The sequence below is a fragment of the Oxyura jamaicensis genome, chromosome 18 (genome assembly GCF_011077185.1).
Source record: "Oxyura jamaicensis isolate SHBP4307 breed ruddy duck chromosome 18, BPBGC_Ojam_1.0, whole genome shotgun sequence".
Lineage (NCBI taxonomy): Eukaryota > Metazoa > Chordata > Aves > Anseriformes > Anatidae > Oxyura > Oxyura jamaicensis.
The window spans coordinates 10239109-10307221 of record NC_048910.1 but is presented as its reverse complement, the minus strand read 5'-3'; the positions used below and the strand labels follow the sequence as shown (position 1 = coordinate 10307221).

Here is a 68113-nt window from a genome sequence, read left to right as displayed (position 1 = left end):
GACTACGTTTCAGCTGCACCTCACAGTGCAGGTTTAAATGTGTTCGACCTTGAATCCAGACAGGTGAGACGGACAGACAGACAGACCCACTTGGTTGTATCCCAGAGCAGCTGGCCAGGGGCTGGTTTTGTTGCTCTGTCCTGAAAGGCACGCTCAGGGTGAGCCTGATGAAGGTTGATGCTAATAGGGTTGAAATTTCATCTCTGCTGTTTGTGTGAACATTTGGGGACCACTCTGTGTATTAAGGCTCTGGGTTGTTTTCAATAAGGAGATCAAATTTTTAAATGTCTGAAGTATTGAATTATATAATCAAATAATGTCATATAATATTGCTTATGCAAGACGCCTGCGAAGAGGACTTGTATTAACAGAATGGAAATATTCTCAAAATAAATTCATTCTTTCATAATGATAATTATGGTAGGTTAATAAAACTTCCATTCCTCTTCTTTCCTCACAAACACACAAAAGGCCAAGAGAAATATTTTACTTCACAAGAGACCTGGCATATGAACTTATTTCTTACTTGCACTGGCTGAATTACACAATTTGACAGAAGTATAATTCCGTGGTGCTCTCATGTGTAAAGAAAAATGAGTATCTTGGACTGGAAATACTCATTTCACAATGGTCACTGAAGGAGTGTCAGGATGATTTGAATATCGGGGTTGTATTTAATTTCCAACAAAGGAAATGCTTTGCAGTATGCCAGCCCTGTCTCTTGTTCCCTTTTTTATTTGTTGCAACTGTTAATAGCAGTGTGACAGTGCAGACCTTAGCTAACATAAATTTTAGTCTGTTTTTAAAATGCATTAGCAAGAACTTATGAGTGCAGATCCTTGTGTATTTTGTTTTTCAGGCTGTAATTGGCTGGAGCATCATTTGTCACAGTGTAGCAGTTGCATAAAACATTTTGAGGATTTATTCCAAAGCATTTGTTCTCCATGAGCATGACTATATTATTGAATTAGGTTTTGTGTTCTGACCACTCTGAGCAGTACAGAGCTTCCTGCAAAGCATCCTCTGTCGTGCAGAGATTTTTTACTATTGTTCAGGTTTAATTAAGCCCACAGGAGAGCCCTTTCAGGGCATTACCCTTCAGGGCAGACTAATTAATGTAACAAATACTTTTCTTTCCAGAACTATGTTTTCACAATCGTATTCAACAGTACCATGGTGCATTCCGTGCCAGTTTTGATGAATATTGTCAGCAACCTACTGCTGCGCACTCTAAACGTAAGCGAGAGCATTCAGATCTGGAGCAACCCCTTCATCCAGGTGAGCAGGGCTGGGGACTGCTCATAGCAGACAGCAGAGCTGGTGCTAGGGTGGCCTCAAGAACTCACGCTTTTTGCACTTGCACTCATGTTCGAATCATAAATGCATTTTTTTCCCACACATGTTCTGGTATTGAAGAAATCTGATGTGTATTTCAGGATCTTCCAGACACTGTTTTCAAACTGGAGATCTATTTCGAAGCTGTGCTACTGGGAATCATTGTCACGGGCATGCCACCCTATTTTGCCATGGAGAATGCAGAAAACCATAAGGTAAACTTCTGGGTGTGGATTTGTAGACACAGGAGATCTTGAAAGCCTTGGGATTTTTTTTGAAAGATCTTCATAGGTGTTTTAAGAAGTATCCTTTGCCTTGTGAGGCACAGAGCAGCCAGAGCAGAGCAGGCGTGACTCCAGTGTTGGTGGCATCGGGTAGAGCAGATTTCAGAAAAGCCCTTTTGCTTTCCATGGACATGTTACATGCTTTGGCAGCTAGGATCAGCAACAAGTGGGCGACGTGCTCCGAAACTATGTCTGTATAAAAGTGATGAGTTGTAACAAGAAATGGGAGCCAACATGTGTACCACTGCAGATGACCATCGTGGGTGTTTTCTTTTCCTGTTGCAGATCAAAGCGTACACGCAGCTCAAGATAGCGGGGCTTTATCCGTCCGCTTACTGGGTGGGCCAAGCTGTCGTTGACCTCCCTCTGTTCTTCTCAATCCTCGTCCTGATGATAGGCAGCCTCTTCGCCTTCCACTACGGCATCTATTTCTACGTCGGCAAGTTCATGGCTGTGGTGAGTGTGGTGGGGACCTGAAGGCACACATGGGTGCAGGGGCTTGGCTCTGTTATTTTCCACAAGTGTTTATTTTTATTAAATGGTCCAGCAGAGTTTTCCAAACCAATATACACGGAAAATGCCTGACCAGGGTTCCTGGTGCAGTCACCAGCCTGAATGCACCAAAGGCAAAACTGCTTCTTCCCCTGGAAAAAAAAGAAAAAAAGAAAAAAAAGAGTATTTAGGGTTTAACTGAGAACCAGAATAAAATAGAGCTTTAAATTACCAGAACCTTCCAAGGAAATGCACTGTCATTCTTTGCTCAATTTGCTCTGCGCTGTTGCTGCCATTTGATAATTGCGCCGCTTGCATCGGCACTCTGCTAATGACAAGGTTGCGGTGACTTTGAACACAGACCAGCTCCGCAATGAATTGCAGCATATGAATAAATTGAGGAGGCTACAAGTTGTCATATCTTTTATAGTCGGAGCTGGCTTTTCTGAGATCTCGGCTGTAATTGAAAAGAATCGGATTTTCCCAGTTTCTTTCCCAGAATTGGTAGCTCTGCACTAATCAGGTTTGGGGTGTGACCATTGTGCTGCAGGGCTAATCTGTTACTGGTGCATCTATCCCTAGTTCTAATAGTTGCAAAAATGCTAAAGTTGATGGAAGACTTCCTAATATTTCCTAAAATCATCAGTTTGATATCTATGGGAGCCTGTGTTTTTTTTTTTTTCTTTTTTTTTTTCTTTTAAATAAAAGCAAGAGGAAACATAGTAAACATGGAGCTTCATTCAAGGGCGTTCCTACCTATGCATCTATTTCTGTATTTAATGACATATGCTGTATCCAGAATCGTGTACCACCCTAGAATAATCTCAGATGATAAACATACAAAAAAAAAATTTAAGCCTGGGTTCATGCTGTGTGCTTCCTGAGAAACCTTTCTTGTCTTTGCAGCTTTTCTGCCTGATTGGCTATGTCCCGTCAGTCGTGCTGTTCACTTACGTGGTCTCCTTCACATTTAAAAAAGTCCAAAATACAAAAGAATTTTGGTCATTTATATTCTCAGTGGTGAGTAACTTTACCTCAGCTTTGGTTAACTGGGAGGCCTGGTTCTCTCCAAAGCCACACCGGCCTTTCCAGCCTGATCATTTAACCGTGTCCTTAATGCACAATAAATCTAAGCATTTACCAATGTTTCTTTATTACTGCCATATACTAAATGACAAAAGCTTTAGAAATGTGCCTCAAAATAGGTAATTTATGCTTTTAGAGTCAGAACTGAATGAAAATGTTGTTTTTTTCTCTTTCTTTTGTATAGGCAGCTTTGCTGTGTACGGTTGTCACCGAAGTGGCCTTTTTTCTGGATTTTTACACAGTGACCACCACCCTGCATTATGTCTTCTCCATCTTCATTCCCATCTATTCCCTTATTGGCTGTCTGATCTGTTTCATAAAGGTAAGGGCACAAAGGAGATGCTCTCCAGAGCGCTTACAAATGGCTGGAGTCGGGTGGGCACCGTTAAAGACATGACTGGGACCTGCATAGTGCCATCAGTAGCCAGTTAATGCATGAAGAAGGGCAGCTGCTGGCAAAAAGTCACCTTTTTCCTGCAAGTAGAGTGTCTCAGGTTTAACATGAGGAAAGAAACAAGTCTGTCATTAAACATCGAAAGGAAAACCATGTGCTGCTCGGCCTGTGGGCCTGGGCTAGTTTGGCACACTGATCAGGATCTGCACAGAGTTCACAGGGTAAAGTGCAACGCAGAATATGCGGTCTCTGGTGGGTCATTATTTACTTAAACAGTTTTATTTTTGCATTGTTAGGTCTCATGGACAGACAAACAGAAGAATGGAGAATACCACGACCCATGGGACAGGCTCTTGGTGGCAGTTATAGCTGTAAGCATCATTATTTGCTAACTCCTGCTGGGAGACCCCTTCTTCTGGGGCATCTGCATTAGTAAAAAATTGATCTAATGCTCAGCATCCATGGGGTCTGCTGCTTTTCATGCTATTGCAGCAGAACAGTATCAGTAGAACTTGTGCCTACCAACTCAGTATCTCCTGCTTCAGTAGTGTTATTAACAGTGCTGGTATTAATCCTGATTATTTTGGGAGTCCATGCCGATGGAGGATGAACTCCAGAGCAGAGGACAGTTTGTTTCTCTCCTAGAAGCCAAGCAATTGCCATTAAATCAACACAGACTTTCTCTTCACTGCCAGCACTTTGTGGCTAAAGCAGGGACTTAAGGATATATTTCATCTTCTCAGAGCCATCAGCATTTCTGTGGTGGTGAAGAGCTGGTGCTTCTTGCCATTTGTCGCACCGGTGGGGCTGCCAGTAGGGTCACCTGTAGGATCCCCATCCCTGGAGGGCTAGCAGCGCTCTGACAAACAACTTCTGTTTGTTTTAGCCCTATTTGCAGTGTGTCGTGTGGCTCTTCCTGCTGCGATGTTTTGAGGTGAAGAACGGAGGGAGAACAATTCGAGAGGATCCATTTTTCAGGTGTGTTTCTCTGCCGAGTAGACTTTTTAAAAGGAGTAAGTCCAAGGAGGCAGTTCTTAAAAGTCACACTGCTGGTTGAACTGGAATATGTAGCATACAGCTATGGGGGATACGGCAGAAAATAAAATAGCTGTGTTATATCCCCTCCCAAATGTCTGAAGAACTTGTTCTCTTAACTTCAGTTACCTGAAATTCAATAAAGTGCAGAAATACAGCTTTAGCTTACTTTTAATTTATTTTTGTTCAGAATAAAAAAAAAAAAATTGAGGACAATCTGTATAAAAGTAAGGTTTATATGGGGATTTCAATGCCTCTTCTGATAATGCATAACCAGGGTCACAGCTGTGAGTGCCCACCATTGGGAGGGTGAGCAGCACCGCAGGGGCAGCAGTGGCTTGCCCCCAGCGAAGCAGAGCTGCTGCTTGCTTTGCAGCCGTGAACTTCCCTTCCCACCGCATGATCAGAGGTGGATGCTCTAACAAAGAGCTCAGCATTAAAATGGCTTAAGTGCAAGCATTGACAGCTCCTTCAACTCTTCTGGGGCTTCTCAGATGCGCAGCATAAAGACATTACTCCGAGGTTTGGCAAGCACAAAAGCTTTCTGTATCAACTCGGAGAGCAAATCTGGATTGATTTCTCAGGAAGCTTTGCTCCCCCGGAATGCTGAGCGCAGGCCTCGTGCTGTTTTCTTTCCCTTAGAAAATGCTTCACAAAAGTCAAAACCTGGAAGCTGCCAGATGCCCCGCGGGATGAGAACGAAGATGAAGATGTGAAGGCGGAGAGGCTGCGGGTGAAGGAAGCACTGAGCAACCCCAATAGTGAGGAGGTAACGCTGCGGCCCCAAACCCCAAATTCCGTGGCTGCTGGGGGCTGCAGCCACCATGGGTCCCGGGGACATGGTTCCCGTGCAGCGTGCCAGAGCATCGCTGCTCCTTTCTCTCTCCTTTCTTAGATGCCAGCGATCGTGGTCAGCAGCCTGCACAAGGAGTATGACGAGAGGAAGGAGTTCCGTCTGGGGAGGAGAATAAAGAAAGTGGCAACGAAACACGTCTCTCTCTGTGTGAGGAAAGGTTCGAGTTGGATCGTTTGCTGTTGAGCTGCTTCGGTTACAAAAACGACTCTTGGTTTTGTGAATTAATTTGTCTGACCTCACAGGCAGTGTTTTGTGTGTTGTCCTGCCCTTAGGAGAAATACTGGGATTATTAGGACCCAACGGAGCTGGGAAGAGCACGTTAATTAACATGCTTGTTGGAGAGGTTGAGCCGACCAGCGGGCAGGTATATCCTTCCTACAAACCAAATAGAAAGTGAATCCATGTTTAGTATTTTGTCATTACTGCTGCCCTTCCTGAGTGTCTTTTGCTACCTCTTCAACAAAACCAGCTCTAAAACTGACAATATTATCGACTGAAGCTGTTACACTTCTGCAGGTTCTGATGGGAGATTATTCTTCCGGAGCGAACAGCGACGATGACTCGGTTAAATTCGTGGGGTACTGTCCTCAAACTAATCCACTGTGGCCAGATATTACACTGCAGGAACATTTTGAAATTTATGGTGCTATCAAAGGCATGAGTCAGACTGATGTTAAGGAAGTTGTAAAACGGTAAGTAGTTTATTATAGAAACATTTGAGGTTTTAACTGCTTTTTTTTTTTTTTTTTTCGTTTTTCCTAACACGGTATTTTTTTTATTTGAGTTTATGGTAAGATCATTTCAGCAAATTCATCAAGTTTTAGTTTGTAGCATAGGAGATAAAGATTTAACCACACAAAATTCAATTAGTATTTTTAATTATTGCTTTTTTAATTATTTCTAAAAATCTCTGAAATGCCAGTGACTGCCCTTTGGCAGGGGCTGTGAGGACAGGGAGCCCAGGGCTTGGAGCTATGTCTGGGTTGTCATTGCAGGCTCCACTGGGACACGGGGCCTGTGACGGACAGAAGCGCCCAGCTCTGATGCTGCTAATTGCTTTGCTTTTTCAGTACAAATATTTGTAATTGAGTTCTTAAATGGGACTGGTTGCTTCCAGTGTGATGAGAGGAAAGCTGAACCATCTCACCCTGTGTTACCTGGGCTTTTCATGTCTGCTTCTCCTTCCACAGCATCTCAAGTGCCCTGGATTTAAAAGATCACCTGCAGAAGACAACAAAGAAGCTGGGAGTCGGGCTGAAACGCAAGGTATGGAATTGCTCCCAAAGCTGCCGTGGTGCCTGCTCGCAGGAGGCATCGTGTCGTTACCCTGCTCCTTTGCCCTCCTTTCAGCTCTGCTTCGCCCTGAGCATGCTGGGCAGCCCGCGGGTGACTCTGCTGGACGAGCCTTCCACCGGCATGGACCCCAAAGCCAAGCAGCACATGTGGTGAGTGCCGTGCTGGCAGCAGGCTCCTCTCCGCTCGGGAATTGGTCTCGTCTGGGGAGCAGCCTCATTGCTGCTGGTGCTACCAGCTGGGGGCAGGATGCGCACCCACTGCGTCCTCTCCTGGCCGGGGTGAAGGACGTGGAAGTTGGGAGACAGAAATCTTCAAAGTAAAGGAGTACAAGGGAGTATGAGATTTGAGTCATCTTTCTAAAATAAAACAGGTGTTCAATTGTTGCTGTGGGGAGAGTATTTATCCATAAAATAAAAGGGGTTTGAGCATCGCAGTGCTCTTTTCCCACTAACCCAAGGTTACTGTTCCATGCCAAACCTGAGGGAGCTCAGTGGGACACCTTGCTCTGCTGTTGATCTACAAACCCGACAGCCCCAGGGTTGGAGTCACTACACACCTAACGGGAGAGAAGAAATGTAACATGCAATGCATGGGCACTTGGTGTCGGGACAGTCTGTGCAGCTCTCCACAAAATACTGACATTCAGCTGTCTTTGACCAGAACAGTTGAAAAACCTCAGTAACCAGAAGGAAACAAAGACTGAATTTGGTTTTCTTTTAGAGCAGCGTTATTTGATGATTCCCCTCCCAGTATCTTCCTAACATTTTATGCCCAGCGTCAAAGATGTTTGGCTGTTGCTTCAGTTGTGTTCTGGCTGGGAATTCATATTTTCCTGTTTTGTAGGCGGGCAATTCGAGCAGCCTTTAAAAACAAGGAGCGAGCGGCTATTCTGACCACGCACTACATGGAGGAGGCGGATGCTGTGTGCGACCGCGTGGCCATCCTGGTGGCCGGGCAGCTCAGGTACTGCTGGTGGGGGGCGATGGGGCAGCTGCTGGCCATGGAGCATTGCTTTAAAAATGTAGGCAACTGCCATCTTCCATCCCAACCTGGAACAAAATTAAGTGTGTGGAAAGGGGCCGTTAGTCATTAGTCCGCTTTTTGAGTGTAGTGTAAAGCATGCACCAGCACCACCTTTTCTCTCTCTGCAATTGGCAGGTGTATAGGCACTGTTCAACACCTGAAGAGTAAATTTGGCAGAGGATACTTCTTGGAAATGAAATTAAAGGAAACACCTGATGTACAGCAGCTGGAGTATCTGCAAAGGCAGATTCTGCACATCTTCCCCAATGCAAATCGTCAGGAAAGGTAAATGTTTAACAAATAAACAGAAAACAAAATACAAGTCTCTGATTTCTCAGCAGCTCGTCTGTAATGAGTAAGGAATGCCATAATGCTAACATTGACAAAAAAAAAAAAATCCCATACAGCTTAAAAAAAAGTTTTGCAAGTCAGCAAACCCGAAGTGCTCGTGCCACCGACCGGGGCCGAACATCTGAATCATGTGTGCAAAAGTGGCACAGCAGAAGCAAAAACAGGTTTCTGCATAACTGTTGCCTGATGGCTTCCTTCTCTGTCATCCTGGAAATGGGGTAAATTCCAAGGCACTGAATCCCTGCCCTTAGCTGGAGACACTTGGTTTGAACTGTGGGGTCCTTGGGTTTGAGGGTGGGTTGGTTGGCTTTCCCCCAGCAGCTTTGAATTCCTGGTGACTGCTGGTGAGGATACTGGAAAGAGCATTGCAGGCATTGCATAAGGCACATCCCTCCCATGGGGGAGAGATTTGGAGGAGAGTTTGGTTTTCACAAGCCCTTGTGCAGGATAAAGCAGGTCCCTGTCCTGGAGTGCTGGGTGCAGTAAGACCTCTGTCTGAGCTGGCACAAAAGGCAAAACTTCATCGTTTAAGCCCTTGCAGGAGTTTTTGTTTGTCACTTTATAGGTAGAATATAAATGGTTGACTCTCAGCTAAAGGGCAGACCCAGGTGAGTTTCAGCTGAAGCATCCCCACCAGGGTTCTCTCACACTGGTTATAACCCTGCTGCTCTCCTGGAGCTCGGTCATCCCTCTTTTCTTGTGTGTGGACAACTCGTCAAAATGCCTGGAGTAGACTTTAGTAAATGATTTAATTTTGTTCACTTGGATATTTGTATTTTCGCTTTTTAACTTAAGCTATTTTTTTGGTTTGATTGTTTCAGTTTTGCTTCTATTTTGGCATATAAAATCCCTAGAGAAGATGTGCAGTCGCTTTCACATTGTTTTTCCAAGCTGGAAGAAGGTAACTAAGCACTTGCCACCCGTCATGTTCGGAAATCTTTGTCTCCCATAGCCATTGCATTTCCCTTCATTCCACGTGCAGAGGCACGTTTGCATTTCTGTTCAAAATCCATTTAATTTCCTTTTTTTATTGCTGTTGCCAACCCTGTTTCTTGTGAAGTCAACAGCAAGCACACGTACCAGCTTAAATGCTTTAGATCCAGTTGTCTCTGATAGTGAAATATTCTTACAGATGCTTTCTCTTGAATTCCTTTAACAGTAAAACACACCTTTAACATCGAGGAGTACAGCTTTTCTCAGGCAACACTGGAACAGGTATGTTGAAGCAAGTGACATTCTGTGGAAGTAAACCATGCTAGGTTAAGGCATTGAAGTTTTCAGGATGGGGTTTCTACAGCGGTCTGGGGCTGATTGGCTTTGTGTCTGCTGCCCCTGAGCCGTGCATCCCTGTGGGCATCCCTGTGCCCACAGCTGGAGCTCAGTGCCCAGCTCTGAGGGGCCGAGGCCAATCCTCTGGTGACTTCTGTGGTATTGGGAAGGTGGGGCTGCACTTCCCCGGAACATGAATTGGGACTTTCAGTTCCTCTTATTACTGCTTTCCCCTTACATTTTAAAATAAGTCAGGCCAGCTGTGCTGGCTAGAACAAAAATAATTGTGGCATTAGTGGAACTATCACTGTGATTTCTTAGAAAGATAGGCATTGCTATTTTTTTATGAAAAGGGGATAAAACTGAAGGTTATTATTGCTTAATCTGGATTAGTTACTGCTGATGACAAATGCTTTCAACTCGTATTTGGTTCAGCTTCCTTCCCATTGTTTTGAGGTGGGAGGGTAGGAGCAAAGAGGAAAAAATCCAAAACACCAAAAACTTCCGACTCAGATCTGCAGCAATATGTTCTGTATTTGTAAGGCTTTTACCGTAAATTGTCTTGTGACTGAGCGAGTTCCTCCAGGGAACGTGGCACATTCATCTCCTTTATGTCCCTTCAAGGTCTTTGTGGAGCTTGCTAGGGAGCAGGAGGAGGAGGACAGCAGCTTCGGCACCCTGAACAGCACACTGTGGTGGGAGAGGACGCAGGAGGACAGGGTCGTTTTCTGAGCCCCTCGCTATCCTGACGGCTCACCGGGCTGCTGGTGCCTTGTGCAAGCAATGACCCCTGCACCATGTCGTGCTGGGGGAGCCGAGCTGCCAGGGGTGCACATGGAAAGCATCAGCACTGGGGCAGGGAAGGAGAACAGCATTTGGGAACGCTGAGCATCCCGGCCTGAGTGATGCCACCACAGCAGTGGTGGAAGCAGTGAGGATCCCCACCGTTACTCTGCCTGTTGTGAAATTCCTCCTCTGCTGCTTGGTTCACGGTTCGCACGGAGTGAGCAGACGCTGCCTGGACAGTCGGGCATCTCCTGGAGTTGGTGCCTGCCCCAGCTGTACCGCTGCTCGCCGTGCTCTGCTGGTGCTGAGGTTGGGCTGCCCTTGCTGCAAGCTGGGCATTTGGGCAACGCCAGCTCCCCTGGAGCATCCTTCCCCCACGGGCATCGCTGTCTGCCCAGTGAGGCTCTGTGTGTGTCCCCACGAGGTCCTTTCCCCGTGGCTAATCCGTCCCTGCTCACACTTAGAAGATGCACCTGCTTCAGCGAGGGGGAAAAATCGCTCCGGTGTAACCGTATTCACTGCTGGCAGGGTCCTGAAGTACCCCGCAGGCTTAGCTTGGTGTCCAGCCAGCCTGGAACTGCTCACTTACAGCTACGACCCAGCACTTGTCAGCACTCGTGGTCCTTTCTGCTGCAGACTGGCAGGTGTGGCTAGCTCGTGCTGCCAGGCGTGGTGGCACTGTGTGTAATGCATGCACTGTAGGGTTTAACAAGGTACACAGAACTGGATCCTCCTCCCCCCCCCCAGCCTGGTGAAAGTACAAAGACGTAGCTGTGTAGTTACGGGATTCGCAGAAATGTGTTTCCAGTCTGTGTCAGAAGCAGTCCAATTCCGTCGTGGGGTGCGGCGGCACGTATCCTGCCGGCTGGGCTGGAGACGGTCCCTTTAGCTGTTCCCATTCTTGGCGGTGAATCTGCAAGCACATGCAACACGATTTCCTAATCCTTCCTTGTAGTGATCGCAGTAAGTAATGCCGTAGTGTGCTCAGCATAGCGTGCTTCGTCCCAGCGTGGCAGTTTTTCATTTGCCTTCATAAACCCAAAAGAATACGATCCCAGTTCACAACCTCACACGTAGGAATAGTGCCTTTACTTTGCATAGAAGCACTACAAAGAGAAGAATACATAGTTCTTTATCCTAAGATCCAACAGATGTATGTTTAAAATATATTATTTTCTACACAAAGCTATCATCACTTTTTTTAGTTTTATATGTGAAATGAAAGATTGTTAACAGTTCATTGTGTTCTGCAATGAACAAATTTAGTGATGCATTTATATCAAAACATTGGCTTCATAAGTCATATCAATTGTGCATCTTCACGTTAAAGTTAGAGCATACCTTTGCTTTTCTTGAGAAAATTCAGAAACCAAGGGTTAATGAGGACTTCTGTGGCCCAACTCTTTGTACATAGTCTGTGTAATACTGGTTTTTCATCACATTGAGAGCCCAAACCTGTTTTCCTTTGTCATCATGGAAATGTTTGTCACCCCAGCACAGGGAGATGTACAACTCTCGCTTCCTCCTCCGTACCCTCAGGCTGCAGCTGAGGGTACAGATTTTGTTTTGCAGTGAAGCTTTGAGCCCAAGAGCTGTGGTAGCACCAGGACCATGACCTGAATTCATCCCCTCTGCACATGCAGCCCCACTGCTGCCTTTTTGTAATTTTAGTCCCTTTCACTTAATAGGTAATTCTGTACAGCGATATTTCTCTCTGGGTAACATCATCCTATTTCACGTAGCTTATTGTCTAACATTTCAGACAGACCCTACAAAAACTTTGTTAGCACCTGGAGTTCCTCAGCTTGGTTCTCCTGTTCCTCACCCCGGTGTAACGCAGGTGATGTGGCGCTGTAGTCGTGCAGCCGCCCCTGCAGAGGATCTGGCACGTTGTTACCTGTGTACGTGGGTGGGATCTTTCTGGTGTTGGGGCTTTGGGTTTCAGTGTGGCATAAGATGCCACCCCAAAACATCTCCGGAGTTGTATACTGTAGAAAAACTCTTCCAAAGTGACGGATGATGTCTGTAATTGCCAGAAGAGGGAAAAAATATGCAAAATTGAACTCTAGAATACCCCGAGAAGTCTAAGATTTAATCCTGTAGATTAAGTCCCTTTGTTCAGTTGTTGTCAGTGACGTACCAAGCCCTGGCCGTACTACCTGAGCCCTGCTCTGTGCTGTAGGTTGTACAACGCCTGGAGCAGGATGTGGCGGGGGGTTTGGGCTTGCTGTGGGTCTTGGGGCATACCAGTTTTCTTCGTGCTGCCTTTCCCAGGCATAATGATCCTTAGCTGCTTTGCAGGGATGCTGTGATGAGTAATTAGCCGGTGTATCCAGAACTTTGAAGATGCCTTTACTCTGTGGTCTTATTATAAGGATGTATTTTTATGCAGAGAAATTTAATATGTCTGATTTTGTTCACGCTACCAAGAAAACTCGTATTCAAAAACATCTGTGCAGTGAGTGAACCCTAATGTAGCAGACATCCAGTGTTCTGGTAGCAGGAAACAGCAGGTTGTGGGTCTAAACATGTTTGTAACACTCCTGATGTCACAGTCAGGCACTTTGAATCATTTGCAGTTTATTTAATACTTCTTTTTTTTTTTTTTTTCCCCTATTTTACCATCCTGCTGTATTTGTAAAGTTGAGGTTTTCCATTTTCCAGCAGAAAGTACTAGCAAAATAAAGATGGATTGGATTGTTAAATGCTCGTGTTTCTATTATGCGTGCCTTTTGCTGCCCTAGAAGTAGGGGCAGTGGCTCAAAAAGCCTGGCCCTTTCCCGGAGCGCAGCGTGCCGTGCAGGTGAGTGCGCAGCATTCAGCACGGCTGGAGCCTTCGGGGTTATTTTAATGCAGGGACTAAGATCATATTTTTAATTGAATTCAGGGAATTGTGGTGTTGCAACACTTGGGATTCAACAGCGTGAAGTTGTCGTGTTTCACAGCCAGATTGATTCAGCCCCGATCCAGGCTGTTGCTAAAAGTGACCCCGCAGCAGCTGCACGCTGCTGGCGCGTGGAGCTGTGCATCTGCGGCAATGAATCATCTTCATCCACTTGAAAATTCACCCCACCAAGAAAAGTAATTCATTTTTCCGGCTGGATCCGTGCCCAAGACAGGCTCACTGGGTGGCTGGATGGGTGCTCGCCGCAGGCGAGGAGCAGCAAAAGGCTGAGGGTGATGGGTTGGGGGGAGGAGGAGGAGGAGGATGAAGAGGAGGGGAAGGTCATCCACCTCCATCCCTGCAGGTCGATTAAGGACATGGTGAAATGAAAGGGGGCTGTGGCAGGGAGGAAAGCCCCGAAGTTTAATCTCAATTTAGTCCAAGTTCCCAGGTTTTCATACTAGTTTGTATTTAATGATGTCCTAAGGGCAACATGCAGCATGCCTTTTTTCTTTTTCTTTTTTTTTTTTTTTAAAGATTCTTCTTTTTAAAGCTGAAAAAATGAATTAATTTCCCTGAAATGCTTCCTTAAAAGATCTTCAGAAAGTCCCTAATTCAGTAAGTTGATTTTTCTCCTTGGTGAGTTTCTTGGAGCTTTCAGTTCTCTTTTTTTCCCTAAAAACAAGTTGCTTCAAGCATCCTCTTCTCAGTGCCCATCCCCAGCATCTCTTCTTCCCTGGTGGACACGGGTGGGCTGATGCCAGCCTGGCCCTGAGCCCCCCCCCCCCCCCCCCCCCCCCCCGGGAATCCTGTGCAGCAAGTGCTTGGAGACCTCGTGAGCAGCAATTTGAGGTGCTTTGGGCTCTCTTGCTTCTCTCCAGTGGCACCCCAAAGGGATGCCTTGAGTTGGAGGCCAGCAGCAGCACCCATGTGGGATGGGAAACCCAAAGGCATGCTGACAGCAGGTGTCCTCTCTATTAAAATGCATTTTCTGTAAGCATGCTAGGGGTCTGCTTTGTGCTGGCTACAAGTGCACTATAGCACAGTGGATGTACTTACAATCTTTTTTCTTTCTTTCTTTCCCTTTTTTTTTTTTTTTTGGTGAATTTACTAAAAATGAGCTGTGCATCTCTGCTGTGCCTTCCCCAGCTCCAGCTTGCAGATGCAGTCTCCTCGAGCTGCTGAAGTTCTAGGATATTCACATTACTTTCTCTTAACTACTGGAGTGGTCGCATGGCTATACTTATCTGGCTTCCTCACCTCCCTGTTTGGAATGCAAACCCATTGGAAATCTATTTTTAAAAATAGAAATAAAGAGAAATCCCCATCTTGGTTCCAGCTGTGTGGCAGCTGCTGGGAAAGCAATTAAAAGGAGTGGAAACAAACAAAAAAAAAAAAAAAAAAGGAAAAAAAAATAAAAACAAAAGGGAGATTGAAAACATGAAATAAAAGTCCCTTTGGTGCTAGGACAGAAGATTTGCCCTGGCAGAGGAAGGAGTTCTTGCTGACTCAGGCTCTGGGCGCGATGGGGAGCAGGCAGCGAAGCTTTCCCTGCAGAGGAGCTCGGCAGGGACGAGGTTTCTTTGCCACATGTCCGGGATCTTGAGCTCACCCATCCCGGTCCCCACTGCTCTGCATCTCTCCCCAGCACCTGCAGCAGCACGCGGGAAAGGTGAGTGAGCAGATGCTGAGCCGGTCAGGAGTCTTCCCTCAGAGCTGCTTGGGTGGAAAGTGTCATTTTGTTGTTAATGTGGCGAAATAAGTGAACTTTTAAAAAAATCAAGTAACTTCCTTAAACCTTAAAAATGTTGTTAAGCCAGCTGGTATTTAGTTTATGTTCTGTTTTTGGTTTTGCTCGCCCCAATATTGCCCGATGAGTGCACGTGTGGAAAGCCTGGTGGAAACATGCTATTATATCTTACACGCTATGCATGCGTCCTGTTAATGCAACGCAGTGCAAAATGCAAGGTTCACAGCTCCGAGCCCAGGCCAGCTGCCTGCAAGCATCGCTCACCGGGGTCGTCACCTCCTCCCCGCAGCTCTGGGAGCTCCAACACCGCCGGGACCGGACTCTGACGTCAGGCTGGAGAGGGGCATGGCCACCGGCTGCCTCTCAGCATTGAACCCTCTCCAGGACCGCAAAGAGACGACGAGCCCAGACATCTCTGAGCTGCTGGAGACACGCTTCTGATGGAAAACACATTGCCAGGTAAGGGGGGGGGTTCTGTTCTGTAAGGGAAAAACTATACCTAGGGTGTTCTCATGGAGGGGTTCTTTTTTCCTGGTTATTTTAATAGTGTTATGCTAAAAGCATAAAGCTCTACTTTCCAGCTCTGTTCTCTGACAAACACTGAGTTTTACATCAAAAAAGTTTAAGATGCTTTTCTGAGTGCTCATGGATTTCAATTCTTGCCACGGACGCCCTGAGCACCGCAGGTTGGGCACCCACTGGGTGCTCCCGGTCACCCTAACTCCCTTCCCTCCCCTCCTGCAGCCCTGCATTGGCACCGAAGGCTTTGAAAGATGGGAACCCTCAAAGTTCACTTTTCTGGGGAAATTAAAGAGTTGAACTTTGATATGGGATGGGCTTAGCACTGTTTTTCTAGAGTTCAAAGTTGGGGAAAAAACTTATTTAGAGTGGAACCCGTGCAAATTGCCCCGTATTTATCAGGTAGTAAATACAAGGCTGTGTAGGCGCCTTGTTTGCAGTCACTTGCAAACAGGAGGGCACCGAGGGAGCACGTTCCCCACGTGGGGATTCAGCTTTGGTGCAGAGAGTCGGCAGCTCCTCATGGAAGCAAGGGATGCAGCGCACAGTTATTCCTCCCCAGCCAGCATCAAGGGTTTCCTGCTGGTAATGCTGAGGAGCAGCTTGCTTTTAGGAGTCAGTTGCGATACGCTCTGTTCGTTTTATGTTAGAGGGGGAAAAAAAAAATCTGAGGAGGTGCTGAGTAGGAAATCCCTGAGATGGTAAGTGAAGGAATGAGGTGTTTGCAAGGGACGTGCCTTCCCGGGACTACCTCTAGTAGAGCAAGACACAACCACAGCAGAAGTTTTTGCCGTGCCTAGGAAGCGTGTTCCTGGAGAATAAGAAGTTTGGCTGCATTTACTGAGCCCTCAAAAGGCAAATGTTTCCAGAGACATCCAGTTTTACAAGTGGTGCTCTTAGTGGTTTAAGGCTTCTCGACATTGCTGTCTCTAAAACATTTCTGGTGGTTGGTTCCTGTTTTCTGAATCTGAAGCTTTGAGTCTCAGGTGCTTCAAAAACCTCCTGCCTAATGTTTTGTGTCTTTGGGTATCTGCTTTAAACTGAAGTTCTTCCTGATGAAGTTCATGCACCATTTGTAGACATCACCATTTGCGTGCCATTCTAGCTTCATGTTTCAGCTTCCAGGGGGAATTTGTTTCTTGTTCCAGAAGCAAAAATAAAATTAAAACCAGTAGAAATTTAATTGGATATTTATTTACTTTTTAGCTTCCCATTTGCTCCCTTTTTGTAACGGTTTGTTAACATCTGTAGAGATTCAGCGTAGTTTTTACCAGACCATTGTATTTTCCTTGTTACCCGAATGCCCCCACGTGGATCTCTGTTTACCATCCCAGCCTCGGCTGAGCTGCTGCTTTCGGTTCACAACGAGTGAAATCCGGGCTTGGCCAAAAGCAAGCAGCGCTTCCTCGGAATCGCCTCCCAGTTGCCGTTAGCCTGCGATGTGGAAGCACGGGAGAAAGCTTCGGGCAGGGCAAACAGCAGGGAAATATCTTTGTGCTAATAGTCAGAGGGTAAACAGGGATCCATCGCCCCTGGAGTACACAAATATTTAGTCCTTCCAAAAACAAACAATGAGGGGAACGGAGTAGTGGAATCATTTATTAACTCCAGCTGCCCGATCCATCAAATCAGGAAGCGATGTCCGAGGGGAACAGAGCACAATGCTTTTGAGGTTGCTTTGATTTTGGTTTCATCCCTTCTAAAGGGCTAAAATGCAAAAATGTGTTCTGAGGTTCCCTGCCCAGCTCTCGTTCTGGGAAGGTGTGCAGGCAGTCACCACAAAGCTGCCGCTGTTCCTGCACGGGACATTGGCTGCTGGGCTGTATCGTTGAAGCTAGAGCTGGGATAAATATTCCCCAGTTCCAGTACTTCCCTGCTCAGTATTTAGGAGGAGATGAAGAAACAGGCTAGTATTTTCTTAACGATGCCCTCCTCCAGCTATATTAGACTTATGATTTTATAACATAGCATTTGAGTAAAAATTAATTATTTTTGAGAGGGGAGAGGAGAGGTGGGGTAAAAAAATATCAGCCTCTTACACCAGCCCATTTAAAGAAGGTGCTGGCAGCCTCTTGGGCTATTTCTGGCATCTAAGCAGTTTTTCTGACTTGGCCTCCTGCATGCAGCGGGTGTTTCACATGTCTGGTTATGATATCTAGAGCAGATGAGCGGTGGCTCACCAAGGCATGGTTAAGGCATGGCACAAATTCCCTGCAAGAAATGCATGATCAGAGGCTCAGCTGCATGCACAGCATGTGCCAGAACTGCTGCACCTCAGCAGCTGGCCTTCGTGCTGTGGTGGCAGATCCAGAATGTTTTAAGAGTTTGGAAAAACTGCATTAAAAGCAAACAAATAGATATATATATCTTCCATTAACGGCTCAATCCTTTCACCTTAGCTTCTCTCTGTTAACTTCATGTAGATGGAGAATCAAACTAGCCAGTTAAAAGCCTCTTCCTACAAACCTCTCAAGGAAGGCACGGGCTGAATCTGGAAATGAGCACGAGGCAGCTGGGGCTGACCCAGCTCTGCGTTCACTTGTGTGATCCTGCACCATTTCCTTTGAATTTCTCCTTGGTGTCTGAACTGTAACATGTGGAAAAGCTCTGGACCTTTGACATGTTATTGGATTTCTCTAAAGAGGAATTTACCCAAGTAAATATATTAACTTTCAGTGACCTAAATGATATTTTTTTCTGTTTCATCCTAGCTGGGAAAATGCAGAGGATATTCAGGAGAGCCTCAAAAATAAACCAGCAAACCTGGGTTCTTTTATGGAAAAACATTCTGCTGGTGTGGAGGAAGAAAACAGAAAGTTTCCAGGCAAGTGTCTGTTCTTCCAAAGGGAAGTTAGGATTTCCACTACCAACTGTTTTTGCGCTGCATTGTTTTTATACTAGGTGATACATGAGAAGCCTCAGCTGGTAATGTGGCTCTCTGGAAAATGTCCACAGTTGCGGTTCTTCCCGTGACACTACAGTATTGTAGCATAATAAGGGCTGAGACAAAGCCAGCTTGTTGCTGTGTGTTGTTGATCCCATCTCTGCACTGACAGAAGAACACAATGTCCAACTCACGATGTCCACCTATTGGCTCCCATACTAAAAAAAAAAAAAAAAAAAAAAAAAAACATGGTTTTCACTTGGAGCAGTCCTCATATTTTAAAATTACTCCACCTGTGAAATAGCTCGTTTTCAGGAAGAAAACATTCGTGTCTGGATGAGCCGGACCATGCAGGCAGATCGGTCCTTGAAGCAGCTCCAACTTCTTCCCACAGCACCCAATTTCCAAACCACTGTGCTGCCACTCACCTTTATTTCCTTCCCATCTCCTAGGAATGGATTACATGTGCGGTTTTTCTCTTAATAATACAAGCATCATCAGTTACAATACGCCACTCCCCGCGGCAAGAAATCCCTTACCAATTCCTTGGGCGATTAGACGATCCTGCCTTTAACGCGACGGGAGTGACGCTGGCGTATACACCTGTAACGAACACCACCAGGCAGATAATGAGCAGAGTGGCTTCAGACTCTGTGATGACAGGTAAGCAGGCAAAATGGCTTGGATATGCCAAATCCCAATTCACAAGAGCACACGATGTGGCTGCCGCTTCGTGTTGGTGCTTTGCTAATCAGAGCTTCTGCTGTGGTGGTGTTTGTTCTCAGGTATATTAATAGAAGAGGTGGAAAACGAGAAAATCCTGGAAACAAGAGAGAATTTCAATTATGACTTTATTGGTGTTGTTTTTAAGGATGACTTCTCATACAATCTCAGATTTCAGAGTTACAGTGTGGTGTCTCCAAATGAAGCCTTTGAACACATCGGTAAGAAAAATAAATGAAACCAGAGAACTTGATTTTACACTAGAAAATGTATAGATGGATCTATGTGCTGCCATGCCACTCAGAAGGGATCAAGGCTGTATGTGCTTAATGCTTCTAGAAAGATTTTGATTAGACTTTGAGGTTTTGTTCACTTAGAAGGAAACCAGGGAGCCACAGCCTTCAACTCCCCATGTCACACTATTCTGGGAGAAAAAAAGGCTGTTCCAGGCTCAGTAGTACTAAATCTTGATTTCTTGACTCTTGGGTCAAATACATTTTCAACACACATATATACATATCCGTGTGTGTGTATATATATATGTGTATATATACATATATGTGTGTGTGTACCCATATATATGAAAAGATGTAGATAAAATGCTTCAATTTCTTTCTTTCCCACAGATACCTGCAGCAATTATTCATTAAGCTTCTGCAAGGTCCCTTCGTACTGGTATGTGGGCTTCCTATCAGTGCAGTCCAGCATTGATGCAGCAGTCATAGAAGTAAGCATGATCGTGATAGAAAATATTCTTTCTATTTAGAGCTATCCAGAAACTATTAAAAAAAAAAGAGAGAGAAAGAAAAAAAGAAAAAAAAGTCCCATGACTGTTAACTTCTTAAATACCTAGTATTATTCAGAAATGAAAAGAATTATGGATCATTGTGGCAAGTTGCATAATTCTTCTGGGTGCAAGAGATTTCCTGAGTGATGTTGAAAATTAACCCACCCATAGAATAACTGGGCTGATGCTGATTTAAAGGCTGAGAGTCCATTTGGGGAGTTAAAAAGCATGGAACTTATTTTGTTGCCAAGCCTCTCTTTTTTTCCTTTTTATTTTTTCCTTTTTTTTTCTTTTTTCTTTTCTTTTTTCTTTTCTTTGTTCTTTTTTTTTTCAGGTTTACAGGAGAATTCAAAGTAAAACGAATGGAAACAGTAGTGCTGGAATTTTTATCTTTGAGGTTTTATTTTTATCAGATTGACCCATTTCGAAAAAGAAACATGAAATGTTCAGTATGGACCAAACAGTATTTTTCAGTGATAAATTCTTCCATCATGAAAAATTAATCAACTCCAAATACAGTATTTACAGAGCAGTAAAGCTCCTGCCCTTTAGCTATACTATAATTGCTTCAGTACTTGTGTTATATTTCTGTTCCATCTGTTTGGTAGGCAATGCTTGCTCTTATAGCTCAAAGGCAACATTAGTGTTTATTACATGGCAGTACAAAAAGATATTAAATTTTGAGGCTAATTTGCCCCTATTAAACTTAACATTGCTCTTGAAAAACTGGTAACATTAAGGCCTATGGAAGGCTATTTTTCCCAAAGTTGGCTGTTTAGAAAATGAAGAAAATAAAATTAATGGCTCACATCTTTCCTTCAGATGAAAACCAACCGTTCTGTCTGGGAAGAGATGAAATCAATTAGCGGCGTGCGTCTGCGATCCCCCTCGATCAAGCCTGTCTACAAGTTGGATTATAGTTGGTTCATCATTTACACCGTGTTGTGTTTCTCCCCGTATATGTACTTTCTCTCAGTGAAAGTTATCAGGGAGAAAAAGAAGCTGAAGGTGTTGATGAAAGCCATGGGTTTACAAGACCTCGCCTTCTGGTAAGCCCGATGGGAGCAGGCGGGGGAACAGCCGAGGGGGCAGGGGGCTTCTGGATGTCATCAGAGCCAAACCTTTGCTGCTTCTATTGGAGGAGCTTGGTTTTCAAGCACGTTGCTCTGATGCAGGATTTGTTTTTTTGTTGTACTGAGCTCTCCAAAAGAGAAAAAAAAAAAAAAAAAAAAGTGAAAGAGCTTCGTGTAGCAAAGCTCTTGGTGTCCAGGTGTTGCACGCCTCCAGGAACAGGCTGATATACCACGCAGAGAGCAACAACAACAACAAAGGGAAATAAGCGAAGAAGTTATACATTTTGGAGAAAAACAATGAAGCTTGCGGGGGTGTAGGGTCTACCAAAAGAGGAAGGCTCTACTTCCGAAGCCTTCTGAGCATGGGTATTTCCAGTCACTAGGAAAGCACCGGGATGAGTAACGTTGTCTGCAGAGCTCAGCAGCAATTTGCTGGTGTCGCTGTATCGTGGCAGCTGCTGACACTTACAGAGGCAACAGTAGCTGTGCCTTCCTTTGCAGGTTGTCCTGGAGCCTCCTGTACACCATTTATGTTTCAATCATGGCCAGTGTGCTGACTGTGATCACGATTAAAGAAGTCACCCTCGATCGCAACTTTTTGGAAATGTATTTCTTTTATTTCTTTTATGGCATAGCATCTGTAAGTCTGCCTTTTTTATTTTTATTATTTTTAATGATGTATGAATTTTTCCATTTCCTAGTTTAAGCATCTAAAACAGAGTGCAGAGTACTCTCTGGCTGGGAGAAAGAAACAAAAACCTCTCAATTTCTGCATTTCTTGCTACAGTTTGTAGGCTAATATATCACTCCTATTCTTTGATTTGGGGAGATCTGGACTTAAAATCAGCGCAAGGAGTGGTGGTAACACGAGTGGGCATGGGAAGGCTGGTGCTGTGTGGGTCTGGGGCTGCCTCGTGGGGACGCAGATCTGGGTCTGGTCTGCCTGTCCCTGTAGACCTGCCCTGAATATCCGAGCTGGCTGCTAAATGAAATAAGCCTCGTGAGACGCTGTGTGCATCTCTAAGTGACAACTGGAACCCAGCTGGGTCTCTTAATGTTGCTTGTTGGATTTTTATGTTTTTTTTTTTTTTTTTTTTTTCCTTAATCACAAGCAGAAATGCATCCTGCTAACACCTGTTTTTCTCTGCTGCAGATTCACTTCTGTTTCATGCTCAGCTCCTTGCTAAAGCAGCCTAATATTGCCAGTTTTGTGGGATTTGTCCTTCACGTCATCTTTGGATTACTGGGCTTTATGACAATATTTGAAAAAGTGCCCCCATCCTTGGAGTGGATTTTTAACCTCTTCAGTCCTTTCACCTTTATAGCTGGCATCTCAAAGGTATGCTCGAAATAAAGCCAGCGCTTCAGGGGAGCTCAGCCCACAGCAAACTGCTGCAGGCTTCTGCCAGCTGGAGGAGTACCTGCCATCTGTAATTTGCATCGCCATAGAGACACGATTGCCCCTCCGCCCTAAATATTTAGTACAACCAAAATTTGTCTCTAAAAAGTGCATGCTAATTCCTAACAAATGTAGTTAAAACCTAAACAGCACAAGGAGCTTTGCCAGCTCTGTATATGTAGATATAAGTTTCCAGCTCTGGAAAACGATCGCAGCAGTGGGATGGGGCTGGTGGTAACTGCTTGCATGCAGTATCTCTGGCTAAAGAGTGTTTCATCTGATTTGTGCCTTTTTTTTTTTTTTTTTTTTTTTTTTTTTCCCTCTTAGGTTATAAAATTAGAAAAATATGAACCAGAATTTACACCAGACTTGTACCCTCTCCTTAACCCATGCATCGTACTGACCCTTGACAGTGTTTTGTATTTGCTGCTGGCCATCTATTTTGATAAGGTTTTGCCTGGTAAGTAGAAACGTAAGGAGAAAAAAAAAAAAAAAAATCCTTCTATTTTTCTCCTGTAACCCCCAGTACCCTCATGGGGAAGAGGTGCCAAAGGAGTGGTGGGATAGGGCAGAGCAAATTGTCACCTACGTGGAGCAGCCAAAAAGGCTCCGCATAGCGCGCTGCTCAGCTCGCACGATGGCATTGCAGCACCATGGCTGTTCTAATTTTCATACACATTTTGGGCCAAGGTGACCATTGAGGTCTTTGCTGTGACTGCTGCCTGCCTGAATTATAGACAGGGATGAGTGAGCAGAAACTGCAGAAATCACCCATCCCTCCGCACCACCCAAGGGCTCTGTTCTGCAGCTGTAAATGGACAAAGCTGAGATGCCACACAGCAGTTTGGGCCTTCTATTTCAGCTTGTTTCCTTCTGATTTAGGCAAGTACGGGGTGCCGTACCCTCCTGCCTTCTTCCTGAGGCCGTCGTACTGGCTGCAGCGCAGGAGCTGGGGCGCAGGGCCGCGAGCCAGCAGCGAGGGCGGCCACCAGCCTGTCCTCGGCTGTGACACCGAGCCGATGCCGCCAGGCTTCGAGGGGAAGGATGCCATCAGGTAACACTCTGCAGGCACAAAAAGCAGCTGCTACCTGCTATGTTTAGCTGGAGAGCACAGCGAGGTTCCCTGGTGAAGGCTGACTGAGCTGTCTGAGCAGGACAGATAAGGGGAATGGCTCGTAGCTTCCCGACTGAATTACAGCAAGTGATCCCTTCCGATGGATTTGCCCTACCCCCTGACAGGGATGAGAAGGACCAGCCTAGGGAGGAGGTTGGGAAATGTTTTTTTTCACCTAGTTTTCAAAGTTTATTTTGAGGCAGAGGAAGCGTGCCAAAGTTGTGGGATTCAGTAGTAACAGCTTGCTTAACTTTCCTTTAGACTAAACAATATAACAAAAATATACAAGAAGAAGGACAAGAAAACCGAAGCTTTAAGAGGTAAGAGAGGTTTTGCAATTGCTTTAATTTTGTTTTTCACTAGATATGAACCCAAGCTGTTTTGAAACCGGAGGCATAATTATGCAATGGTTATTTCTGCCGGGTTAAATTACTGGCAAATTTCTATACGGTTATCATCTTTGCCTTTTCACTCCAGGAAAATTATTATTTATTACTTCTGTAATAGCAGAAGCCTCCTTAAAAGCTGTGGGTTTTGCAGCCAGGAGCCGCTGTGAAAAATTGCCTCTCAGCCCTCCCTCACAAAGTGTAAATTCGTTTGGGAAGAAAAAAAAAAAAAAACCTGGCTCTGGGCCCCTGGCTGGAGCCAGGTCTGTTGTCATGGGCTGAGCCCTGCACTCTAAGCATTTGCTCGTTTGCCAGCCACAGGTATGCAGGTGGTTGGCATCGTGGTAGCAGAGCCCTGAGAGGTTTGTTAAATGCCTTTGTTTAACAAGAACTCCACGTGACAGTGAAAACATCAGTGTGGTCTCAAGGGTTTATATATAGCAGAAAAGAAAAATCCAAAATGAGTCTTTTTTTTAAAGGAATGGGGATAGCAAATTCTATATCCGCTGCTTTAAAATAATTCCTGAATGCTCGTATTTTGGAAAGGCTATGTGCTCTTCTATTTCTGGGGGCTGTCTTTTCAGTCATGCCAAAACAAAAGGTTATGAACCCTGTAGAAAATAAAATCAATGTTTTTTGTTTAAATATTAACACGTGACACATATTTTCAGATCTGTGTCAAAAGATAAAATGTTCCTCCGGCAGACTTGGCAACAAGCTGCATGTACAAGTCTGTTGGCCTCACAAACTTCCATCCTAATATTGCCATATTTCTCTTCTAGGTTTGTCCTTAAGCATTTACGAAGGCCAGATCACTGCGTTACTTGGGCACAGCGGATCTGGAAAAACAGCTCTCTTAAACGTGCTCAGTGGATTTTCCAAGCCTTCAGCAGGTAGGACCTGAATGCAGAAGAGGAGAAGCTGTCTGGTTTTCACGCGTAAGGGGGTAAAGAAGCAAAAAGCCAAGTTTTATCTCAGTCACTCCGTCTGGCTCACTGTCGGTGCTCCTTCAGCATCAGCTTCGGCACTAGTACATCCCTTGTGGGTGTGTTCGTGTGTGCAAGCATATGCAGATGGTTATGGCTCCATCTGGATGGCCTGATGTTTTCCATGAGCTGCTAATCAATAGGAAATATAATTTAGTTCTTAAGGGAGAGACTTGGTGCTCTGAAATATTTCTGAACAGCATTACTTTTTGTGAGAAACACCCTCAATGCTGGAATTATTAGCAAAGGTGTGAACACAGGGTGCTTTCCCCATACAGCTGGGAAGGATCGTGCAGTATGAAATGTGTTTCATTTATTCCCGTGTGCAGGTTGTGCAACGATATACAACTACAAGGTATCTGAAGTGCAGGATATGGAAGGAATTCAGGCAATGGTTGGGATTTGCCCTCAATTTAATCTGCATTTTGAAGCCTTAACGGTGAAGGAAAACTTGAGACTTTTTGCTCACATCAAAGGGATTCCGTGGAAGGAAGTAGAGCAAGAGGTTGGTATGTGCTTCTTGGTCCTTGACCTCTGTCCTACACCACTTGGATAGTCTGGTGAGCTGTATTCTAAAATATTATCACCAGTATCGTGTTCTGCAGAAATGAGAGGAGTACTGATTTAGGGGAGAAGTATTTTTTAATTCTTTCTTATCTTCATGCGATAAGAGTCAGAACTCAGGTTTGAATCACTTACCTTACAGCAAATCCATTTAAAAAAGAAGATTTAAATCCTGAAGTCGTGTTCTTCTGTATTGTGTGTAGCCATGTATGAATCAAAATATGACCAGTGTTGTGTGTTTTTTTTTCATACGTTCTCAAGGTGCAGAAAGTCTTGGTGCTGTTGGACCTCACTGGCCTTCAGGACATCCATGCTGATGCTCTGAATGGGAGACAAAAAAGAAAACTGTCTCTTGCAATTGCAATTTTAGGGAATCCCCAGGTAAGCACCGGTCATACATGCACACACACAATGGGTATTGTTTTAGCACATAGCTTTGCATTTTGGTTTAGAAAACAGACATTTGTACTTTGCCCTTGGCACTCAGAGAGCCTGCTGACCTACTGACTCACTTGGCTGCCAGAAGCATCAAGGAATGTAGGTCAATGAGAACCTTTTAAATAAAAAATGATATATAAATAAATAAATAATACTGAAATAGAAAAAGCAGTAAAAATGGCTGCCATTGAGGATGCATTTTATTATTTGAGCGAGACCACAAAAATAATGAAACGAGGCTACGTGGCAACGGAAATGGCAGCATGGACACACAGAAGCCTGATCTCTCTCCCCTTTCCAGGTGTTGCTTTTGGATGAGCCGATGGCCGGGTTGGACCCGTGCTCCCGGCACCACGTGTGGAGCCTCCTGAAGGAGCGGCAGGCCGGCCGTGTCATCCTCTTCACCACCCAGTCCATGGACGAGGCCGACATGCACGCCGGTGAGCCCAGGTGTCCACCCTGAAAGCATCTGTGGTGTGGGACTGGGGGGTCCCCACCAGCCCCCCGTGGGGTCTGAGAGCGAGGTGTGCTTCAGAGACCCAGCTTGTGCCCAGCTCCATTAAATCAGGGCTTACCACGAGCACTACACACACAGCAGTTGGGGATGTTGTTCCAATTAATATCTTTCCTATGTCTTTATTTATCTTGGGCTGCCTGGGGAATTTTCTATAAGCCTGTAAGAATACGTAAATAAATGACTGGTCTTGGTGCTTAGGTGAAAGGCAGCAGTTTTGGTGTTTTGTTTTTATTAAAAAAAAAAAAATACTTTCAGTCCTGGCCCGACTTTACTCCTCTTTACTTCATTATAAAAATATCCATTGAGTTCAGAAGGAGCAGAGTAAGGTCAATCTACTGCACTTCTGTAAATCCCCCCTAAATCTTTTGTATTCATACCTCCTTAGATCGGAAGGCTTTCCTCTCAAATGGGAGATTACAGTGTGTTGGCTCATCCCTGTACTTGAAGAGAAAATGGGGAATTGGCTATCACTTAAGGTAAATCCTTTTGTTTTTGGTCATCACTCTTTTTATGAAAAGCTTCTAGGCAATGTGTGTATTTTCTCATAGAGGCTGTGTCTCCAAGGAGTTTCCACACAGAGTAATAGAAATCTTGACAATTCATTTTAGGAGACTTTTGAGGCTGCCAAAAATATCTTGCTTTGGATAGCAGGCTGCTTTTCTTTGGACCCAATCCTGAAAGCTCGGAGCATGTAGCTAACATGACTTTGCAACCTCCCTTGCAGCCAGAAGGGGACCAGCATAAGAAGAATTGCAGTTTCCACGTACTCTGTGGTGCCAGAGTGACGTACAACGGCATTAAATGTAAAGTTGCTTTTCTCAGGATTTTAATTTCTGTGCTCTTGGTTTAGCAGTGCTGGCCAGGATCATTATTCTTAACCTCAACTATTTCTTGCTTGCATGGTAAAAGCAGGGGCACTGCAGACGTCTATTAAAGCATTCCCACTGAAACACTGCCTGGTTTTGGAGGTTTCCCTATGGCTTGAAGAATGACTGCTGGCTTTGTCTTTTAAAGGGATGAAGCAAGCATTGTTTTTCTTATTTAATATTACAGCAATTGCTTTTTAATACAAACAGGATGTGCATAAATGATGCGTGCGACCCTGAGCTTGCATCCTCCCTGGTCAGGCAGTACGTCCCCAATGCAGTGTTCAAAGGACGGAGCAGGGATGAGCTGTGTTACTTGCTACCTCTGGAAAACACCGACAGCTTCCCAGGTAACAAAAGCCTGCCATAGCATCAGGGTTGTAATGGGAAACAAAGCGGTGGGAGAAACAGAATGCGAAACTTCTGTGAAGGTCATAATTATGTTCCCTTTTCCGCGCTGCGTAGGATTTGGGAGCCCAGAGCTGCATGAGCATCAGCCTTAAAGAAAGCCTCTAATGAACATGCTAATATTAACTCTGCAGGTGAACAAAAGAAAATCCACTGACTAATCCACAGACTAAAAACTGCCAAGTCTTCTCTGGTTTCAGGATGAGGTTTCTCCCACCAGGAAGGCTGGTGGTATTTGAGGACTCTGAATTTTGTACTACCTACCTCTAAAAATTATAATTGTTTTGCAATAGCTTCTACATTATGGAGCTTAATGACATGAATGCTAGAAAGTGTTAATCATGCTAATCATGCCAGTCTCAGTTTCTGCTAAAGAAGCCTTGGCTGCTGGGCTGAGCTTGGCTCTCTCTGTCACTCAGATCTGCTCAGCCACCTCGACAGCGGCTTCTTGAAGGGGGTGGTGAATTACGAGGTCAGCAGGACATCCCTGGCTGATGTTTTCCTGAAGCTGGAGGACAAGGAAGGCATTGATCACAAAGGTAAAACAGTGATTCTACTTTGTAAGTTTGGCATGATTAAGGTTCAGTATTGTGTATTTAGTTTATAAATAAATAAAAGTAAGTTTCTGTTGAATGTGACTTTTCATAGATTTTGTCAGGTCGAGAATTGCAGTTGTATAAAAATTCAGATTTCCTTTAGTGACAATTATCTTCCCAGAGAAGTCTAGGTGATTCAGTCTTAGCTTACCACGAGCTTTTAAATATGAGAATTGAAGAGTGATGTTGTAAAGAATTTGAAGGGTATACTGCCCAGACCAGGAGGTGGGAAGAGAGAAACTAGTCACAAGGCAGTTCCCAAGGCCAGTGAAAACATTGCACGTGTAGACACATGAGTCCAGGACCAACCACTTTCAATTCACCGATATAAATCCGTTCTGGGTAAATCATGGCCCTTTTTCTCTGCCATTGTTTCTTTTCTGACTAAGACATTCCTCTATTCAGAGCAGAAGACCCTTGCTGATTGTTTGCACTTTCAATGTGTCCTTTGAAAGCTCTTTTTGGATAATGCTGTTACTTGCAGCAGATGGAGACCTGGAGGAGAGGGATGAGAGCCTTGAGGTGCATCCTGAAGCAGCAAGCCCCACCGTGAGTGGCATGGCGCTCTGGAGGCAGCAAGTCTGCGCCGTGATGAGAATTCGCTTCCTAAAACTAAAGCACGAAGGAAAGCTTCTGAGGGCCTTGTAAGTACGGGGCCCAGCCTGCACCCCTCATGCTGGCCTGGGGCTTCCCAAAGGGTTTGATTCTTCCCTGGAGTGACTGAGGGAAAAGGATTTGCAAGCTAAGAATTTGGTGGCAGTTCCTTGAATGTTGCAGTAATAAGGACAGTTAGAACTTCTGGTAGAGCTCTGAATTGCTTAAGTTTTCCCCAGTTTTAAATTTATCCTTGTCCTTTGCTACGTGAGTCACTCTGTTGGTTAAAGGTGGAGTTCCCCTGGACCCACTCATGGCCTGTTTTTCCCTCTAGATTGCTGATGCTTGGAGCATTTATCCTTCCAATGCTTATGATTGTCATTGGATTTCAATTATGGGACAGCTCCAGAATCTCAGAACTGACTGCCAGCTTCTATTTTCTACCCACTGAAGGCAAAATTCAAAGCAAGTCGACAAGTCTTCTCATCTTCAATGATACAGGTGAAGGACGTGTGATGTTGGTTCACTTTCTGCACCTCACTGAGTTCCCTTAGAGCTGATAGACCAACCTTGTCTTCCTCTTTCTGTACGTTCCTTTATGCATCTGTGGCTTTGGGAGGTGTTTTCTTGTGAGCAAAAACAAATCCAGTTTTATTGGTGGTAACTGACTAGCTGATATTTAAAAAAATAATGAACCAATTTAAAATAAATAAAAATAAAAATCATTTAACTATAGAAACATTCACTGTCTTTAAAAAGCTTAGTTCATACAAGAAAAAAAAATAGAGAAAATATAAGTTGGTTCAGATTCTAAATGAGTTTTTTAACATATCTCTGCTTCGCAAGTGGGAGCTTGTTTATAAGAGACTGTATTAAAAATCTAATTATTCTAATTTCTGTTCTTGACTTGATTTCAGGATCAGAAATTGAGGATTTCATTGCTGCTTTGAAGTTTCAAAGCATAATGCCAGAAATAGCTCTTGAGAAAAACATCACAAGCCTGCAACTACATAATGGAGCTATAAAAATATCCCTGGAAGGCAAGGTGAATGATACTTTTTCTTCTTTCATCCCGCACGTCAACAGGAGCGTCTCAAATATGTTTGAGTGGGGAATAGACCGAGAAAAGGGAGTATATGTATTTGACACATTAAATACTGTCAGTAATCCTGTTAATGGAAATTCAGGATTATAGTGATTTTTAGAGAAAAGTATTAATGCAAGTCATCCTTCTTTTCTCCAGAAATCATTGCTTTTTTAATTCATCTTGCTTGCAGTACCTATTAGCAGACAGCCAGGCCTCCAAGTTCCCACTCTTTAATAAAACTGGCAGCATTTGCCATCACTTTTCTCTAAAATCCTCAGTATTATCCATGCCTTCTCGCACCTCTCGTGGGCAGGAAGGTGACATCCTTTCCTCTTGTGCTTTCAGAGCTACCGATACACGCTCATGTGCGGCGCAGAGCCCATCAACTGCTTCCCCGTGCTCGTGAACATCCTCAGCAACACCTTCCTGAGGCTCTTCAACTCCACCACACGCATCCGCATCTGGAGCAACCCCTTCTCTAGAGTGAGCGTCCTGCCTTTTTTTTCTGAAAATAACTCAAAATAGCCAAGCTGAAGTGTGATAAGGGCTGGGCAGGTGGAAGCAGCATCTCCACTGGCTGGGGTCGGTAGTCCATCTGCTGGCCAGTCACTGGAGGCATCCTCAGCAGTCAATACCGTGGCTATTTAATGAGAATTTCTTCTGCAGTGTTTATTTAATAGGTTTTAATTGCCGTAACACATTCAAGCTTGTACTATGTGGCAATAAGGGAGGAATACAGCAGCAATATTTGCAGGTTCCTCCTTGCTTCTGCATCCATTTGACAAGCATCAATATCAAAAAGACAGTGCCTATTCTCATCAGTCTACAGTAATCCCAATATTTCTTGCAAATTTTAAGATGCTAAATGCTTTTGTTTATTGTTTTGTGTTCTTAAGCACAAATGAATTACCGTAACTACCCTTGCTCACATGCTATGAGCATTGAGCTAGCTAGGCTTTCCCCTGACAGCTGTTGATCACTGATGATTTCGGAATTTCTTTTCCGTAGACACAAAGCCCAGAAGTGAAGTGTGATGTTTTTGTCATCTGTCTCAGCTACATGCTGATTTTGGCTTCTGGTTTGCCTCCTCACTTTGCAGTGAGCAGCATGAAGGATTACAAGGTAAAAAGCATGTCCTGAAAGCGGTCTTGCACAAGGAGAAGGGAATACAAATGCGACGTCTCTGGACAGCAGCTCGTGTGCTGACTTCTAGGGAGGGTGCTGGAAGAAATGCAGCTACACAAACACAACGTTGTATCAAAATGTGTTAGCCTGCATCTCCGGGAGCCAGCGTGGGCTCAGAACAACTTGGGTGTTAATTAACAAAGATTTTGGAGGCAGGAGAATTTTTTTTTCTTTCTTATTAAGAGCGATGTGCTTTTTAACAGAAGTTGAGCTAAGAATTGAAAGTGCCTGGAAGGAAGAGGGAGGCTCAGCTGGGGAAGGGACGAGTGAGGGTGATGGAGGAAGAGGAGGAGGAGCAGGAACGGTGTCTGGGGCCCTGCTGAGCTCCCTCCCTTCTCCCCTTTGCCATTGCAGATAAAGGCTCGCGCCCAGCTGCGGCTCGCAGGGCTCTTCCCCTCGGCGTACTGGTGTGGGCAGGCACTGGTGGACGTCCCGTTCTTCTGGGCCCTGCTCTGCATCATGTTCGGCATCGTGCTGCTCTTCAACCCCACCTGCCCCTTGCAGACCAGCATCATCCTGCCCATGGTGAGCTCTTGCCGGGTGGGCACCCACAAATCCCCCACCCTCCTCTCACCACGAGCATCCACCCCCAGCATGGTGGAACCTGGGGACCCAGATGCATTCAGTATTTTAACCAAAATGGGCTGCTGTAAGCAGGATTTGGTGCACCCGCATCCATCTCCTTGCTGGTGACATCAGCCTCTCTCTCTAGATCGTTTGCACCGCTGGTTATGGATTTTCTCTCATCCTCCTCATCTATTTAATCGCCTTTAAGTTTCGCAAGGGTCGGAGCAATTGCTACCTTTGGTCTTTCATCTTCATTCTGGTAAGCGAGGTGAATCTGCACTCCGAAAATGTTTGATTTCCACACCTTGCCTCTTGAGGTTTCGCTTTAAATGTATTGATACTCAGCGGAATAACCCCAGAATAATCAGTGGCAAATAGCCTAGTTTCTAGAAATACTTTAATACTGAAAATACTTTTTTGACTTTATTCCAGGTGAACTTAATTCTCAACATGATCAGTCTCTCGCATGAAGTTTTTTACATCACCTTCTCCACTTTGATTCCTTTGTTTCCATTGCTGGGCTTGCTGAGCCACTCGGTAAGGGTACATGTCCTGCTAGACTCGATAATGGTCCTCGTGGTGCAAACCAGAAAGGTGTGCTGGGATCCCCACATCCACGAGGTGCTTTCCAAATTTCCTCTCCCAAAGCAACAACTGCCAAAAAGACAAAGAGTGAGAAAAGACAATGGGAGAAGAAAAGGTCCAGGGGAAGGAGGGAAGGGATTTGTTGATCCTTCGCTTGATCGTTATTTTTTTGTTTGTTTAGATACAAAAAGCTGTGTCAATGACTGCCTTTTGGCAGCCAGGGTAGTATGGGAGGGGAAGGCAGTGGAATGGGAGACCTGGAGGGATGTAGATTGCTGGGAAGAGAGAGAAAATGATGGAAAAGGTCTGTCTAAACCAGCTGGTTTGAGGCACCTCTGAATTAGCTGTAGCAATGGAAGTCACAGCTCTTTGAGGGAGTATGAAGCCAGACAAATAAATAGAAATCAAAGCTCCTTTCTCCCATCCTGCAGAAAAGCCCTGCACCCCTACATCCCACACCTGCTCCAGTCCTGCGCTGTGGCACACTGCTAAGGAGTTTTGGTAATTGACTGATTTAATTCTTTTTTTTTTTTTTTCTCCTTGTAGCACATCATACTGTTTCACGACATTGATCTTCCTGATTCGTGGAATAACAACTTCATAGCTGTCTTTGCAGTAAGGAGCAATTTGATGATAACTATTTTGGAAGAGATGCCTGTTTTAATGTGATGGACTTCCACTGGGCTGGCATGAGTCTTCCCATAGATAAAGCATGGGTTTTGTGGTGAAAGTTTCACCTTACATGTTGGTGGTAAAATTAATTTATAGGTAAAATTAATTAAAATTAATTGAGTGTGTTGTTACCTTTCTCCAACCTAATTCGTTATTCTTTTTCAGCCTTACATCCACTGTCTGATCTTTGTGTTTCTCCTGCGCCATTTGGAGATGAGATATGGAGACACAGTTACAGGACATGATCCCATCTTCAGGTGCGTCCTGGGTGCCTTGGAGCAGTGGGCACCCCTGATTCCCCAACCCCCCCGATCACCCCTGATGGAAGTGGAAGAGGACAAGTGAGCTCTAAAGTATTTTGCAAAGTTTGAGCAAAGCCCACCCTTTTTGTTCTAACCAGTTTACCCAGAAAAGAGGGAATTGAGAAAGGAGGGAGGAATTGTTTTATTCCTTTGGGTCATTGCAGTTTCAGATTTAATTTGCTGGAGTTTCCCTGACTGTGTCTGTGGGCACAGTCCCAACCAGCGTGTTGCAACAGAAGGTCGGTTAAACTGCAATGTCCTAGTGAGAACAGTAAATGTGACCTGAGCTTTTTAAATTATGTCCTGTTGCTGAAATTTCAGGACTTTTCACTGTAGCTGGCAAAATTAATGTTACAAGTTGAGATCCAACATTTTGCCTCCTTTCCAAATGCATCAAGAATTGCTCTCTGCAGGACAGAGTTTTCCTGAAGCTCCACCAGGCTGGGGTCATCTGCTAACCTCTCTGCTGCTCTGCCACCAGCAGTGTGTGACCAACGTAAAATGTATTTGTAGAGGTATTCAGGCTGTCAAACATTAACAGGCAGGACTCAGCTAGCAGTCTGATGCCAAAACAGCTCCCTGGTGTACATTTATATGACCAGGTCATTGGCACGTGTTGAGCAGGGGACTAGTCAATAGTAGTGATGTAAGACAAGCTAAGTTGGCCTTTATTTTCTCACACGTATCAGAGTGATCTCCCCCACACACACCATGAATGAATATTTGAACAACCACCATCTGTGGGATGGGCTCAAAGATGTGCTGGGCACTGCACCGATGCTGCCCAGGGAATAAACCTGTAAAGCCATGTGGTAACCCCAAGTAATTTTGTACCCCCCCCATCCCCTCCCACAGGATCCGGCGGCAGCGAGCCCTGGCCCAGCAGAACAGGGACCCGCCAGGGCAGGAGGCCCCTGAAGTGCAGGAGGAGAGGGAGAGGGTGAGGAGAGCCATGGGCTCCCTGCAGCCCCAGGTGAGCTGGGCACAGCCCTCACAGTCCTCCTGCTCCCCAGCTTTGTGCCTGCCTGCTCCGAGCTCACACACCTCCACGGACAGACTGCCCACATCCCGGAGTGCTCCTCGCCATGCAGACCATCAGCCCTTGGTGGCAGAGAGAAATCAGTGCAGGAATTACTGGCACAAAGCTTTTATTCACGTTCTGCTTGCTTTTTTATTTTTTGTTGCCTTGTTTCTTGGATTTATATTTTAGAGGTTTTAAAGAGCCATGCTTGATGGCAAGAACAGATGAGCTGTCTCACGGGACAGGAGGAGAGCTTTTATTCCCGCTCCATCTCTTTGCAGGAGGCGGTTATTGTTGTCAACAGTCTGCGCAAGGAGTACAGAGACAAGAAGGCCTGTTCTGTGTTTAAGAAAAAGAAGAAAGTTGCTGTCAGAAATCTCTCTTTCAGTGTTAAAAAAGGTTCAAATACATTGCTGCCCCGCTCTCTTTCCCTACTCCCAATGTCTATCTGGTGTGAAGGTCACATTTGGAGACCTTATATTTATTAGATCTTCCTTGTGTGCAACCAGACCCAGTGCAAGCAGCATCTTCTGCACCTGGGCTCCCCTGGTCAGGGCTTCATTTTGCTGGGATAAGTTAATGAACATCCCTTCCTCCGACTGAACTTTTCGGCATTGCTTGGCACACAGGGGACAATGTCTTATGAATATTTATCATCATTAGTTGTTCTTGCATATCTCTTCCAGGGGAACTACTAGGTCTGTTAGGACCCAATGGATCTGGAAAGAGCACTGTTATGCGCATGATTTCTGGAGACACGGCAGTGACTGCTGGGGAGGTAGGTGGTTCCTTTGGAGCAGCTGGGGTAACCCTGATGCCTTCATAAATGAAGGATATCATAAGAAAAGCTGGTAACACAGCCCTTAAATCAGGGGATTTATGGGCACACAACTCTGGATATGGACAGGACAAAGAAGAAAGTGTCGATACGCATAAAGCATATTCTAGTTTTCATCAGTGTTAGAGATTAATGGATTGGAGCTACACAAAATCTTCAGTCTGGATTTGAAACCCTTCTTGATATTTCACAAGCACTGTAAGAAATGTTCACATCTTTAAAAGAAATAACACTCTATAAAAAGCCTTGCAAAACCAGGAAATTGAAAACGAATGTGAACAGGGTTGGGCCAGTAACCATCCATCACTTAATTATGTGCACGATGATTAATGACTTGTGCTGGGGGGGGAAATACCATTGCTATTACAGATTTGGGACCAAATGTTTGAAATAGAAAAGCATTATTAGGAGATGAGAGTCTCACGCTGGCACTCTCACCCGCGGTGTGATGGCAGTAAACACCATTTGGTTTTGCACAAACACGGATCCAGACGAGGAGAAGCTGCAGTAGCTGGAGATGATCTTGAGTGATGCTGGGCTTCCTTCTCCATCAGGACCACACTGTGTCTCTACAGAGCAGGAGAAAACATCGCCCCCTTTCCAAAGGGCTCGTTATTCACCCCAAAACAACCCCCCGTGACTGTAGAGGTGTGTGTCTCGTGCAGGTGCTGCTGCAGGGCTGCGAGGCCGCTGCCCCCCTGGGGCAGGGCGGGCTGGGGCACTGCCCGCAGGAGGACGCGCTCTGGCCAGAGCTCTCCGTGCGCCAGCATCTGGAGGCCCACGCTGCCGTGAGAGGGATGAGGAAAGAGGATGCAGCTGTTCTCATCAGCCGGTACACAGCCAGATGATTCCAGTTCACCGTCCTTCCTCTCTCCGGAGATATAAGACAGGAAAAGGGTTTTCTGCTGACAAATCTGGCTAGGGTGAACGAGAGGCGGTACCTTCAGTGCCTCTTTGCCTTGGGGAGATGGGGTTTCTTTCTGCTGAGACCTGCTCCTTTGTACTGTTCTCAATCCCTAGTCTGTGAAGACTTTCACCCTAGTTTGTCTAGAAAAAAATTCAGATAACATTTCAACTTGCTTCTGCGTTGGACCAGTTGCATTAGTAACTGGCTTATCCCACTAGCTGCACTCACAGTCTTGAGTTTCAGTATTTTTCCTTTCCACCCCCACAGCATGGCAAAGGACCTGGACCTCCAGAAGCATCTAAACACCCTAGCTAGGAGGTTACCTGCTGGAGAAGCCAGAAAGGTATGTGATAGACTGGGCTTTGGTTCTGGAGCAAAGCCTGCCTTGTATTCCTTGAGTGTGGTGCACAGGAAGCCTTGTTGTGGCTCAGGGACACACTGGGTTCTTGGCACGGGTGGCAGGGAGAGCAGATTGTGCTCCTTGGTGTTGTAAAAGTTTTTCGGTTTGGATTGAAGGCTAAAATTCATTGTTGATTTAAAATTTCTGTAAACTCGATGTGCTGGTGGAAGGTCCTTAGGCTTTTTGAAGGCAGTCACTTCCCTCTAAGCCAGAAGCGCACGCAGCGAGTGGCTTCCTGGCATGGTTTGGTTTTGTCAGGAGCTTTTGAATCCAGCCTGGCAGGATCTTCCACTTCCCCCTCTCCCAATGTTGTGTGTTTAATAAATGCTAGCACAAATTGGATTTACAAGGTAATCACCTCCTCACACCCTGTGGTGTGCATCTGCCTGCAAACGGGATGGAAAACCACTCTCAGATCATCGGCAGGCTGGGGTGTTTGGGGAAAACTGTTTGGGGAGATGTTAAAATGTAACCAAGAACACCTGAGGAGGGTTTACTTCATCGTTCCTCCTGCTTTTTGCAATCAAAAGCTTCAGCTTCTAAAAGATTTACAGGGATTAAGACATCCCAGGCAGCTCCCCAGTTTCAGTGCATTTGTACTGGCAGACTGAGCACCGGCCTGACCTCACATCTTTCCCCTTCCAGCTGTGTTTTGCACTAAGCATCCTGGGGAACCTGACCGTAATGCTGTGGGACGAGCCGTCCGTGGGCATGGATGTGAAAGGGCAGCGCTGTCTGTGGTGAGCAGCCCCCCTGCAGCAGGACCGGGGCGGGGGTCGTAGCAGCTTGGTCTGAGCCTCGTGGTGCTGGGACTGTTGGGCAGGCACAGGGCTCTGTCTCGGTGGCAGAGGACAGACGTTTGTTCCCTTTTTTCCCCTGATGCACAGGGGGTTGGCTTCCACTCACTGGGCTCCTTGCTCAGCAGGCAGCAAGCCTTTGGCCAACCACCAGATTTAATCTTAATGGTAGCGCAGCAAGGAAAGCTGAGTAGACTCCAGCTGAAACAATGCATTTGGTAGAAAAGACAAAAAATTCTGTTTCTTCAGAGCACGAGAAAAAACTATAGGTAGTTCTTCCTCTCCATCATACAGCCTTAGTGCTTGCTGTCATTCTTCAACAACAGATTTACCCGAAACTGCAAAACTTGGAGGGATGCATGACAAAGCGCCATGTAGCACTGGCAGCCACATGTCACCTTCAGGCAGGATAACTGAAACCTTTTAAGTAACACTGCTCTTCCTGCCAGTTCTAGGAGGTAACTGAGATCCCTCTGTTCCCAGGAAAATGATGCAGACCACCGTGAGAAGCAAAGCACGGGCAGCCATCCTCAGCACGCGCTCCATGGAGGAGGCGGCGCTGTGCGACCGGGTGGCCGTGCTAGTGGCGGGGCAGCTTCGGTGGGTGTTGTTGGCATAGCCTCTTTTTTAGTCTATAATCTGTGGGGTTTTTATTATTATTATTTTAAATTTAATTTGATAGAAAATGTTAGTTTTGTTTGTTCCAGGTATGTAACGAACATAAATTTGTAAAGAGACAGACTGTTTGTACAGCACAAACAAAAATATGTATAATATAAATAATAAATATAAATAAATATAATAAATATAAATAAATAATATATATTATATAGATACACATACATTTAGCTGATGAATTAGAGGAAATACATATTCTGCTTATATACAGTGGTTGCTTTATTTGCTGCTTAAGATGATTTAAGCACCGTTTTCCCTCCTCCGCAGGTACATCGGTTCCCTTGAAGAGCTGAGAAGGAGGTTTGGCACAAGTTACCACCTGGAAGTCAAAATGAAGGACTCAGGGCAAAGCGATGCTCTTCACGCTGAAATTCTGCGCCTCTTCCCCCACGCAGCTCGGCAAGAAAGGTCTCTACCCGGCAGGCTGCACACCAGCCTGGACACCTGCTGGGATGCTCTGTTACTCCTACTGACCCTGCTCAGTCATTTACCCAAGAGTACAGGAACCCTATAAATGCCCCTAAAACTTGGTGCTGAGTTACACAGTGATGGGCTCATTTTATTTTTTTTCAGGATTTATTCTTTGCTCAGCTACAAGATACCGATGGAAGATGCGTTACCTCTGTCCCAGTCTTTCTCCAAGCTAGAAGCAGGTATAAGGAAATAATTCAGTATGAAGATTGTTTTCAAAATGCTCATCCGGATTTGGTTTCTAAAGATGCCTTCTCCATCCCTCTGCAGCTAAACAGAATTTCAGGCTTGAGGCGTACAGCTTGTCTTTGCACACTTTGCAACAGGTATGTTGTCTGAGAATGAAAATGTCAGGAATGCTCCTGAGAGATGATGCTAAATGGCTGGAAAGATATCAAAATAATAATAATAATAAAGTTTGTTGATTTCTAAATAAGTTCCAGAAATAACAAACTGGTACTTATCTTTCAGAGGAAAAAAATAAATAATAAAAAAATCAGTCCTCAACAGTGTTGATTCAAATCTTTCTATATGAGAAAGATGAACATACAGGAAACATATTTCATATAAGATAGGAAAAATGATATAATATAGGCAAGATTAGAAATCGCATGCATAAAAAACAAAACCAAGCCACAAGGAACATTGGTGCCATCAGTCCTTAGCCATAACCAGGCTGTGGTGCCTTGCAGGTGTTCATGGACCTCACCAGCGACCTGGAGGAACCCAACCTGGAGGCAGCGTCCGAGGGGGCTGTGGAGAGGGGGCTGCTCCAGCCCTGAGCCCTTGCAGCCACAAAGGAAAGCTGTCATTGTGCTCGGCCAGTGCTACGGGGGTGTTTGGTTGGGTACAGCGCTGGGACTTGGTTACCTGCATGTCATGTAGAGCTTAGCAGGTGCTCTGCAAAGAAAAGAAAAATACATATATTTTAATAAATAAAGCCTTTATCCTTTGACAATTGATGCCTGCAGTCCATCCGTACGCTCAGACTGACTCACCTGATGTGCTGAGGGATAACCCTGCCAGGATGTTTCTGGTCCCAGGACAGCCCCTGGGGCCTGTGAAGGAGCTCATCCTTGGAGGAATTCATCTGCAAACTTGGAGAGGGCTCTTAAACCTCCATTCTTTAACCCGCATTCACCCATGGCAGAAGGACATGAAAGTTTTTGCTTGCTCAAGCCCAAGCAGCATCCTCCTGGCTGCTGTTGATCAGCCAAGAAGGGTGGTGCTTTCCATGAAGATGCATGGGGCTGGGTTTTGACCCAAAAAAGTGTGAAAAGTGTGTTCCAGCCACCTCAACCCATCTGTGGTCTACACCACTGAGGACAAGGAGAGAATGAGAAATGGATGTCAGGGCCTGGCTGCTTCTGCATGCTCCTGGTGCTTGGGCTGAATTGGCTCTAAATAATAAACGAGAAAATAAGCATGACAGAAACTGCCCCTTCATTCAGACAGCCAGGAGCTTCTTTGTGTGCTGGCTCTCTTGGCTGTGAGACCCCCACCCAAGCCACGAGCTCCCAGGGCCAGGTGGATGCTGTGGGAGTGGGTACAAGAGCAATGCCACAGGCATGGATGCAGAGCAGTGATGCAGGTAGGGATGAAGCAGGTAGGGATGGTGCATGTGGATTCTGCAGCCTCAGATGCACATTCAGGGGATGGGAGCAGAGATGTGGGCAGGGATACAGGCAGCAGGTACCAGCAGGTGGCTCAGCGATGGGCTGCTCCTCCCAGGGAAAGTCCCCAGCACGGCTGCCCTACACCCCTGAGAGCTGCTTTCCATATGGAGCTCCAACATCAGTGCTTCTGTCAAAGAGATGGGTAAGGATGCATCTTTGGTTGAGAGTCACTGAGCAGGACCTGGCGTATCCAGCTCTGCTTAATTCCACCACCCCCATTTGCAAGGAAGGCTCAAAGGGTGTGCACACCCAGCAGATGCACTGGGATGTTCTGTGTCCTGCCTCACTCCACCTCTCAGTCTGCATGGATCTGGCTCTAAAGCATCCAAAAGGCACTTAAATGTCAGAGGGTTTTGCCGGGCAGAGCGAGGGCAGCAGCTCCAGCCCTCCTCACGCCCAGCCTCTCCCTCTCACCCCGCTCCTCCAAGGAGCCCTGAGCTCCGCAGCCGCATCCTCAGCCCGGGCACAAAATCAAAAACGTGCCCTTTAGAAGCAGGCTGTCAGTCAAAATAAGTTTATTTTGATGTTTGCGAGAGGCTTTGTAGTCCGAGGGGCTGTTCCCATCCAGGTGGCAGCACTTCACTGCTCTTCCCACCGCAGGACTCGTGCTGAGTTTGCAAACAAAACGGGTGTCAGCAGAGATAAGCAACAGGCAGCGTTTGCTCTTCCACCCTCAGCAGTGTGCCGAAACTCTGCCTCTGACTTCAGTCTCCACTGCGGCGCTGAAAAGCGTTAAGAGCTTGCCAGATGAAGGATTTTTGTATGGCTTATTGTTGGGCTTCTTTTTCCCCTCTTGGCCAAGGCTCAAGAATTTCCTGAGTAACTTTTTCAGAGAATCGGCTTCGGCAACTCCGCAGCAATATGCTCGGTTCGCTTTTTATAACGTAAATAAATCTGAAAATCTGCCAAGGAGGAAGGCGGGGGGGCAGAAGCTGAGGAGAAGCACGGGTCCGTGCGAGGAATGCCTTTTGGCAGAAATGCCCGAATGAGGAAACGAGTGCGTGAGCAGAGGAGCTCCGAGCACCGCTGCAACCGGCCCGCGTCTCCCAGGGAGCCTCAGCATCCCCGCGTCCACGGGCACGTTGCAAAGAGCCGTCTTTGGATTCCTTACAGACCTTCCCACTAAGGTAAGGCTTAAGCATTCTCCTTAAAACAAGCAAAAATCAGTTTTTAAGAGATATGAAAGCATTCAGTTATTAGGAACAGCATAAATAATGCTGGGAGAGACACAAACGCATAGGTGGGTCACTGGGTGTCTTTCAGACAGGCTCAGTTAAGATTGTGATTAAGCTTGTTGTCACTTTTAAATGTGACAGAGACTTTTCAGCCTTGCTTTGACATGGGATAACACTGAAATGGAGCTCGGTTTGCAGCAGAGGTATATTTCTGGCAGTTCTTGGTGCTGGGAGGATATGGTGCACTTCAGCTGAGTTCGGTATTTTTGGTCCTCCAGCACACAGAGGAGCAGTTTTCCATCCTACAATGCAGAGTAAGCTAAAGATGGGATCTAAAAAAATCTTCTGTCTGTCTTTCACTGCTAAAAATTCCCACTGGGACTGGCTGAGGTCAGGCAGAGGTGGCGGTGATGGGAGGGGACACGTGGGACATCCGCGATGGGACCTGGTGGCCAGCTCTGTCCCACCCGGGATTTCCTGGGTATGAAGCTTAAATCCACCCATGTGACAGCTTGTCTGAGTTCAGGTCAACTCCACAATTTCGGGGAAGTCTGGAAGTGGTTGCCAAAGGCTGAATTCATATTTTTATGTGCCTGGACGTGGGCATCTGTAAGAGAAGAACGCATTCAGAGCATGATGGCGAAATAGCAGATTCTTGTCACTGAGCCAACATCCTCATCCCTCTCCTCCCAACGTGTCCCACCAGGGAACACCACTTCTTGTAGCAGTTTGTGGAGTGCTTGGTGCCCATCACATCACTCCGGCAGAGCCTGGCCGTTCCTCGGGCACTTGTGCTGATGCTCTGGCTGTTAGTTGGGCTGGGAGCTAGGGATTAATGTTCATTCGTGCCTAAGGTAACACTGCTGCTGTGGCTCAGACCCTGTTGAAAGCCAGGGCATCTCCAGGTGCTGCATGGGGTGCACACCTCCTGCTCAGAGGAGAAACTGAAAATATGGCCCCAGTGTCCTTGAAATTGGCTAATGTTGAATATTCACGTGGGTGGCATAATAAGGATTAATAAGGGAGGGGGAAAATGCTAACATAAACACTTGAAGAAGATAAACAGTTTGTTTATGTGAGCGTAGTCCTTTTGCATTTGGTAGCGTGTTCTTTCACTCATTAAAGTTACTCATGACTATTTTCCTGATGGTTAATGGAGACAAACTTAATCTGCAGCGTTACTCCAGCTCGCTTTTTGCCTCCGTGCCAGCATTAGTCATTATCCAGGCAACGAATCCCTGTTTTCTTTTGACCACAGATCGTAAGGATGCTGCCAGCTCTTTGGGAGCAACCCACCAATGCACACTCGTGGCTGTTTGTTTCTCTCTCGTTTCCCGTGAAAAGCCCCGACAATGGCAGCTCTCTGAATGCACTTCCAAGAATTTGTTCTCTCGTAGCTCCCAGTTGCCTTCAGTTGACTCCAGTTTCTGTATGAGCTCAGCCTGTACCACGGCCAGGCATTGCTCAACTTGGTGTGGAGCCTATAGCACATGAAAATTACATGCACCTAGAGTTTGGCGATTTTACTTGACCAAGTAATTGTCATTTCTTGGATATTAAGGCCGACCAAGCCAATTATGTCATGCACTCTGATTTCAGCTTTAGTTAACTCCTCCCAGCCTTACCCTGCTAAAGCATGGATGCGTGGAAATTGGGTCAAAATGGGTGTCTTAATGCCGAGCTGCAAGGATGGGGAACACATTGAGGGTGATGAGGGTCTGTGGCAGTGGGATCTGCACAGCAGGGTGCCCTGGCACACATGCAGAGATATAAGAAAGAGTTACTGTGCCCTGGCACACACACACAGAGGTGGTGCAAATAAAAGCAGTTGATGCAGTTCCAGCTTTGGTTGTATCCGAAAGTATTTATTTATTTTGTAGGCTTAAAGATGAGGAGACTTCAGAGAAATCTGAGTGTATTCCAGCAAACTAAAATTCTCTTGTGGAAAAATGTACTTATCAAATGGAGGATGAAAATGCAGAGCTTTCAGGTAGTTTTATTTCATTTAAAAAATATATAATAATACTAGTAATAATAAAGTGACCACTAAAGATTGTCTAATCCCTGCCTTCCCTTATACCTCAATTTCTTTTTGTGATGTTAACAGCTAAATCACGCTTCAGAAGCCCTTGCTGGTAATGAATGCCTTTTGAGACTACATCTTTTAAACTATTAATATCTGTCTTTTGTGATGCATACGAGAGCGTGGATGGGTTCCCTGAGTGAGATGACATGCACAGCACAAAGACCTTGCTTAGTTAATCGATGTCTAAGAAACCGGTGTACTGAGTGCCTCTTGTTTGTATTTTGATCCTGCAGAGAAGATGCTCCTATACTGCCATGCTATTAACCTCCCTTCTCCACTCGCCCCTTACATAGGAGTGGATGCTGTCGCTGCTCTTCCTGCCACTGATGTTCATTGTGGGCAACTTCATGCTGCACATCCCCTACCCCGAGGTGCCACACAGCTACCTCGGGCAGCTAGACGACCCTGCCTATGATGCTGCTGGCGTCACCATCGCCTTTACGCCCATCACCCCAACCACAAGGCAGATAATGAATGCAGTGGCCCTGAAGTCTGTAATGACAGGTATAATTCTGTCTTTTAAATATTTGGCTTTGTCTTTATTTAATCTATTATATTTTGTGTTAGTCATTTTCAAGTATCTTTGGTCAGCAGAGAAAATTCATCCCAAATCCCTTATTCTCACACATATTTCTTCACAAATATTCTTCAAAACTAATTCTGGTAATTTAAACTAATAGGGAGGTCGGTGTGTGTTTCTGCACTGTAAAGCTTTGCCTAAAATCTTTGCCACTTTGTAAAGTGAGCAGAACTGGAGAAGGGGAGCTGCAACCCTGGCAAAAGCAGGATCTATCCCCAAAGCCTGTGCTCTCATTTCCACAGCTGCAGAAACTCATTGCAGTGTTTCTTCTTACAAACCACAGGTATAAAGCTAGAGGCAATGGACAGTGAGAGAGCCCTGGAGGAAGCCTGGATTTTGAACAATGAAATTATAGGGGTTGTATTTAAAAACAACTTCTCCTATTACCTCCGGTTTCCCACTGGGAATGTGGCTATTCCAAATGACAACCTCGGATACATAGGTAGGTACCCAGCTGTTTTTTCATGCTCTTCAATGCTTTTATTAAACTGTCATTTTTTTTTAAAGTTGTTGGTTCCTGTAGAGCATCTGAATCTTCAATTTTCCTCTTCTATTAAATCAACGGTTGCATATGAGTGATGCCCTTTTCCTTCCATCCTCGCAGATACCTGTTACAATTTCTCAGCACGATACTGTGACAGCCCCAAGTATTGGTACAAAGGCTTCCTGTCCCTGCAGTCCAGCATCGATGCTGCTATCATAGAGGTAAATCACATTTATGAACAGCAGTAGGTCTCCTTGTATTTTAAACTCTGTCTAGGAAAGACAAATTGCTCTGGGACAATAGCAAGGGACAGGCTTGTCTGAAAACTCTCCAGAAAAAAAAAAATGAAATGTAATACTCAGCTGCTGGAGTGTTATTGACAGCGACAGTGGAAACTTGGATGGAATCAGCAGTTTCCTGCAGAAGACGACTGCTTTCGATTTCATTGCGAAGATTTGTACTAACTTTTGTTTATCTTCAAAATTGCAATCTGTCCTGAAGGCTGGGAACCAAATGTAATGCCACGAGTTGGTCTAGAGATTTCCCAGATGTCAAGGAAAAGGCAATTCTTGCAGGAGAGCGGGGTGGTACGAACAGCTGCTGGATGATTTGGCTTCAAAGTAGGCATGTCTGTCATTTCTCCTCCTTCCCAAATCGTCCTTCAAAAATAGACCAGGGTAGAGGCCCTTGCACCTGGCTGTGCATCCCCAGCTGTCCAGGCTGCTCTCGTCCCCTGGGGAAGAGCCAGGGCCCTGAGGGGTGTAAGGCACTGGTGGATCTAGATCCTCAGTGCTGTGTGCAGGAAGGATTCTTCTCTCCATAGAGAAGGGAGGGAGGCCAGCTGAGGTGCAGACATGCAAGTGAGTAGCCCCTTGCTGTTGGGATTTATTGTATTGCTTCCTGATGTTGTCTACAAAACCGCATTAAAAATTAATAAATAAAATAATAAAATAAAATAAAGTAAAATAAAATAAAATAAGTAATCTAGGGCTGATAAATCAGGGGGTTCATTATACAGTTACATCTCACTGTAGAAATTAAATTAAATATTAAGATTTTGACCTTGAACTCCTTTAGGTGGTGGCAAATCATTCTGTTTGGGAAGAAATGAAGTCAATTGCCGGTGTCCGTATGAAGTCCCGGAGTGTCATCTACTCGATTACACTAGAGTACAGTTATTTCATGATTACTATTGTGATGTGTTTCTCTTCATTCATGTATTTCTTATCAATGAATGTTGTAAGGGAAAGGAAAAAGCTCAAAGTACTCATGAAGACGATGGGGCTGCAAGACATTGCATTTTGGTGAGTTCCATTGTAACTAAAATGCCTGTTTGCCAAAAACCAATATACTGTAGGTATTTGCACAGTATGTTAATTAGTTAAATGGGTTTCTAAGTTTTCTCCGGTACTCTAAGGACAAGTCAGAGGGGTTGAGTATGGCAGATGGGTATTATTTTTCTTTGGGAATTTCCTAAGGTGGGCTATGCTGTCTGCTTTGCGTAAGATACAAATGGGTTCACCCTAGAAAATTCTTAATGATTTAATTTAAAATGGTCCTGTCGTGAAATTGTAACAACAGTTCCTCATTAAACAGCAAAGTAATGGCAGGCTTCCATCTCCAGGCTCTCCTGGAGCCTGCTGTATGCCGTTTATGTGCTGGTCCTGTCCTGCCTGCTGACGGCCCTGGTGGTGCAGGAGGCTTTCTACGTCAGCAGCTTCCCTGCTGTCCTGCTGCTGTTTTTCCTCTATGGCCTCGCATGTGTAAGTCAGGTTTGAGAACTGAATCTCCTCACTGTATGATTTATTAAGGTTTTGGTGAGCCCAAACATTGCTCCAGAGCCATGCGCACCATGGCCAGGACTGCAACATCTACTTGGTCACACTAAGAGAAGTAAATGAGTGGGTTCTCTGGCTCAGGGCAGGGATTTGGCTCACAGCCTGGAGGTCTGGCAGGCTGGAGGTGACCTAGAAGGACCTGATCTAAAGCTCAGGTCTACCCACTGAGAAAGGGCATCAGCATATTTTATTACAGACCCAACCCCCTGAAGATCTCTTTGCCTGGCAAGTGGGAATGTCACTGGTTAAGGATATATTTCTCTCCTTCAGAGCCTGAAGGAAGCCTCTGTTCTTACAGATCCACATGGTTTTCATGCTCTGCTCCCTCTTACGGACATCCAAGCTCGCTGGCTCCATGGGGTTCCTCATCACCTTTCTCTTCGGCTGCCTGAGCCTTGCAGTGCTGATAGAAAATCTTCCAGAACCTTTGAAGTGGTTTCTCGGCCTCTTTTGTCCTTTTGCATTTAATGCTGGCATTGCCAAGGTATGGGGCATTATTTCTGCCAAGGAACCATTCCAGTTACTTGCTGCCCTTAGCCCTCTCAGAGCAATTTTGGGAAAAAAATCCCAAATCCCCTCTCTTCAATTTCATCCTTTATTTCAGGTTTTCCATTTGGAAAAATACGGAATAGGTTTCTCTTTTTCTAACCTTATGGAGGAATCATACTTTTTGTTTTCAACTTACATTATGCTGATCTTTGACTCAGTCCTGTACATGCTGTTAGCCATGTACTTCGACAAAGTTCTGCCAGGTAAGAGTGATTTATATTCATGACCATACTTTCCTCTTTTATAGTTTTGATTTATATGGGCTGTGTGTAATAGCTCCTCAAGGAGCCGATGGGCTGCTCCGTTGTCTAAGACAAACAAAACAGGATTTGGGCTGAAAAAAAAGGTATTACACTGCTGAGAGATTCTTTGCCTCTACCATATTCTGGTAATTCCCAAATCAAAGACAACAAAGTATTTAGGGTTTTGTTTTTCTTTCTATTGATATTTGTACTGCTGTTAAACTGTTTATGAGAAAACAGTATTACTGTGTTTTGGACAATATTTTAATTTGTTATGTAAACAATGGAATTCACTAGAAATAGCCCTGAAGCCACCCTTCTTGTCCTGCTTAACCCAGCTCCTGTGCACACTGATGAAATCTCCCCAACCCTTTCTTAACAGGCACCATTCTGGGGGCAGACAGGTATTTTTTAGAAACTCCACAATGTTTGCAGTGGGATGACACTTTGAATGCGTCTTTGGTTAACCACAGGTCATTTTCTGTGCTTCTCAGGGAAATATGGCATCCCAGACCCACCTTTCTTCTGCCTGAAGCCCTCGTACTGGATGCGGAGCAGGAGGGGTTGCCCCGGGGAGGGACCCCGCAGCACAGTGAGCCCCGAGGAGCCCCCAGGAGATGATGTGGAGCCGGTGCCCACCACGTTCTTGGGGAAGGAGGCCATCAGGTCGATAGAGGAGGCACTGCTAATTGTGCCCTTTGCTTGGTAGCTTGGGACAATGCTCCCACTGCACCACCACTCCTGTCATCAGCTCTGTTTCCATTCATCCAGGCAGTTTCCATGTTCATAAAAGGTTTTGCAAATCTGTTTCACGTAGAAAAATTAGAGTGAAAATGCAAATGTGGTAATAGGTCATTCAGGATGGTCACTAGTGGTGAAATTCAGGTTAACTGCTGGGTTTGTTTTTGTTTTGTTTTGTTTTGTTTCACAATACACTTGGTTAAACATCCATTATAGACAGCAAGGGGAGCCTGGAGGGCAGCCTGTTGTAAAAAGCCAGCCCTGGCAGTGGGCCTGACCTTGTCTTTGCAAGGCTGGGTGCTGTCAGACCATGCCAGGTAGCAACGTCCACACCTGCAGACAGAGCATGCCCAACCCTACTGGACCCTAATGGCACTTTACCATGACCTCATGCTTCTTATCCCATTACTGTCATTTTAAATTAAGACCCTTATGAATGAGAAAGGGCAACAGAGAAGTGTGTTTATGGGAATCCTGAAATAATATCTGCCTTACCTTCCTTTTAGACTCAACAATGTTAAAAAAGCATATAAAAAGAAAGACAAGAAAACAGAAGCCCTAAGAGGTAGGAAAGTTGTGATATTAATTCCTGCTAAAGGTGAAGAAAAGCAGTTGTGCAAATATTTCAGGTGACCGAAGAAATAAGACAATATTTGGATTGCTTGAAAATATATCTAAAATATAGATGCAACTGAATACAATTTTATTCATTTTCCTCACTGATTTTCCATTCCCAGTAAGAGTAAAGAGAAGAAGAAAGCTTTTTTCAGCTGTCATATTTTCTGTCTCTTCTGTTAATTACAAACTAAAGGCAGAAATTCTAGGTTTGCAGAACATTACCTCCATTTGTTTAATGCACTTCTGACTGAATATTGCTACTTAGTTCTTATATTCCTGGACTTGTCTTGCCTTTGACAAAGAGTAGAGGCAAGTAAAACTTCGTATTTCTTTTTCCCCAAAACTTGGTGTTGTTTTTATTCTAGGTTTGTCTTTAAATATTTACGAGGGTCAGATCACTGCCCTACTCGGTCACAGCGGGGCTGGAAAGACAACGCTGTTAAATGTGCTCAGCGGACTGACTCTGCCTTCCGAAGGTAGGACTGCAAACCGTAAAGTGGGATGGGGGGCAATTGATTCAGGAGCTGTAAAGACCAATTCGTTCCCACGCGTCGTGTTTGCTTGTGTAAACAGGCTCTGCAACCATCTATGACTACAAGCTCTCTGAAATAGGAGACAGGGAAGAGATCAGAGAGATGATCGGCATTTGCCCACAATTCAATGTACAGTTCGAAGTCCTGACAGTGAAAGAAAACCTGCGGACTTTTGCAGAGATCAAGGGCATCAAGTCCAGAGAGGTAGAGCGCGAGGTAAGGGGGTGTTCCCCTGGAGGACATCACTGCCTGGCCAGGGCAGGCAAACCCCGCGTTTCAGTGAAGGTTTGCTGGGCAGTGCAAAGCTCAGAGGGCTGCTGGCTTCTCCTAAATATTGAAGCTGGTGTCGAGCTTCTGCCAGGAAGCCTTGTGGGCTCGGTGCGACCAAAGAAACTTGACTGCTTGGGGAGGGCAGGGGGTGTCCCTGGGGGCAGGCAGGAACCAGGCCCTGGGAAGCACCCTTGGGAGCTGAACCTCCAGCCCCAGCCAGATCTCCTTCGTGGCTCCCAAAGGACAGAAGGGCAGCTGGTGCTGGGAGCAGACTTTCTCGTGCTTTTCCAGGTGCAAACCATTTTGGAGCTGCTGGACATCAGTAATGTTCAGGACACTCAAGCTGAGAAACTCAGTGGTGGGCAAAAAAGGAAGTTATCCATTGGGATAGCCATGCTTGGGAGCCCCCAGGTAAATTACCTATGGCTTTAAATTTTAGTTTTTTATTAAAATTAAATTTAAAATTACCAGGTATATTGCCTATGTCTCTGTAATGCAGGGAACATTAGGGTCTCTTTGGTGATTTTAATGTGGTCATCATTATCCTGGAAAGATTGTAAATTCTTAATCTTAATTTTGCTGATCTAGTTTAAAGCAGAGAGCTGCCTGAGCTCTGTGCAGCTCCCAGAATGGTTGATCTTGCAAGACAGGTGGCTTGACTCTCCTGCCACCAGGACCTGGCCTCTCAGAGACCACCAAACCCACAAAGTGGGCAAGAGTTCCTGCAGCGAAGTGCCTGACTGCATCCCTCGTGCAGGTGCTGCTCCTGGACGAGCCGACGGCTGGGCTGGATCCTCTTTCCCGGCACCAGGTGTGGAGCCTGCTGAAGGAGCAGAGAGCCGGGCGGGTGATCCTGTTCAGCACCCAGTTCATGGACGAGGCCGACATCCTCGCCGGTGAGCACAGGCTCAGCCTCTCTGCACAACATCCCTGGCACAGGAATGCCTTCCCCATGCCAACCTGCCTGGGATGAAAACCTGGGTCAAAGGGATCTGCCCCCAGAAAAGTGCAGAACATCACTGATCTGCCCTTGGGGAAAAAATACATATATATATATATTATTTATACATATATATATATATATATATATACAAAACACCACTATACATTTTAAATTCCTTTGACTTTTTGTTTCTTTAGACCGCAAGGCTTTTATCTCACATGGGAGGCTGAAGTGTGTCGGCTCTTCCCTGTTCTTGAAGAAAAAATGGGGGATCGGCTACCATTTAAGGTATCTGCTTCAGCCCTATACTGGTGTCTGGCAATATGCATGTACCGGAATCCACCAGAAGGACTGTAAGAAGGAAACTGAAGCAGCAAAATGAGCTGAATTCATACTCAGTTAAATTAACCGAAGCAGTACCTTGCTCCAGAGAATGAAGGAAGTTTGCGGGAATTTTGATTTTATCCTTGCTAGCAAATACAGTGTTGTGTCATTTTTGTTTTGTTTGTATAAAAATTAACCATCTGTATTGTGTTTTGTTTTGTTTTGTTTTTCATCTGAACAGGATCCATGTCAGTGAGTCCTGTAACGTAGAGAGCGTGACATCTCTGGTTAAGCAGCACATCCCCAACGTCATATTCTCGGGACATGGTCAATATGAGCTGAGATACAAACTGCCATTAGAAAACGTGAATAAATTCCCAGGTAAGGTATATGAAAATAACTGAGAATTGGGAAAAAATAGGGAAAAAATAATCAGAAATATATGTGAGGAAAGAGAATTGAAGAGGGAGACCTTCTGCAGGGGTTACATGAGGACTTTAGAACTCTTGCATTTTTTTTTGCTCCCTACAGTTTGGACATCCATATGGTTAAGATCAAATTGTACAATGAATGCTCTGGTATTTGTAATGAAAAATGTAACAGGCTAACAGGCCACAAGTGTTACTGCTGGTTATTTTTTCTTGACGGTAAAGGAAATAATAGTGATAAGAGAAAACTCCATGTAACTGGTACCACTCTGTACCTGCAGCAGCAGCAGGTAGACGCTCCCTCACCCTCATGTGTCTGGCAGCCCCATGGCCCTGCTGCTGCCCCAGAGGCATGAATAAACATTAATTATGTTTGTGGCAGCTTTGGGTTCCCTCCAAACTCTGCATCCTGGCAGTTAACACTTTATCTCTTTCCCTGTGGCTGGAGATGCTCCACTCAGGCAGACTTCAGCTGCACCAAAGGCTGGTCCCTCGAGAGGTGGTCATGCAGGAAACGTGAAGGCACTGACGGTCTCTGTGTCACACAGATCTGTTCCGTGGCCTCGATAGCTGCTCCAACTGTGGAATTATCAATTATGGAGTTAGCATGACAACCCTGGAGGACGTTTTCCTGAGGCTGGAAGAAGAAGCCACACTGGGACAAGAAGGTACAACGGCGGCTGTGAACACAGAGCCCCCAGCCAAAGAGCTCTACAACAGCTCCAGGGGGCTCGTATTTTTCCCCACATCGCAGTCTAAAAGCTGGTTTCAGACATAACTGCGTGTGCTCCGCAGATGCACATGTGCCTGGGGAGGAGTGGGCAGAAGCAGGACTGCGGTGCCCCGAGGAGACGGAGCCGGGCTCCCTGCTGCTCTCGGGCACCGGCAAGGCCACGGTGAGCGGCGCGGCGCTCTGGAGGCAGCAGGTCTCTGCCATGGCCTGGGTGCACTTCCTAAAGCTCAAGGGTTCGGTGAAAAACCTCCGGTCCATGTAAGTACCAAAGGGATGCTCTCACGCAGAGCTGGAGCTGGATGCGGTCACAGCGGGGGGGATGATTTTCACACTTGTGTTTTGATGAGCATCTGGAGTAATTGATGTCACGTCTTGGCTATGGATGATCCTGGCAATCTGCACTTAGAGATGAGGAAAGCAGTTTGCTTTCCAGTGCCAGTAATATAAAACCTGCCTCAAACACACATGCCTCTCCCATCTCTCTCTTTCCCTCTCTTTTCTTTAAAGTTTTGATACTCGGTATCCTTTGTGCAGCTTCTTTCCTACACTGAGTGGTGTATGCAAGGGAAACTGATTTTCTCTCTGAATAAAATAATAATTCAGGAACAGTTTTATTTCAGGTAGGGAAGGGAATTTTAAAATAAACTAATGTGTACGGACAGAGCAAGGAAAATATTGCTTTCAGACTTCCTTTTTAATTTTATATTTTTTAAAACTTCTCTCATGTTGTCAGTGCCTGAGCTCATTTGTCCCCATCAGTCTTCAGTCTGACACGCTGGCATTTCAGATGGGGCACAAGAAAGAGAAGGGAGATGCTGGGGTAGCATATCCTTCCCAATACACACACAGTCTGCGAAATACCCGCTTTCCGAGTGTTTATTCACCTCTCTCTTAATGTAGTTTGCTGCTCTATGTGGTTTTTCTGCTTCCTCTGGTTTTGCAACTGGCCCTGGTTGCTGCCTGGCAGAGCATGAGCGCCTGGGAGCTCTCCTCGGCACGGTACTTCATGCCCCTGGGGAAGAGGGCTCCGGCGGAGACCACCAGCCTGCTGGTCCACAACAGCACGGGTGAGGGGAAGGGGCAGGGAGGCTCCTTGTCATCCTGCCCTGGTCGGGGCTGTTCTCTCCCGTGAAAGAAAAGAAGGGAACGGGACGAGGGTTGTAGGACGAAGGGGGTGTAAAGGGCAGTGGAAGTTTTGGAAGAGCACAGAAATCATCATTTTACGGGGGTTGTGAGTGAAGCCTATTTTTCTTCAGCAGCTGATCAGAACCTAATGCAATGACAGGTAAAAGGGACATCCCAGCAGATGGGATTAGAAGGGACCCTGTTCTTTCCCTGCCCCAAATTCTGCTTTTTCAGCGTGTGTGCCTTATTGGGCACCGTAGTCCAGCAAGGGCACACTAATTTCAATCAGCCTGCTTCCAGAGTTTTACCCTTGACATTCCTTTTAGTGGATGTTATTAAAAAAAAAAAAAAAAAATCAGTCAGTGAGTGTGTAATCCATTAATTTCCCAAAAACGACGTGCTGTCTGGCTTCCCTGGTCATTAGATTTTGTCTGGTTTTGTTCAGTGGTCATGGATTCAAAAAGAAAACCATCAAAGCCTCTTTTGTTGCTCAGTATTATGATTCCTCTGCTTTTGGCTTTCACACCAGGCTCAGGCATTGAGGACTTTATCCACACTCTTGAGAGCCAAGATCTCACAGTGGAAATCACAAGCCAGGAAAATATCACAGAGGAGCTGAAACACAATGGGGCTATAAAAGTGTCTCGTGAAGGCCAGGTGAGGATTTTTCCTCTCGCCCTATCATTTCTTCCTAACAATTTAAGAATTAAGCGATTTACACGCAAGGCATAAGCAGAATGAATTATTTCAGGCCTGGGTTCTCTTGGCCAAGAGTTTTCATCTTGGTTTCTTGTTCTTTGAAGAGCTACAGGTTCACCATTTTGTGCCACATGGAGGCTGTCAACTGCTTCCCAGTGCTTGTGAACATCATCAGCAACGCTCTGCTGAGAGCTCTCAACTCCACCGCGCACATTCGGATCTGGAGTCACCCTTTTTTCTCTGTAAGTGTCAGGATCTGATAGCTGGGTGTCAAAGAACAGTTGTAAGAATGGCTTCAGGTCTCAGCAAGCCACCAGATTGCAGCCGGGAGGCGCGTGGGGCTGTCTGCATCCACAGACCCACCTTCCTTGGTGGTGGCTGTGTAGCCAGAACTGCTGGTTTGGGGCAAACTGAAGTTTACTTTTCCCTTCATGTGTCTCAAGGGCTGCTGAGCTGAGGGGGTTTCTTTGGGAGCCTCCTTATTCCCTGTACCCACCTGCAGCACCCGCCTCTCCTCTCCAGTGAAAGCACTTTGCTGTGGCTGTGGAGAAAACCTTCCTCCTGCCACAATTTGGCTAAAGGCCTGCCTTGTTCTCATTGTTTGGTACTCCTCGAGAAATGCAGCAAAATGAGTTGTGGCATCCAGCCACTACGCTGCACGTGTTCTCTACAGATGTTTCATTCTTCTCTTTTCAGATAGATAATCCACGATTCTGGGATTACTTCGTTTCTTTCTACCTCATTTACATGTTGTTGCTATTCCCTGGCTTTCCTCCTCACTTTGCAATGGGCTACTTGCAGGATTACAAGGTAAATTCATTGAAATGGAGCAGATTTGGGTTCATAACTGTACTGCCATGTGGACGTTTGAATATGACGGGCATCTCAAGGGATTTTTTTCACTATGTGGCCATGAGCCAGCAGGGAATGCTAAAAGACAATAAATCAGTAAATAAATCTGACTTCTAACCCGGTATTGCAATGGGAAGAGTTTTTTATTAGCTTTATAAGCCTGTTTCCGTGGGTGCAGCTGGCCAACGTGTGCCTTCCCAGACAGGAGCTCGCGCCCAGCTGCGGGTCTCGGGGCTCTTCCCCTCGGCATACTGGTGCGGGCAGGCACTGGTGGACGTCCCGCTCTGCTGGCTCCTTCTCTTCTCCATGTTCGGCCTTCAGTTCGCCATGAGCAACAAGATTTCCGGGAGCATCGGCAACATCTTCTTGCTGGTACGTCCTGTCCTGGTGGTTGTTGGTTCACTGGGGAGGGATTTGGGTAATGTTTGGAGAAAAAGTAAGGGTAGCTGAGACAGAAGCCACAGCTATGGAGGCAGCATTTTTCAGGAAATCTCCATAAAAAGATGCTGGACCATGGCAGGACTTTAGCAGTTTGTTTTCAGCAGGCAGGAGTAAAATGCATGGGTGTAGCCAATGCTGGCACACCTATGGGTTCCCAAATCCTCACTGCCCTTCTCCTCATTTCACCTCCTATGAGGATTTCCCCAGCTGGAAATGAAAGGCAATAAATCTTTTCTTAATACATCCCTTCACGCTTTGCAGTCAAATTGTGGTAATTTCTGAATGCCCTGATCTTAATTTATGACTATGTAAACTGAACCACGCTGCTGCGTACAGGTTTCTGGCTGTTGACATCTCTCCATTTTCTCTAATGAAAGCACTTTTCTGTGCAGGTCATGGGTGCCTTGGGCTACGGAGTTTCCATTGTTCTCTTCATCTATTTAATCTCCTTCTTCTTCCGCAAAGGATGGAACTGTGACTTTTGGTCTTTTATCCTGATCGTGGTAAGCATATGTCTTGATAATGTGATGTAGGGTTTACAGAAAAGTATTATGAGCTCTTAAAGATGAACTAGAGGTCAAAATATCAAGTATAGATCCAAGACATAGATAAGGATGTGTTTTGTAGTAGGCTATGTGAATTAGCCCTCCTGAACCCTCACCCTTTTTTCTCTGTGTGTTTCTTGTCCATTTTGAGAAATTCAACAGGGAATTGAAAAGGTTCATCTATGATGACCAGCGAGGAGTGTAACCCTTCGTATCAGCTGAGTAGCTCTTGTTTCATTTTTAGGTATGCCTTGTCTCTTTTATCATCAGCCGAGTCATGGATCACACACTTGATATGAGTGTCTCCCTCTACCTCATGTCTCTCTTGATTCCCCTGTACCCACTGCTGGGCGTTATGATCAACAGCGAGCAGGTAGGCAGGGGCACTGGGTGGCGAGAGACTCACAGCTCTATGCGAATGCTGTACAACAAAAGCATTTGCTCTGGCAAGCAAAGTCTGGTGCTGATTGCATGCTGTGTCCTGGGAAGACTCATTAGTTTCTTCGTGTGGGTAGGATTTTCCAAACCATCAGAGTGCATCGTTGGATAACCATGTCAGATCAGATGTAATTTATCCAGCTGCTCGTTACTGCTAGGGGCTACTTCTCGTGCAGTTCAGCCATGCCTGTAGATTAGGTAAGCAATCTTAATTCTTTCCATGCAAAGCCAAATAACTTGGCCTGAACAACCATAAGAGAAAATTTGAGGTTATACATCTGACTTTGCATGGAAAGCATGTGAGCATTATGAAAACCCAGAAGGAAATTTACTTCATGTCAGCTAGGGGTGTTTGTGGAAAGGCAGCTCAGAATTTAACAAAACCCTGCAGCTACATGCAAGACTTTTTATGTGATCTAAGTGACTTAGGAGAGAAGTCCAAACAGAAGAGAGTCCTGCTCTGTCCTGTCCCCCCCGTTGGGCCCCCAAGGAGGAGGAGACCAGATGTTTTCCTCTGATAGAAAATTATCGCCCCCAAAAAGTCTGATGTGTGTCCTGAGTGATGTGACTTTTTTTGGAACAGGACTGGGGTGCCCAAGTTCAAGGGTCTGTATGGTGAACATTCTGGGTAAATCAGAAGATGTTGTTAATGTATTTGTTGTTTGTATTTAACCTTTCCAACACTAGCCAGCATTATGTTAAATCATTGCAAGTCTTCACTGAACACTTTTTTTATTCTTACAGATTTTTGTAGAGGACGCTGACTTAATTGCTACTAGTCCAAGGAACGACGTGCTAATAGCCGTCTTTGCAGTAAGAAAACGTTTAAGATTAATTTTATTTAGGAATGTGTGTCTCCCAAACCCTGTCCTCAGCTAAGAGGAAGCTCGTTTCATGTAGAAGGTGGATCTCAGGGGGTCTGGATGACAGATTGCCCACCTGTGCAAAAATAGGTTTGCTCCTTTGAAACAGGTGAGGGAAAATGAAATAAGCCTAGCTCACTTAATGCTTCTGCCATTGATGTTTCGTGCATTGATAAATGATAGCAGAGTTCACAGCCTTCAGGATCACCCCAGGTTAGATGGTAATGGGCTTTTCCACACACTGTGCTTTCCCCTCACCTATTTTATAACACCGCCTCCATCTTTTCAGCTTCAGCCGCTGCAGAAAGGAAGGCAAGGCTGTTAATGTGCCAACCTCTATTTTTCAGCCTTATATCCATTCTGTGGGTTTCATTTTTCTTCTTCGGTATTTGGAGATAAAATACGGAAGAACAGTTCTGAGAAAGGACCCGGTATTTAGGTTTGTATATACACACATGCACCCCAGGCGCATGCGAGATCTAATCTCTTGGCACACTGCTTTTCCTTGAAGACATTTAGATCAAATGTCAGGATTTTCATGTCCCTGTTTCTATTTTCTTTTTTTTTTTTAATACTGGTGGTTTTTTTTATAACTAAAATTGCTTCTTAAATCCTACAATGTTATGATAGCATAAAACAGCCCTCGAGCTTTTTAGTGCCTCCGCACGGTGCTGCCTGTGCTGTGAGGAGGTACCAGCCTGCTTCTCCATACAACACAGAAAGCCCTGCAGAAAATAATGAAAAATAAAAAAAATAAAAAAAAAATAAAGAAAAAAAATGTTGAACCAGTCTTGGCCCATCCAAAATGCATTGGTGCAAAACAAGGGTAAAGACTAAAACGCTAAGATGAACCTGTTGGGTTTGTAGAATTTCCCCGAGAAGCGAGAGCAGCCACCAGCATCCTGAGGAGCAAGAAGAGGAGGATGAAGATGTTAAAGCTGAAAGAGCAGCAGTGAGAAATGCCATAGTAGCTCCGAGTCAGGAGGAGGTAAGACTGAGTGTGGTCCTTCCCTCTTTATTTCAGATCAGTAATAGGACTTCTGATTAAAATAAATAAATAAATAAGTAACAAGATTGATAAGGGTAAGTCAATGCTCTGTCTGTATTACTCCTGACTGGGAAAATCCAGCCCTCAAAGGGACAGAGTGGGTCCCATCAGGATAGAGAAAAAAAGCTTTTAAGAGCATTCCTCAGATTCTCAGAGAACTACAAATCAAATTCAAAGATGTTTATAAGTTGTTTTGATTTTTTAAAATGGAAGATTATTACTGAAGGATTCATGCTCCCCTATATAATAGACTAATTTTTCTTCCTCCTCCTTGCTTTCAGAAATCAGTTATTATTGTCAGCAATCTGTGCAAGGAATATAAAACAAAGAAAGCAGGTTCAGTTTTTAAGAAGAAGAAGAAAATGGCCACAAAAAATATCTCTTTTTGTGTTAACAAAGGTGAGAACTGGAACTTTTACTTGCCCTGTTTTGGATGCTGATCTTACCCAAAGAGATAATCCTCTGCAGAGGATTATCTGAGGCACAACATAAAAGAGGAATCTGTTTGCTCCGTGGTTAAGGCACACCTGCACTGTGGCTGATGCAGTAACGAACAACGTGGATGCATCCAATTAGTTACTTTTATTTAAAATGCCATAAGCCCCTCTGCAGCAGGACTGCACTTTCTGGGTGACCTGGGAGCAGTGTTCAGACTCATGTTGGCTGTAGAGTTGAAATGTAATTTATGGACTCTCAGAGCATATATTTACACAGCTGTTTAATTTTATTTGATTTTTGCTATTCGTATACTCTCATTTAAGCTTTTATTTTCTTTTATTTTAATTGGACTGTACCTGATATATTTGTTAAATGGTGAGTATTACTAAGAAGAGTTTTCTCCTGATTTCAGGGGAAGTATTAGGACTTCTGGGGCCAAATGGAGCTGGAAAAAGCACAGCTATCAAGATGATTGCTGGAGAGACAACACCGACTGCGGGGCAGGTAGGAGGCACCTGGAGTCTGGAGAGAAGGGATAGATGTCCACAAAAAATGCAAGTGCAAAGTTTGCACCTAGCTATTGAATGATTTTCTTCAAAGCAGTATGAGGGATCAAGGTTTTAAGCAAATAAGTTGTGCCATTAAATTAAATAATGCATTAATAAAAATTATTGTGAATCACTTTTAGCTTTAACAACCACTTACATCTCCCCGAATTCACCGTGACTATATTTAGGAGCCATGTAGGCGAGGGCTACAAAATCAGCCCTTTGCTCCTTGGGTTTCCCTCCCTGTTGAATCCTGCTGAAGTCCCCTGGCCTTTGTCCGAGCCCTACACCTGGGTCTGGGCAAGGCTGGGCGAGGCGAAACGAGCGCTGTGGTTGCACAGGTGCTGCTGCGGAGGCGAGAAGGAGCGACGTGCTGCCTGCAGGACCACCTGGGGCACTGCCCGCAGGAGGACCCGCTCTGGCCGGACCTCACCTTGCACCAGCACCTCCAGGTCTACGCGGCCGTGAAAGGAGTGCGCAAGGAGGATACGGCTGCTGCTGTCAACCGGTACGGGGCAGGGTGGTGCCAGGCTTTGGTCAAGGTTTTATCTCCCGTCCTAAGGCACAGGGAGGGGACCAGAAGGTCAAAGTCCTCTGTGAGCTAAGGGACACCTTGAAAGGAACTTGGGAAATGAATCTGCAGAAACGATTTTGTGCTAAATGCTGCGATTAAGTGAGCAGGCTGAGAAAATCTCCAATTTGCCTAAGTGTGTTTGGTGAGGATAGATTTACCACTGACATCCATTTAAGTACGTTATCTGCAGGAAGCATCTCTAAAATCTCGGGTTTTATTGTTTGGCACTACAAGAAGGGTGCTTAAGCGCTGCCTGCTGAGCTGACACCAGCAAGGTGGAGTGGATTTATAATGCTGTTGACACGAGTGATTGTTCTTAGAAAAGGGCTTGTGGCCTATTCAGTGCACTCTGCTTCAAATATTCATTCACGTTTTTACAACGCAATAAATGTTTAATGAAAACAAACAGGAGCCAAGAAACGGGAAGAAAGTTCTGTTTTCTTATTGTTTTGGAAACCTCCGACTAGAGTACTCAACTGGGAATAACAAAAATGTTGGTTTTGATGTGTTGTGTTTTTTTTTCCTTTGTTCCCTTTCCCCACAGAATAGTGAGTGCTCTGGAGCTTCAGGACTATTTAAAAAAATCAGCCAGAAAATTATCTGCCGGGATAACCAGAAAGGTGCATTTTTTTTTGTTTCTATGCTGAGCATTGCAAAATGCCCTCTGTGAGCAGTGGGACCTGTGTGGGCTCCCAGCCCCTAGGAGAGCATCGCGTTGCATCCCACGGCGGGCTGAGCTCACCCAGCATCATCTAAGTTTGTGTCTCCTACAAACCAGCAGCTCAGTGCCCATAAGCAATGCTTTGCAGAGAGAGCTCTGGGGGCTGCAGCAGACCTGACCCCAACCTTTTCCCTCCTGCAGCTGTGCTTCGCCATGTGCGTGCTGGGCAACCCCGCGGTGCTGCTCCTGGACGAGCCATCGACCGGCATGGACCCCAAGGGGCAGCGCTGCGTCTGGTGGGTAGGACCCGGGCACGAGCAGCAGTAGATGTGTAGGGTTAGGTAAAGGGCATTTTACCTCATCTGTGGTTAGTGCTGCTCGTCTCGGGCCGGTGGTTTTATCAGAATCACTGATAAAAAAATATAGCATGAGCAAGGAGTGGGAAGCCCTTTTGCTTTTTTTCATCCTTGTTGTAGATTTTTGGATGGTTGTATATGAGTTTAGAATTGGACTTGAGTCAAAAAAATGTTCTCATTATTTCCAAGTACCACCAGTCTAAAGTTTTTATATCCTTTTATGTTAGTTTTAGGGGTAGGTGCATGTGGAGGGGCAAAAAGGCTTAAGAAAAAATGTCTGGCGTTTCTAGGGAGTGTTGGCTTTTTTTTTTTCCTTTTTTTTTTTCTGTGTTCTCAGGAAAATGATCCGTGCCGCCCTGAAAACCAAGGAGACGGGGGCCGTTCTGACCACGCACTACATGGAGGAGGCGGAGGCGGTGTGCGACCGCGTGGCCATCCTGGTGGCCGGGCAGCTACGGTGGGCAGCGGCGTGGCTGGGACAGGAAATATTTCTCAGCCCCCCTGGGTCTAACAAGGGCTTCCCCTTCAGCCTTGGCCTCCTGAGCCCACCACCATGGGCGTTATGAAGTGCTCCCCATTGCAGGACAATTTGGGAAGGGCATCAGTGGTTTCACACTGACTTCATGCTTCACCCCTCCCCTGCAGGTGCATTGGCTCCATTCAGTATCTGAAGAGCAAGTTTGGCAAAGGCTACCTGCTGGAAATTAAAGTCAAGGACCCAGAGAGCACAGATCTCCTCCACTCTGAAATTTTGAGGATTTTCCCAAGTGCAGCCCGTCAGGAGCGGTAAGCATAAAGATGGGATGAACAGAGGCTCCAGGACTGTCTCCTACCTAAACGGGTGCCCAGTGCGGTGTCCAAATGCAGGATCTGAGCTGAAGAGAGGCAGAGGGGTCAGAGTCCCTCTGTGGGGATCTGGTCCAACAATGTCACCAAGTCCAGTCCTGCTGCCATCCCCACAATAAAACACCCACAGGTCCAGCTTGTAGTGTGACATGAACCTTTGTACCCCAAAGTCAATGCAGACCACGAATCACCTCTTCTTTTCCTCCCAGCTTCCCCTCTTTGCTCGTCTACAAGGTGCCAATGGAAGACGCGCTGCCCCTGTCCCAGTCTTTCTCCAAGCTAGAGGAAGGTAAGAGCAAAGCAAGATGGCTTTTTGAAACGGTGGAGCACCAAATGGTAATGTTCAGCTCTGTTTCCATTTCTCCACAGCCAAGCAGAACTTCAGCCTTGAGGAGTACAGCTTCTCCTTGAACACTTTGGCTCAGGTGGGTGACAGACGTGCTGCAAAGGTGTGAGCAGGAACAAAAGCTGGGTCTGGGCCAGCGATGAGGCAGGAGGCAAGAAACTGCAGGAGCTGCACCTCCTGCAAAAGTGCATCACAGGGTTAGGGAAGGCCTGAGAAGTAATCCGAACTCCATATTGCCCATTTCAGGTGTTTTTGGAACTCTCCCGAGAGCAAGAGAAGGATAATTTTGATCTAGCTTTGGATGGGACTTTTGAATGGAAACAGCTGCAGCAGGAGGACAGTTAGAGATCCACGATGCTCATTTACACATTACTCCGTATTAACCTAAGTGGTGTGATATTGCACGTATTTACTGTCATTATTGGTGTACCGGGAGGAGGAGGAGCTCTGCCAAGGGCATTTCTTAACGGCATTTCACCTGGACTCTGCAGGTGTCTGCACCGAGCCCTGCCTCAGGCTGAATTTCCAAAGGCTGGTTGATGAAATGCTGCCCGCTGGTGAGAGCTGAGCAGCTCAGAGCAGAGGCTGAGGGAGCAGAGGGACCAAGGGGTTTGCAGAGAGAAGGGTCCTGGCCCATCCCTGGGGACCAAGGCTTTGCTTTGCTTGGTGGGTCTGGGTGCAGGGAGTCCGGACATGCTGCCAATCTCCTGGGCTTGTCTCCCACCAACATGTGGGACTGTGCCTGAGACACGTTTAAATACATCTTATTAAAATTTACACTGTATTTTTATATCCTTCCAATAAATGTCTCTATAGAAACCACAGCTACACCCTCCTATGTCATTACTGCTGTGGACCTCCAGCCGTAGCTAAGCACGCTCAGCCTCCTCCCCCTGGGGATGGAGGTGGCCGCAGTGGGGCACAGGGGCTTTGGCCAGGCAGGGGACGGAGAAGCTGCGTGCTGCAGGAGCTGCCGGTGAGCCTGGGGCTCCTCCTGGCAGGGCACAGGGCTGCCAGAGCATGGGGTCAGCTCACGGCGGTGGAGCCGGATTTTCTGAACTCGTACAAATGACCTCCAGCCAGAAAGTCCCGGATCAGCAAACGGCTGGGCAGTAAGAGAGCGAAGGGGAAATATCTGCTAAATTTGCCCTGCTGCTCACGAGGCACCACCACAAGCCCAACCAGCGGCCGGATCCCCCCGATGGGCTGTCATCACTTGGGCAGGGGTCCCGAGCCTGCACGCAGCCCCCCCTCCAACCCCCCCTGGGGCACCGCTCGCCTTGGCTGTTTTGCAGTCGAGGTCGGAGCATTCCTCGCGCCCCCAGAGCAGCAGCCTCCTGTCAGCAGCTTGTCACAGCCCGTGCTGTGAGTTTGTGCTAGCCGAGGGGAAGCTGAAGAGCTGCCAGCTGCAAAGCCTTCAGAGGGCAGGGCAGGAGCAGGGTGTGAAAACGAGAGCATTAACGGGGGACGTGCTCCTCTGGCACAGCCTCTGGCAGGAAAGCATTTAAGACTCACAACCCCCTACGAGTCATGGCAACAGCACAGAAATATTTTCTGTGAAAAGTGGAAGTCCTAGTACATTTACAGAGTTTCTGGAAAGGGAAGGGATGGGAGCTGCTGTTAATCTTTCTGGAAAGCAAGGCTGCTGTCAGTTCTCTATAGAACTGCCTTCTAGAGCTGCTCTGCACTTGAAAATTAACCTCATACCTGCTCATGGCTTTGTCTTTTTGCTGTAATGGCCAATAAATATGTCGCAAATCAAAATTCGTGCAGGTCCACCAGCACCTGGTCACTTTCCCTGGGGGCCTCCGTCAGGTTCTCAGATGTCCCAGGAGGGCAATTGTGTTTGGCCATGGTCAGGAGCTGGGCAGACCTTGCAGGAGCAGTGGTGCCGACCCTGGGAGCACCCAAGTTGTGCTCTGAAACCCAACAGATCTGGGCTGTTGTGGGCAAGCAAAGTGCAGGGCCCCAAACCCTGCAATGGGAAAGTGTCTCAGTGGCATGACATAGGAAACGATGTGATGCTCTGTGCCAGCCCTGAGAAGAGTTTAAATATATATCACATATAATTCTTACATGCAACATCCCCATGCCTGATCCAACAAACCCTTCCAGCTCTTCATATCAGGCATTCCATGAGTCAGCTCTTTGGAAGGATTCATTTCCTCTGGTGTAAAGACAAATGAGAGGATTTTCCTCCTGGAAAAAAAAGAAAAAAAAAGAAAGAAAAAAAAAGAAAAAAAAAAAAAAGCACACGTTATGCCTGCACTCAGCTCGTTTGCTAGAGCTGAAGCCCTCACAGAAGACACGAATCCAAATTTCTTTACATAATCTGGCGGCTGTGTCGCAATCGCCGCCTGTGTAGGCTGCACACCCAGCCCCAAACCACGCCTGGCGCTCGGGGCGCTTGCTCAGAGGGATCCGTGTTCCCTCCCACTTACACAACACCTCCACTTTTACTCCCTGCCCTGGGAAGTGGGGTATGTGAAATCCGCCAGCATTTCGGTCACCTGCTTCTGCAAACTCGGTGAAAGGGAAGGGTTTCCTTTCGTGCCCTGGGGATCTCTGCGGCTGTGGGGTGCTCGGGGCTGTGCAAGCCATGACCCTCTCCGTATCACAGCAGTTTATATCACACTTTGCTGTTCCTCTCCATATCTCTGCCCCTACATGCAGACCTCACTCCTTTAACCAGAAAATCTCTTTCCTAGCACAGCCAGGTGATGGGGTCCATTTAGAGGCCTTTGAATGATGCAAACAATAACAAAATCCCAGGAAACTGCCCCAAGTCCTGCCCCAGAGCATCCCCAGGGATGGCAAGGGGAAGCCGGGTACACGGGGAGCCAGGGAAGCAGAGGGAAGGATCGAGGCATGACATCTCCCTGGGGCAAATGCACTGCTGAGGCTGGACTGGGCTCCTCCTTTCCTTGGAGCATCTCCAGCCATGGCTGTTCCTTCCAAAAGCACTTGCACAGTTGGTTTTTTTTATTATTATTATTTTTCTAAGTGACTGCTCCCAACCTGCCTGCTAGCAGGGGGCTGGCAGGTTGTTCTGGTGCTCTTTGGTGCTTCCCATGCCAGGGGAAAGCCAAGCAGCTGGAGCTGGCTCCATCCTCTCCTACACAAGGAGGAGAAGGGCAAAGACCCACAGAGCCCCCCGCGAGGAGCCGGTCAGAGCTGGGGCTTCGTGTGGGCCCCCAGGGAAGGGGGACGGGGCCGGTGCCATCGCCAGCACCACGTCGAGATTTCCGGGAGCTGGGCCACGGCCAGCGCTGGGAGAAAAGGGGTCTGTCCCCAGCACAAAGCCGGGCTCAGCTGGCAGCAGGGAACGGACAAAAGTGCTCAAAAAGTTCATGAGCACTTAGCATTTTCATCGGGGGAAAAAAAAAAAAAAAAAAAAAAAGGACAAGAGTGCAATTTCCTAGAAGTGAGCAGGCTTCTTGAATGTTCCCTTCAGAGGCCACCCCTGCCTCTCTCCCTCCCCTGCCCTGAGCTGAGGGGCTGGGGGGCAAACCTCAAACCTCCCCCTGCCACTGCCACCGCAGCACGCCCGAGTGACATCAAGGAGCAGCCCCCACGTCTTTGGTTAGGTGAGAAACATGGTGCTGGCCCTGTAATTTTCAAATTTCAAGGAACTTCAGGAAAAGCAGCAAGGAAAGCTTCAAAATTATCAATGAGCCAAACTTCTACGGAGGAGGGTGAGGCTGAGAGACGCTACGCAAAGGGCCGGTGTGCTGCAGGATGCCTCCAGACCTCGTAGCTCGGCTGAGCATCAGACATCTTGTTGGCAGGGCATCCCTGGTGAAATCAAGTATAAAGAAAACAGAATATGGATGAAATAAAATATAAATGAAATAAAGCAAAGTGAGATATAAATGAAAGGAGATGAAATGAGATGAGATGAAATGAAATGAATGAAATGAACTTAAAATAAAGTAAAATAAAATAAAGCAAAGTAAAATAAAATAAAATAAAATAAAATAAAATAAAATAAAATAAAATAAAATAAAATAAAATAAAATAATAAGCCCCCAGGAGGCTTCGTCCCAGCGAGCACAGCCCCCTTCCGCGCAGCACAGCTGCCCACAGCTGGCCGCCCCGCTCAGGGCCAGATGTTCCTGCGGCACAGGGAATGAGGCAAGGCAGATGCTGGCAGCCCCCGCAGCGCGGAGGCCAAGCCGCTTTTTCCATTCACTGGAGACAAAAGAGGAAATGGGGCTTGGATTGCTGCCCCCTGAACGGGCTGCAGCGGGTCCTCGGCTCAGCCGGCCCGGGGCGTGCTCCCCAGAGAGTGCCAGGATGTCCAAACGAGCATCACTGAGAGGATTTCATTTTTAAGGCAAGGATTAGCATGCTCGTGAAAGCCAAGAAGACCATTTCTTCCCTTGCCTTGGTGCTCCTTAACTCCCCGCAGCATCTCTGCACCCTTCCGAGGCTTCAGGCTGCTCCGCAGCCCTTCAGCACCAGATGGATAAAATATCAGGCAGAAGGCTCTGTGCGGCTGCGACAGCAGCCAAGCCCAACAAAATATTTACTTCAAAGCAGGCAGAGGGATAGCTTGTCCAGCTGGAAAAAGCAGGAAACGTTTTTTAAAAGGAGGGAGAGGATTGTGTAAGGCATGATGTTTTAATTAAATCATGCTTTAATGATAACAGGAGTTCACGAACTTGTGTTCCAGGCAGAATGGAAGTGGCCGTCTGTCCGTGTGCCGCTCCGTGTGGGTTTGTGGATCAGGCAGCGGGTTATGGATGGGCGAGGAGGGAACGGGGCTGGGCAGGAGCTGAGCACCTGGGTGCCTGTGGTCATGGGGACTGGAAACGTCCCTCCCGCAGGCCCTTCTGCTTTTCCAGATTAATTTTGGCTATTTGAAATTATCAGAAGTCATCTAGACCTGCAAGCTATGTGTCCCTGGGCAAGCCTGGGATCGGGTGAGGATGGTCAGATGGATTTCAGCAGGAGCTGGAGGCACAGACACCAAAGGCAGATCCTTCCCACAGGCTTGGGGCACACAGGAGCAGGTCCTTCCTCTCGGTTCTTCACCCAAGAAGGGAGGATGGTGCCATAAGGACAGAGTTAGAAGGGTCTTTTTTAAGGTTTCTTCAGCTATTTAAGTAATTCCTGTGTCCACAGACGGGCTGAGCGGCAAGGTCTGCACTGGGCTGTTGGAAATAGCCCCTACGTTGCCAGTCCCAGCAACCATTTATTTGAATGGTTATTTATTTAAAATGATTTTTTAACCTCAAAGCAAGGACTGTGGGACATGAGGAGGACTCGAGGCAGAGCTCTGCCGGGTTCGACCTCACCTGAGGCAGCTGAGGACATCCACTTGCTGGCACTGGCTGCTGGCAGGGGCCACAGCTCCTTCCACCCACGCGCCTCGCATTTCTTTGGCCTCATTGTTAGAAATTCATTTCATGTTCTAAATGCAAATCCTCTGAAGGGTTCTCAGGATGCTAAGTAGGAATTCAGAAAGAAGAACACAAAGAAGCAAGATTATTATTTTTTCCTTTAATCTGAAAAATAGCTGGCCTTGAAACCACCGCTTTCTTCTCTCGGGGTAGGACAGAAGACCCTTGGCAGCATTTTGCAGCACAGCCATGCTACCCCCAGCTGAGGAACACATCCCATCCCTCTGCATCTCACACCAGGATTTGTATTTGCTGGTCACAAGAGACCGAAAAGCAAGAAATGGGCAAAAGCAAGAAGTGGTGCCTACCCTGTCCTTGTGCCCTGCCCTCAAAGGACCCAACAAGGGGACAGAGGGAGGTCCCTGGTCTCTTGGGACCCCTTTAAGCTGCTGTTGACCGTTTCATTTATTTTTAATATGAAAACCCAAGAAGGGAAAATCAGGAAAGTGTGAATTTCTGGGAAGAAATCTCCCTTTTTTGGTTACAAACTGGGCTTGGACTAAGTGGCACAGTGGCATGGTATATGGTCTGCCAACGATACCAGTGCCTTTCAAAATCATCCATTTGAGTGAAACATGGTCAATAATTTACTAGAAATGCAATGTTTGCCGCAGAAGCTCAGCAGTCTGTGCTTAGCTGAAAACAAATCTTTTTTCTGGTCTCCAAATGACCGATCTCCTGATCGTACCTCCTCCGTTCTGCCTTTCCTGGAAAGGGAACGGTGCCAATGGTTAGACAAAAACACCGCCTTGCCACTTCCAGCTGCATCTCCTCAGCTGCAGGTGCCTAAAAAGTGCTCCCATAAGCAAAGATGAAAACAACATAGGGAAAACATGTTTGGTCCGGCCTGGGAGCAAGCAGACACACAGGTGGGAGGCCCCAAGGCCAGGCATTGTGCTCGCTCAGCCCCAGCACCCCTGGTCCCGCAGCACGCGGTTTGATAACAGGGGCTGATAAAAGCCGAAGGAGCACAATGCCAGGTGGGCTGTGGGAGCAGGGAACGAGGGCAGCAGATGAGAGGAGCAGGAGCAGGGGTCAGCAGAGGCTCTTCTCACAAGGGAAAGGCTGCTGGGACCACGGCAGTGGATGTCCGGACAGCTGCGTGCTTGCAGCGGGGTGAAATGCGCTCAGTTTTTCACTTCTCTCAAAATAAAATAGGCTTTGTTCTTTTTTTTTTTTTTTTTTCCTTTTTCCATGTAAAAGAATTTTGCACTATGGGGTTCCGAGAAACGAGATGCGGGCCTTTTCTTCCCTTTCCTGGAACTGCCCCCGTGAATCACTTGGCTGCGCCCCGGGGGTGCAGCGGCCCCGGGCTGCTCCCAGCATCTCCATTCGCGCTGTGCCACCTCCTGGGGACACGGCGGCGGTGCAGGGCTGCCGAGCCGTCCCGAGCCCCTCCGGAGCCATCCCTGCTGTCCCGGCTCTGCTCCCAGCCGTCCCCGTGCCCCCTGGAGCCCCGAGCCCCTGTGGCCGAGCCCCCGGCCGCTGGGTGCAGCAGCCGCC

General features: G+C 46.2%; 3 protein-coding genes across 5 annotated transcripts in view; all 3 read left to right on the top strand.

The window, feature by feature from the left end:
• The window catches only part of ABCA5 (ATP binding cassette subfamily A member 5), a 29210-nt gene extending 16298 nt beyond the window's left edge, over window positions 1-12912 (top strand). The window contains exons 21-39 of the mRNA XM_035342179.1: window positions 1-63; window positions 1141-1278; window positions 1437-1550; window positions 1905-2075; window positions 3018-3131; window positions 3382-3519; window positions 3888-3962; window positions 4478-4569; window positions 5269-5395; window positions 5522-5639; window positions 5755-5846; window positions 5999-6174; window positions 6673-6748; window positions 6833-6927; window positions 7622-7741; window positions 7937-8086; window positions 8974-9053; window positions 9312-9367; window positions 10046-12912. The exon at window positions 1-63 is cut by the window's left edge and continues 71 nt beyond it. Coding sequence (XP_035198070.1) covers window positions 1-63; window positions 1141-1278; window positions 1437-1550; window positions 1905-2075; window positions 3018-3131; window positions 3382-3519; window positions 3888-3962; window positions 4478-4569; window positions 5269-5395; window positions 5522-5639; window positions 5755-5846; window positions 5999-6174; window positions 6673-6748; window positions 6833-6927; window positions 7622-7741; window positions 7937-8086; window positions 8974-9053; window positions 9312-9367; window positions 10046-10153 — 2103 coding nt within the window. The 3' untranslated portion in view covers window positions 10154-12912. The remainder of the gene's footprint in view (window positions 64-1140; window positions 1279-1436; window positions 1551-1904; window positions 2076-3017; window positions 3132-3381; window positions 3520-3887; window positions 3963-4477; window positions 4570-5268; window positions 5396-5521; window positions 5640-5754; window positions 5847-5998; window positions 6175-6672; window positions 6749-6832; window positions 6928-7621; window positions 7742-7936; window positions 8087-8973; window positions 9054-9311; window positions 9368-10045) is intronic.
• Window positions 12913-15039: 2127 nt separating this feature from the next.
• LOC118175689 (ATP-binding cassette sub-family A member 9-like) lies at window positions 15040-39163 on the top strand. 2 transcript variants are annotated; one of them, XM_035342167.1, is made up of 39 exons: window positions 15040-15300; window positions 18072-18184; window positions 18697-18907; window positions 19030-19188; window positions 19594-19694; window positions 20577-20803; window positions 21329-21467; window positions 21981-22166; window positions 22554-22686; window positions 23109-23280; window positions 23602-23660; window positions 24509-24619; window positions 25042-25217; window positions 25538-25657; window positions 26016-26154; window positions 26617-26707; window positions 27308-27447; window positions 27925-28044; window positions 28586-28745; window positions 29030-29196; window positions 29613-29740; window positions 30128-30265; window positions 30791-30904; window positions 31322-31492; window positions 31680-31793; window positions 31967-32071; window positions 32666-32734; window positions 32957-33048; window positions 33949-34066; window positions 34396-34513; window positions 34801-34892; window positions 35618-35784; window positions 36127-36202; window positions 36905-36999; window positions 37540-37656; window positions 38002-38142; window positions 38308-38387; window positions 38476-38531; window positions 38898-39163. In XM_035342167.1, exons 1-39 carry the CDS (start codon window positions 15282-15284, stop codon window positions 38985-38987), a joined length of 4824 nt encoding a protein of 1607 aa, XP_035198058.1. In that variant the 5' UTR covers window positions 15040-15281; the 3' UTR covers window positions 38988-39163. The 2 variants fall into 2 exon arrangements, with proteins under 2 accessions (XP_035198058.1, XP_035198056.1); XM_035342165.1 differs by having other exon boundaries at window positions 31967-32077.
• Window positions 39164-40453: 1290 nt separating this feature from the next.
• LOC118175688 (ATP-binding cassette sub-family A member 10-like) lies at window positions 40454-62029 on the top strand. Of its 2 annotated transcripts, XM_035342163.1 has the most exons (39): window positions 40454-41008; window positions 42934-43046; window positions 43436-43646; window positions 44006-44164; window positions 44327-44427; window positions 45284-45510; window positions 45831-45969; window positions 46343-46528; window positions 46649-46796; window positions 47330-47501; window positions 48083-48141; window positions 48560-48670; window positions 48768-48943; window positions 49289-49408; window positions 49755-49893; window positions 50138-50228; window positions 50506-50645; window positions 51241-51360; window positions 51488-51683; window positions 52326-52492; window positions 53080-53207; window positions 53354-53491; window positions 53946-54059; window positions 54303-54473; window positions 54935-55045; window positions 55332-55460; window positions 56270-56338; window positions 56736-56827; window positions 57256-57376; window positions 57718-57835; window positions 58287-58378; window positions 58764-58930; window positions 59541-59616; window positions 59859-59953; window positions 60351-60470; window positions 60659-60799; window positions 61069-61148; window positions 61229-61284; window positions 61452-62029. In XM_035342163.1, exons 2-39 carry the CDS (start codon window positions 42945-42947, stop codon window positions 61548-61550), a joined length of 4881 nt encoding a protein of 1626 aa, XP_035198054.1. In that variant the 5' UTR covers window positions 40454-41008; window positions 42934-42944; the 3' UTR covers window positions 61551-62029. The 2 variants fall into 2 exon arrangements, with proteins under 2 accessions (XP_035198054.1, XP_035198055.1); XM_035342164.1 differs by lacking the exons at window positions 40454-41008; window positions 42934-43046; window positions 43436-43646; window positions 44006-44164; window positions 44327-44427 and having other exon boundaries at window positions 44434-45510; window positions 45803-45969.
• The last annotated feature ends 6084 nt before the right edge of the window (window positions 62030-68113 follow it).

Coding starts and splice junctions, on each gene's coding strand:
- LOC118175688 (XM_035342163.1), top strand. CDS start 42,945: ATGAGGAGACTTCAGAGAAATCTGAGTGTATTCCAGCAAACTAAAATT. Junction 48,671..48,767: donor ACTGACTCTGCCTTCCGAAG/GTAGGACTGCAA, acceptor TTGTGTAAACAG/GCTCTGCAACCATCTATGAC. Junction 60,800..61,068: donor AGTGCAGCCCGTCAGGAGCG/GTAAGCATAAAG, acceptor TTTTCCTCCCAG/CTTCCCCTCTTTGCTCGTCT.
- LOC118175689 (XM_035342165.1), top strand. Junction 19,189..19,593: donor TGAAGCCTTTGAACACATCG/GTAAGAAAAATA, acceptor TCTTTCCCACAG/ATACCTGCAGCAATTATTCA. Junction 32,078..32,665: donor TGCTGAGCCACTCGGTAAGG/GTACATGTCCTG, acceptor TTCTCCTTGTAG/CACATCATACTGTTTCACGA.